At 38.0% G+C, this 72,089-nt stretch overlaps 1 protein-coding gene across 1 annotated transcript; it reads left to right on the top strand.

The window, feature by feature from the left end:
• Nucleotides 1-491: 491 nt before the first annotated feature.
• LOC140148322 (sterol O-acyltransferase 1-like) lies at nt 492-43,615 on the top strand. Its single transcript, XM_072170231.1, is given in 13 exon segments — nt 492-696; nt 6,466-6,602; nt 7,316-7,437; nt 8,239-8,289; nt 28,069-28,176; nt 30,460-30,812; nt 31,625-31,839; nt 34,255-34,305; nt 34,308-34,484; nt 37,354-37,449; nt 38,340-38,472; nt 40,332-40,474; nt 43,409-43,615. Coding segments are annotated over 13 exon segments (1,719 nt in total). The 5' UTR covers nt 492-620; the 3' UTR covers nt 43,466-43,615.
• Nucleotides 43,616-72,089: the final 28,474 nt, after the last annotated feature.

Below are 72,089 nucleotides of genomic sequence, written 5' to 3' on the forward strand. Positions count from 1 at the left end.
GGCGCACAATTGGGCTACTTGGCGATCACTTGCCGCTACTCAAAAAAGCATGCCGCTACTTGTCTAAAATTGGGCTACTTTTGCCAGTCTCAGGCCGCGGCAGTAATTTGATGTATTTTCCTTTCAATTTAGCCGATTTATAAAGGTTTTGAGTCTTTGAAGCGCCAAATTGAAATTACAATGGATTTTGTGACCATTTATTGATCGGTCAGTAACTTCCCAGTAACCCGGGCCCGGGCCCGGGCCCAGTAAGTACCGGAAGTTTTAAAGTCAAGTGTTTTTCCGCCCAATTGGGTGTTTTGCGTTCTAAATTCGGGTAAATCCGCCCAAATATCCGGTATTGGGCGCTTTTTTGGAAGCTTACAAAATTGGGCTACTTGAGACTCCTTTACCGCGGCCTGGCGAGTCAATGCGCCGCGCCTTGACGCTGAAAAGTTTTGGCAACACCAAGGATTCTCGAGTACTAATATACTATGGCAACACTGGAAACAGAAACAGAGAGTGACCACAGCTGCATGTGATATGTGTGGTGTGTGTCAAGGAAATTGCAAAACAAACTATTAAACCAGCAGCTAAAGAGTATTTCAACAGTAAATATCCTGGACAGACTTGGACTGATCATGGCCAGCCAGGATACAGACCTGAGACAACGACTTGGAAATGAAGTGTCAGCTGAAAGCAATGTCGATGAAAGATGTAAGTAAACATGGTAAAGCTTACAATGGCTTATAAAAAACTAAAAGGGCATTTTGTGATCCACAGCCTCATCCCCCCACTTTTCTCAAAAAAAGTTGAGATTTTTATACCACTGGATTAGTTCACCACGTAAACTTGTATGGCTCAAAATTCGGACCGCTCGCCATTAAGTTGACTACTTTCTGTGTTTTGAAATTCGTTGACGTTTTAATGATCCCCGATTTCCGGTCGATTATTTCAGCTGTGTCATGTCACGTGCATGACGCTAGTGGGTACCAGCCAAACTTCAGAAAAAAAAAAAATCATGATCGCCGATAACGATGTGATATGGGACTTACATAGGATTACACAGAGATATTTCTTGCCAAAATTTCACCATTTCTAGGTAGCTTGGCCCTACTTTGTCTGCGTTATATGAAAAAGGACAGTCTTAAGGGGGTACTACACCCCTGTCATGCCTGTGGTAAATTTTCGACTATTTTTGCATTTTTCTCAAAAACTAATAAAACAGTGGTAACAAAAGTTATGTATATTATTGGGGCAAGGAATCCAATTACTACACTGAAATTTCAGTGACTCAAGACAAGCGGTTCAGTATATATGATAGAAAACAAGGTACATCCTAGCGGTACCTTATTTCTTATCATAAATAACAAACCGTTTGTCTTGGGTCACTGAAATTCCAGTGTAGTAATTGGATTCCTTGCCCCTATAATATACATAACTTTTGTTACCACTGTTTTATTAGTTTTTGAGAAAAATGCAAAAATAGACACAAATTTATCGAGGGGTGTAGTACCCCCTTAAGTAAGTAAATGTGCAACGCTTTTGATGTTTTGATGTTTTGGGAGACTGGGAGGGATAAGAAAAAAAAAATGATGGAGCCTATTCTTGACTGTGTAATATTCCTTCACCACATTATCGTACGGTAACAGGCTTATACGATGGACAGATAGTATCAGTTTGTGAATGAGGACATCGTATTTATAAGTTCCTTGTACTACCACTGGATACGTGTGGCTACTGGCTACATAATGTTTATATAGGTCACCCCGGTCATCCGGGTACTTATTTTACATGACGCTACAGTCGGCTACACTTACGCTTTTCAACCCACAATAGATCGTGCAGCTGAGCGACTACTTGAAGACTTGTAGCAGAGCTCATTCGGTTGTTTACGTTCTGTTTTGACCTTGAATCAAGCAAATTTCTCGGCCGATTTTCGGTAAAATCAAGGTTAAATACTTGGCGAAATTGCATTTTATGTGAAGCTGAACACATGAACATGTAGAGGAGAGTCTTTATTTTTGTTGTTAGCTGGAGGCCCCATGTCGAGAAGTCGAGAAATGGTAGTATTTTGGCCGATTTGAAAAGGGACAAACCACAGAAAACTACAAATTTGACTTCTGAATCGGATTTGTTGTCAACGGAGGTCAACGGCTTGTGACGTCACTCCGGGGTCACCTATACCGTAACATGGGGTGGCTTTGGACAATTTTGATGTATTGTCGTAAATATTTTTATAATGATCAGTAGAATTCTAATCTAGTACAAGGAACTTATACGATGTCCTCATTCACAAACTGATAGTATCTGTCCATCGTATAAGCCTCTTACCGTACGATAATGTGGTGAAGGAATATTACACAGTCAAGAATAGGCTCCATCATCTTTTGGTTCTGATCCCTCCCAGTCTCCCAAAACATCAAAATCATTGTACATTTACTTACTTAAGACTGTCCTTTTTCATATAGGGCAGACAAAGTAGGGCCAACTTGCCTAGAAATGGTCAAATTTTGGCAAGAAATATCTCTGTAATCCTATGTAAGTCCCATATCACATCGTTATCGGCGATCATGTTTTTTTTTCTGAAGTTTGGCTGGTACCTACCAGCGCCAAGGCCATGCACATGACGTGACACAGCTAAAATAATCGACCGGGAATCAGGGATCATTAAAACGTCAACAAATTTCAAAACATAGAAATCAGTAAACTAAATGGCGAGCGGTCCGAATTTTGAGCCATACAAGTTTACGTGGTGAACTAGTAGAATTCTGAGTTTCATATTGGGTTTGGCAATCAACTCGAGTTTATTTTATTTTACGATAATTGTTTGGGGGAAAAGTTTGTCCAAAGTCACCCCTGGGTTTGGGGTGACTTTGGACACCATCAGGGCGGAGGGGTGCAAATTGTGATTTCTTCCTCAGGAGCAAGGTTTTTAGGCTCAAGATTTCCTCAATCATACCAGACATAAAATAGCTTAAATATTTATGCACTTCAAAAGATGAGAATGGTAATATGTATTTTCAGGGCAACATAATTATGTTAAGTCTTCGAGCTTCCAAAAAAGGCCTTATTATGACAATAGGTGGCACACAGGCTCCTTTTCCTTTTCTTGTTCAGTGCTTTATGGTTCTTCTTTTAAAATTTCCTCAATATTTTTCAGGTTGTCCTCTCCTCACTGGCATTAGTATTGATACACTGAATCTATTAGTTTCCTCAGATATGATTACCGCCTCTTTATAAATTTCCTCAGTTTTTCCTGTTATATTACATTGAATACTTCCTCTGGTGATGAATTATAAACTTCCTCATAATTGAATACCTGAGTGGAAGAAGGGCCCAACTCCATCAAAACTGTTTTTGAGATATTAAGGAAAAACTTAATATTTGGAAAAGTTTTATAGGCAGAATGTTTTCATCTTCAGTGGACCTTTAATACATGAATATACAATATTACATACATTCAAAATTAAATATGATGTTTCCATGGCAACGATACAGGTCTTAATACTTAACTGGAGTTGGGCCCTTCTTCCACTAATATACTGCAAGTGCCAGTTTCAGTAAGCAGATGTGTTATAAATAGAATAGAAATTTGGTAATTATCCATTAATTGCACAAGTAGAAGCATGTCAAGAAAGTTTATTGTAGTATAAAGCAGATTTCATGGATGAACAAAATACCTGTTTAACCCAATATTTGTGGAAGAAGGGCCCAACTCCATGGAGTTGGGCCTTTCTTCCATGAAAACCATGATTAAGTGTACTTGAAAGACTATTTGGAGAGTTGATTTTGGCTCATCTTTCACACACAAGGAAGAACAATCTGCTGGCAATAAAATGCTGGGTCTAACTCATTTTTGTAAAAAATTGGAGTTGGGCCCTTCTTCCACTCAGGTATTCAATTGCATTATAAACTAATTTCCGTAGTCTAACACTAACACCTTCCTCTTTTTGCTATGAATTCCTCCAAATTTTGCACAACCAGTCTTTTCTCTCTTCCATTCAGAGTAGCTCTACTGCCTCATAGCCCTCTCCTATTTATAACTTGTTACTTTTTGCTGAGATCCGTCTCCCTCTACTTAATCTTCAACCTCACTCCTCTTCTTTTTTCTTTCCTCTTTTCCTTCTTCCTTCTTCCTCTCCACTTTTCTTTTCTTCTCACTCCCTCTTTTTTCCTCTCTTTCTTTTTCTTCCCAAAGCATTATTTCCTCAATTTTGACTGTCATTTCCTAGGAGCGGTACTCCCCGCTTCCGCACAATTTGCATCCCTGGACACCATGTAATCAAGTGCATGTCCAAAGTCACCCCGACCTGAAGAGTAGAGCAATGGAGAGGGTGGAAGTAGTTGTGAGGTGGGTAGGAGCACAGAGGACACCGTTGTGGTAGGGCATGGTCATTGTGGTGTATTTTTAACAAAGTGTCAAATTTTTTTGTATTCATATGTTATGTCCAAAGTCACCTCGGAAAGGAAGCCAAACCCTGGGGTGACATTGGACACAGCCTGCTTTTAAATTCTTAAGAGTGGCTAGATATCATGACTATCCAGGTAGGTTCTTGATTCGTCTGTGTTTACTATCCAACCAACAGGCTTGAGTTTCCACTCTTATGTTCCGGTGGAGTACCGGTACCGAAAGTTTGACCACCACAAAAATCCTGTATTTTATGGACCCCGCTAAAAAGTTCTGAAAAACATATAAGATAACACATTATATTGGAAAACTTAAGTCATTTGTAATGTCCATACATTACCACATAAGAACATACACAAATATTCTTAGAAATATTAAAAGGTAAAACAGCCTACATGAAATAATAGTTTTTCCCATGTGTGTCCAAAGTCACCCCAGTGTCCAAAGTCACCCCATTTTACGGTACCAAAAATATCTTGCAGATTAATTCGTTTATGTATATCATTCAATATCATCATGTTTAAAATATCTATATAGATAGCTAGAGCTCAATATTATTGTCATGAATTTTTTATTGAATGTATTCATGTATTGTACAGTACTCCAACACGGATCATCGAATCTGCTAAGTGGTGCAACCCTTGGCTAGGGACAGGCATAACAATTTCAAATTGATTCTATTAAGGGCTGGGGTATGAACGTTTGGACAGTATTTATTGTGGGACATTAGAGCACATCTGACATATCGAATTGCATTCTGAATATGAAGAATGTCATTCTGATATCAAATAATTTTGATTTTTGAAATTCGCAATTTAATACACATTTTATGGCAAATCATTAAAAATTGATATTTTTGATATTTAACAGTACTTGAAGTAAACTTAATAAATCTGATGATTTATACTTAAAGTGTAGGTAGGTGGGATGAAAAGTCGACGATCAATTGAAAATTTTAATCTTTTCAGATTGAAGATATGGATTTTTTTCCCAAAACACCAAAAAAATTAGGTCTTTTTGGGAAAAAATCCATATCTTCAATATGAAAGGTCAAAATTTTCAATTGACCGTCGGGCTTTTCCTCCCTGCTACATACACTTTAAGAATATCTTATTAGATTTATATAATTTACTTCGAGGACTGTTATATATATCAAAATTTGAAAATATCAAATTTTTATAATTTGTCATAAAATTTGTATTATATTGTGATTTTCAAAAATGAAAATTATTTGATATCAGAAAGACATGCTTCAGATTCAGAATGCAATTCGATAGGTCTGAGGTGCTCTCATGTCCCACAAAAAATACTGTCGAAACGCATAATAAACGCCATTTTAGATCCCTAAAACTTGAATTGTTGTTTATTGGAAGAGAGAACTTCTCAAAACAATTTGACACCAAAACCAATCTTCTACTTTATTGCCAAGTGAAGTTATGATGAAATTACTGTCGGAACATTAGGCCATATTTTCTGATTAAGACTTAGGGGTGGTGCAATAATTATGTGTATCCCCGGGTGGTGAATTCTCAAAATGGTCTGCCAAAATCGCTGTCCCCCTTTTGCCGTGCCAAAAATCTTTGCCCCCCTTTCGATGTGCCAAAAACCTTTGCCCCCCCTTTGACGTGCCAAAAATCTTTGCCCCCCCTTACACATGCAAGATTTTGGGGAACCCAAATTTAAAACCTTAAATTGTATTAACATACAATGCGAGCGCAGCGAGCAGGAAATTTTGCATATTTGAACGTGTTCATTATGCTTTTCCTACGCCTTTTAGGGCGTAATATAGAAACGGTGCCCAAAATATCTGTGCCAAAAATTGCTTGCCCCCCTTTCGACCTGCCAAAAATCGCTTGACCCCCTTTGACCTGCCAAAAAAAAGCTGCTTGCCCCCCTTTGGCCTGCCAAAAATCTTTGCCCCCCCTATAATTCACCACCCGGGGTACACATAATTATTGCACCGCTCCTTACCATAGGAATGCATGGACTTGATAATTTTTGTACCCCCTGTCAATTTTTTGTTTCCAAAATTAAATAAAAAAATTGAATGATTTACTTTTGTCTCATTATTTTAGGTGCTTCGTGCAATAGAAACCTTAATCAACCCGATGGAGTCACCTTGAACAGAAATGGCAGCAATATTAGTGAATGGTCATTTGACAACGATGTGGAGAAAGATTCCACTTTCATGAGAATACGGGAGGCAGCTCAGGTAAGGCTAGACTTAAAGTAGAGTTCTACAAATTCCCTCTGCACCCAATGTTTATAAAGTGTTAGGAATAGGAGTTTTTAGGAGTAGGATTAGAAGTAAAGTAGGTAATGGCGACACTTATCCTGCACAAGAACAAATATGATTGCTCACTACGAGAGGAAACTGAACTGGGTCTAATGTTAGCAGTCGAGGTATACGAGGGGCAGTCAGTATGTAATAGGAGTTGACTTGTGACGTCATATGTGGATTGTTTTCATGGCATTTCTCAATGATTACATAAACTGTGCCTTTGTCTTATCTTACTTGTCACCAATGCGCTATAATTTTTGAGAAAAATGCAAAAGTAGGCACAAAATTGGCCAGGGGTGTACATGTAGTACCCCCTTAATCATTTCCCCAGATTAGGTTTATGAGGATACACATCCTGCACAAGAACAAATAAACACAATGGGGAATGATTGCTCGCTTCGAGATAAAACTGAATATATTTAAATAAGAAAGAATGAACAGTTTACCAACCCAATGTGTTACATTGTAAAATTGAACATGACAACAAATAAATACAAATCCCGACCGGCACACAACCCAACTTGACAAAAAGCAACGGAATGTGCAACGGCATGGGAATCAAACTAGGATTAGACTCTGGGTTAGGGTTAGGGGAAGAGTTTGTGTGTAGGATTGAACTATAGCCTTTTTGTGATTCTGTTCAGAGGGTGCGCAGTGATTTTGTGGAGCAGCTAGATGACAGATTAGGCCAGTTGTTAGATGGCTTCATGGATGAATTGGACAAAACAGCAGACAAGGAGAGCCAGTCAAATGCCAAGACAAAGAGGTTAGTGAACAAAATAGATCTTCAGAATGATATGGTTGCTGTTGGCAAAGTGAGTAAAGTAAGTACCGTATTCATTCCAATAAGCGCCCAGGGCGCTTAGCAAAGTAATTTTGGATGGGCGCATATTTTTTACTTGGTTTACCTAATTTTTTTCCTTACAGGCATTTATTAGAGATGAATTTATGTACGTTATAAAAGGGTCCTGAGACGTTTTATAAAAGGGTCCTGAGACGTGCTAGTAGCTTTCCTGATGCAGAAAATGTATTGCAAGTTTACACAGGACTTCTAATCCCCCAGCTATTTCACTGTAACGACATCTATCCGTCACTTCAACATTAATGGTACCCTTTAGCAAATTGAAAATACCCTGGGTGGGCGCTTATTGGGACATGGGTGCTTATTGGAGCGAATAGTCGAATACAGTACAGTTTGCTAAATATTGCACTTAGAAATTTGAATACTTCTTATCTTTAATCTACTTTGAACAGCTGACTTCTTACGGAGAAAATCTGCATGATAACATAAGAAATGGAAATGGAAACTGAAACTTCTTTTTTTCAAATCTTTGGTATTGGGAACAACTTCTGCCGAGATCTTAACTCTAACAAAGGGAAACCAAATGTGACCAAAACCAATTATAAAACCACAAACTTGAAAAGGGCCAGCATGTAATGGCAGTTTTAGTGTGTATTGTTTTATGAGAAAATATTTGAATCCAAGTAAATTCAACATATTTGTATACTACTAGTATACTTTTATTTTACTTGTCATGTCATCCTTTGATTTTGATCTCAATTGCAGACACCATCCCCTTGAAGCCAAAGTTTTTGTGCCCAGGGAATCTCTTCTAACGTAAGTATGTATGTGATATGTCAGTCCTTTTGCGTACATCAGTTATTGAGTCAAATTATGTACAGTCCCATTTAAATTGGCCCATAATGATATTGTTGTTGTTGCAGCAAGAATGATCCTTTTTACCCAAGGGATGCGTCACTCAAAGCATGATGGGTATTTCTGAAGGGCCTTCAAATTATGTAAGTGTGGTGCTGAACTAAAAATATTCAGCTGGACTCGTAAGTATAAGCATAGGGAAAATGTGCTATTTTTGTGTGCGCCAGTTTTTGAAAATGCGCAATTTGCGGATTTTTTACCAAAATGCATGATTTTTCTCCCCAAAAAGTTCAAGTATTAGAAAATTTTTACTGTTTTTCTTGCATCCACACAATGTTTAGACCTACTGTATGATTCAGAATCTGTTGCAGGGACTGTCTTTTTTAATTTGTAGGAGAGCTTTAAATAGCTCTTCTGGAACCTTCAAGAAGAGCTGTTTAGAGCATTTACAATAGAATGTAAGGAGAGAATGGTCAACTTAGGAGAGCTAAAAATCACTCTCCTATATCAGATTTAAGGAGAGCAATAGAGAGTGATTGCTCTTGCTTTCCACAAAAGGCAGTCCCTGTTGTTGCCACATACTTTAGCACCCATTGCACCAGAATTGAAACCACATCCTCAGATGTCACATTGTGGTGGTTTAGTTACTTCTTTGGTATCAAATTGAGTCCCGGTACTACATAGGGGTTGAGGAGGCCCTCTCATCACAGGGCATTTACATGTGTATACATGTAGGCCTATAGCTGCTTACACATCACAGTTTCAGCCATTTCACTACTTAACCAAATTGCTATGCAACTGCAGGCTTCCCGTTAGTGTGCGTCATTGCGTCCAGACGCGTATTTTACAAATTTGGACGCAAGTTCACATGGCTAATCAAGTATTTTGCGTCCATATCACATGCATGTGGACGCAGACAAAACTTTGAAATTTAATCATCAATTGATGATAAAATAAGACATTTTATTCTTTTATATTTTTAAGATAATAAAAGCCCCAAAATTTTGACCCACCTGCTTAAGAATTGTAGTAAATTCTGCAATATTTGTAAATGCAACGCCAGGAAATCATGCACTTTTTTTTTACTTTCCGTACAATCGCTGTTTGATGGGAAAGTCCCCATTGATGCTTTGTTTACAAAGCTTGCTCGACTGATGACATGCGGCTATTGTGCAGTTGCTGTTTATTTAAATATTTATCACCTCCTGACAATATTCAGTTTTTAATGTTTTAAGTTTATTTTCTCATAAATAATCTACGTTTCCTTTATTAGTATTATTGTTACGATGAATAAAAGCAATTTTAAAGACAAAATCCAAATGATAAAATTTTTTTATATTATTTGGGGCAGCGCGTGTTTTAGCTTTTATAGCATCAACAACACGCTTTAAAATTAAAGAAACCCGAAGTAAAAGTACGAAAATTTGCGCATGTTTTTGCAGCTGTTTCTGACTACGTTTCCGACCACAACTGACACAAAAATGAGAAAATTATCATAGCGACTGGAGATGGAATATCACGGCGAAAATGCACTTTTATTTTATTTTAACAATCAACATTTGATGAAGTGTAGACCCGGGGTACGGGTACGTGTGTTAGCAACAAGGGGCTGCCGTTCTGATCATGAAATTCCGTGGCGTTTCCCAGTATGATTGATCATGAATTTCAGATGGACGCACAAAAATATGTCTGGACGCAAGTTTTTTCAACCTTGTCAGCAAACTTGCGTCACGCATGACGCACATTTTTAAATCCTTAACGGGAACCCTGCAGAGAAGTATGTCATATTGTTATAAATATGAAAAACTTGTTGCAATTTTGCTATGCAAAATTTGGACACTAATTTTTGCACTGATCCACTGGAGAGATGCTGTATTATACACATGGGATGACCAAAAAACGAGTGAAGGGGGGGGGTTGATTTTCTGCCACAAGGCAAGTAACTTGTATTACACACTATATGGGATTAGCCCTCGAGGCTTTTTGGCGATGGGAAGGGAAAGAAGGTAGGAATAAAGAGAGAATAGAAAGATAGAAGTTGTTTGCTCTGGGTGGGATTCGAACCCGAGACCCCTCGCATGCCAAGCACTAGGTTGGCAACACTTTGTCACGGGTCTTGGGCTTCGCTGGCCAGCGAAACCATGCCTATGTATCACTTAGGGCGAAAAAGAAAAACACCATGTGGGATGCATCATGCACGCACGAACAGGGCATACATGTATATATCAAAGTAGTATTTTGTAGTACCTGGGCGTGTTAGGGTTAAAAACACAAGATTTTCAGAAAAAAAGGTAGATTTTCTGATCTTGCTTTTATATATATCGGGTAATTGTTTTTTGTTGTTGTATTTTGTTTGTTTGTTTGTTTGTTTGTTTTTAATTGATCTAAAAGGATACACATTTTGGTCAAAAATCACAGTTATGGGGAAAAGGTGGTGTAAAATGTAAATTTAGTGTAAAATATCCTTTTTAGCAGTTAGTTTTGCTGTTAGGGTTTTGCTGGGAAGTGACACTCATTTCAGGGATATCATGAAAATATTTTGTATATGTGCATGTACACTGCTATACTTTGTTAATCATATGTAGTACACTTACATTTTGCATGATTTCCTATTATTTTTAGATGGAAACTCATACATTTATCTGCTAATGTGCAGCAGTGTTTTCTGTGGACAATTATCATTGAATACATATCTAATATTGATATATATATATATATATATATATAGCTGATAATAGCAGGTGAAACCAGTTTGTTTTTAATGATAATAACCTTATCAATGTGTCAACATTTATCCAGCTCTGAAATATAGTACATGTATGATCAGTACAAAATAGACAGGCCTCATGATATAATGTTATTAGTGTGCCTGTTAGTCACATATTATTAATTATGTACAAAAGTCAATAATTAACAATATCAGGAAGAGAAATTTAAGCTCTAATTTCCTCTGTAGGTTTGAACTTTGAACCACAGTTCCATCTTCCTACACTATTCAGCAAATTACTTCAGCGGTGTCTGTCTGCTCTGTCTGATTATCGCGTGAAAAGAACTAGGTCAAGCGATGCTACGCAGTTGTGACTAGCGAATGATGTGCCGATGTGATGACGACGTGATTCAATTAGCCAATCAGAACCCCACTTCCGTATGCCATAAACTGCGCCAAATTGGCAGACCGCTGAAGTACTTTAGTGAAAACTATAATATATAAATCATTTTGGATTATTATTATGAACAGAAATACATTGTAAAATCAAAAAAATGCAAAATTTTTACGTTTTATGAAATATACAGAATGATACACCTCTAATAAGAAAGCAAGAAGGTAAAAGATTGCAAAAAGGGGGGAAAGTCACAATATTTTGTTAATCAAAGCTAGATGGATGAATTGAAATCTCACATGATATTGCAGTGAAATATGACACAAGGCAAATATAAATACAACTTGTCATGCCATTGTATGCGGATGAAAAATTGAAGTTATTATAAACAATGTAAATGTTTACATAGACATCAGATAGCATCCAGGGTAGTCTGGGTAGCATATCTCTCATCAAATAACTTAAGGCCAGTACATGTAGGGTGGTATTTTTTCCCAGTTTTAGCCATTTAACTAAAGAATGCAGTGTGTTACTTAATATTAATACATTGATCTTATAGGAAATGAGTCAAGGAAGCCAATGATCACATTTATGGTATGCAGACCTGCCAACTGTCCCTCATTTTGAGGGACTGTCCCTCACTTGGGGTTTACCAAAGTGAAAATGAGGGACAGTCCTGTTTTCTGAAAATTTCAGTGATGACAAATTTAAAATGTAAGAACAGCAGAAAATGATGAAAATGTCACTTTAAAATTTGCTATAACATTCTCTTTAGTCTATTGTGATAAATTCAGACCTGCAAAACCTTCTCTGAATTCTGAAAGTATTGCACACCTCAAGTCTTTGAATTTGTTGGTACCTGGTTTGTGTACATGCACAAGGTGCACGCTCAATGTCCTTCGGTAGGTTGGCAGGTCTGGGTATGTCTTGCGGTTCTTGAGTTAAGGCAATATCAAAACAAAAGGTTTGGGTGTTCACCTCCTCACTGTGGAAAAATCAAGCACATAGGTTGCAAATGGGACCCTATCTACTATTTCCATGCTTAGGCCTAAAAAAAAAGTTTGATCGGCGTAACATGAAAAAATAAATTACGGTAGGTCGGTCGGCAATTTAAAAAAAAAAAAATTTTATACACGCATTTTAAGCTGAAAATCTTGAATTTTTTTTTTTTTTTTTTAAATTTTAATCTTTTTTGATTTTTTAAATTCATTTTTTGCAAAAAAATAAGAAAACAAGTCTAGGGTCAGGCCTTATATCAAGCCTTGGGATCTCCTTTATAGAACCCATATCATTCCTCTTGTGTGTCAGCATAATTGGTTCCTAAAGACTTACAATCCATCTTCAAATTATTTTTTATAGAGTTTATGTGTGATGAATAAATCCAGGGATGCAAATTGTGTGGGAGTGGGGAGCACCGCTCCTAGGAAATGACAGTCAAAATTGAGGAAATAATGCCATGGGAAGAAAAGAGAAAGAGAGGAAAAAGGAGGGAGAGAGAAGAAAAGAAAAGAGGTGAGGAAGGGGGAAAAGAGGAAAGAAAAAGAAGAGGAGTGAGGTACAAGATACTTTTAGGGAGGGCTGTGAGGCAGTGAAGCTACTGAATGGACACTTTAAAGACACTGGCGCTACCAACCCTAGTTACGCCACTGCAAACTAGTGTAAAATACCAAATATTTGGCACGCTCGTAAAAATATTAACCTCAGGTAACTCTGTATACTCTGGACAGAGCTCTGTCCAGAGTAAAGAACAATGGGTTCCAGAGTTGGTCCAGAGACAGTCCAGAGAAAAAACTCAGGAACTTGGATCAGTATTACAAAAGAAACTCAGGCATCTCAGGAACTTGCTGGAGTATTCCAGAGAAACTCAGTGACATAACTGTCAACAGTTATACATCATCCATTGTCCTCTATACAATACATGGCCAACTTCCTCCTCCCACTTCCCCACCCACTTTATACTTTACTTGTTCCACAATTCTGTCGGTCGGACATCCGGGCTATCTCTAGTCTCGGGCCCAAACTGCATGTGGCTCACGGTTTGTTGTGAACAACAGAAACCGGCTGTGAAGGAGGCTACATAGCGATGTTGCTGGAGTGACATTCAATTTCGGGAAAAACGACACTTTCGACCATGGAATTTAATTTTAAGTTTGTCAGTATTAAAACGGTAAATCAAGTAAGTTTCTTTCACTCTGAAGACTTAGAAACGGTTGTTTGATTCCACTGACTATTTGCGATCGAAATTTACATTACACCAATGACAGAAATCATCAACAAAAATCGAATTGGGGACTTGTTTTCACTCGAACATCATCAACCGGAAGTGACGTGACACGGACCGACAGAATAGGCACTTATGAAACACTATGTATCTCCATTTAGTGCTCTATATCAGGAAAGTTGACTTTCCTGTCTGCCTGTAGCATTCAAGTTGTAACTGTTTTAAGTTGATATTTTTGACAGTTCTAAGTTGCGTCCGGCGCGTGATCGTAGTTTACTTCTCTCAGTCGCGGTTAACTATGCAGACGACGCGACGATCGTTATTAAACGGTGATGAACAACGGTGAAACATGATTGAATCCCTAATACACTCACAGTGACATACGTGGCTGATGCTCTATTGTAAACAAAAGACAACACAGTGATATACATGGCTGATGGTATAGTGTAAACAACAGACAACACACAGTGACATACATGATGTTGATTTACTGCTTCTGTTGGCATAGTACGGGTAACTTCCACATCAGGGTTAACTTCCTGCTGATTTTCCTCTTCATCAGGGGGACCTTTTACATCAGCAAGACTAACTGTGCAACTGTGTTGATTTACCATTTCTGTTGGCATAGTAAGAGTAACAGGGGTAACTTCCATCAGGGGGACCTTTTAAATCAGCAAGACTAACTGTGCAACTGTGTTGATTTACCATTTCTGTTGGCATAGTAGGAGTAACTGGGGTAACTTCCACATCAGAGTTAACTTCCTGCTGATTTTCCTCTCCATCAGGGGACCATTTACATCAGCAAGACTAACTGTACAACTGTGTTGATTTACCATTTCTGTTGGCATAGTAGGAGTAACTGGGGTAACTTCCACATCAGAGTTAACTTCCTGCTGATTTTCCTCTTCATCCGGGGGACCTTTTACATCAGCAAGACTAACTGTGCAACTGTGTTGATTTACCATTTCTGTTGGCATAGTAGGAGTAACTGGGGTAACTTCCACATCAGAGTTAACTTCCTGTTGATTTTCCTCTTCATCAGGGGGACCTTTTACATCAGCAAGACTAACTGTACAACTGTGTTGATTTACCATTTCTGTTGGCATAGTAGGAGTAACTGGGGTAACTTCCACATCAGAGTTAACTTCCTGCTGATTTTCCTCTCCATCAGGGGGACCATTTACATCAGCAAGACTAACTGTGCAACTGTGTTGATTTACCATTTCTGTTGGCATAGTAGGAGTAACTGGGGTAACTTCCACATCAAAGTTAACTTCCTGCTGATTTTCCTCTTCATCCGGGGACCTTTTACATCAGCAAGACTAACTGTGCAACTGTGTTGATTTACCAATTCTGAAGGCATAGTAGGAGTAACTGGGGTAACTACCACATCAGAGTTAACTTCCTGCTGATTTTCCTCTTCATCCGGGGGACCTTTTAAATCAGCAAGACTAACTGTGCAACTGTGTTGATTTACCATTTCTGTTGGCATAGTAGGAATAACTGGGGTAACTTCCACATCAGAGTTAACTTCCTGCTGATTTTCCTCTTCATCAGGGGGACCATTTACATCAGCAAGACTAACTGTACAACTGTGTTGATTTACCATTTCTGTTGGCATAGTAGGAGTAACTGGGGTAACTTCCACATCAGAGTTAACTTCCTGCTGATTTTCCTCTCCATCAGGGGGACCATTTACATCAGCAAGACTAACTGTGCAACTGTGTTGATTTACCATTTCTGTTGGCATAGTAGGAGTAACTGGGGTAACTTCCACATCAGAGTTAACTTCCTGCTGATTTTACTCTTCATCAGGGGGACCTTTTAAATCAGCAAGACTAACTGTGCAACTGTGTTGATTTACCATTTCTGTTGGCATAGTAGGAGTAACTGGGGTAACTTCCACATCAGAGTTAACTTCCTGCTGATTTTCCTCTCCATCAGGGGACCATTTACATCAGCAAGACTAACTGTACAACTGTGTTGATTTACCATTTCTGTTGGCATAGTAGGAGTAACTGGGGTAACTTCCACATCAAAGTTAACTTCCTGCTGATTTTCCTCTTCATCAGGTGGACCTTTTACATCAGCAAGACTAACTGTGCAACTGTGTTGATTTACCAATTATGTTGGCATAGTAGGAGTAACTGGGGTAACTTCCACATCAGAGTTAACTTCCTGCTGATTTTCCTCTTCATCAGGTGGACCTTTTACATCAGCAAGACTAACTGTGCAACTGTGTTGATTTACCATTTCTGTTGGCATAGTAGGAGTAACTGGGGTAACTTCCACATCAGAGTTAACTTCCTGCTGATTTTCCTCTTCATCCGGGGGACCATTTACATCAGCAAGACTAACTGTGCAACTGTGTTGATTTACCATTTCTGTTGGCATAGTAGGAGTAACTGGGGTAACTTCCACATCAGAGTTAACTTCCTGCTGATTTTCCTCTCCATCAGGGGACCATTTACATCAGCAAGACTAACTGTACAACTGTGTTGATTTACCATTTCTGTTGGCATAGTAGGAGTAACTGGGGTAACTTCCACATCAGAGTTAACTTCCTGCTGATTTTCCTCTTCATCAGGGGAACCTTTTACATCAGCAAGACTAACTGTGCAACTGTGTTGATTTACCATTTCTGTTGGCATAGTAGGAGTAACTGGGGTAACTTCCACATCAGAGTTAACTTCCTGCTGATTTTCCTCTTCATCAGGTGGACCTTTTACATCAGCAAGACTAACTGTGCAACTGTGTTGATTTACCATTTCTGTTGGCATAGTAGGAGTAACTGGGGTAACTTCCACATCAGAGTTAACTTCCTGCTGATTTTCCTCTTCATCCGGGGACCTTTTACATCAGCAAGACTAACTGTGCAACTGTGTTGATTTACCATTTCTGTTGGCATAGTAGGAGTAACTGGGGTAACTTCCACATCAGAGTTAACTTCCTGCTGATTTTCCTCTTCATCAGGTGGACCTTTTACATCAGCAAGACTAACTGTGCAACTGTGTTGATTTACCATTTCTGTTGGCATAGTAGGAGTAACTGGGGTAACTTCCACATCAGAGTTAACTTCCTGTTGATTTTCCTCTTCATCAGGTGGACCTTTTACATCAGCAAGACTAACTGTGCAACTGTGTTGATTTACCAATTATGTTGGCATAGTAGGAGTAACTGGGGTAACTTCCACATCAGAGTTAACTTCCTGCTGATTTTCCTCTTCATCCGGGGGACCTTTTACATCAGCAAGAATAACTGTGCAACTGTGTTGATTTACCATTTCTGTTGGCATAGTAGGAGTAACTGGGGTAACTTCCACATCAGAGTTAACTTCCTGCTGATTTTCCTCTTCATCCGGGGGACCTTTTACATCAGCAAGACTAACTGTGCAACTGTGTTGATTTACCATTTCTGTTGGCATAGTAGGAGTAACTGGGGTAACTTCCACATCAGAGTTAACTTCCTGCTGATTTTCCTCTTCATCAGGTGGACCTTTTACATCAGCAAGACTAACTGTGCAACTGTGTTGATTTACCATTTCTGTTGGCATAGTAGGAGTAACTGGGGTAACTTCCACATCAGAGTTAACTTCCTGTTGATTTTCCTCTTCATCAGGTGGACCTTTTACATCAGCAAGACTAACTGTGCAACTGTGTTGATTTACCATTTCTGTTGGCATAGTAGGAGTAACTGGGGTAACTTCCACATCAGAGTTAACTTCCTGCTGATTTTCCTCTTCATCCGGGGGACCTTTTACATCAGCAAGAATAACTGTGCAACTGTGTTGATTTACCATTTCTGTTGGCATAGTAGGAGTAACTGGGGTAACTTCCACATCAGAGTTAACTTCCTGCTGATTTTCCTCTTCATCAGGTGGACCTTTTACATCAGCAAGACTAACTGTGCAACTGTGTTGATTTACCATTTCTGTTGGCATAGTAGGAGTAACTGGGGTAACTTCCACATCAGAGTTAACTTCCTGCTGATTTTCCTCTTCATCCGGGGGACCTTTTACATCAGCAAGACTAACTGTGCAACTGTGTTGATTTACCAATTCTGTTGGCATAGTAGGAGTAACTGGGGTAACTTCCACATCAGAGTTAACTTCCTGCTGATTTTCCTCTTCATCAGGTGGACCTTTTACATCAGCAAGACTAACTGTGCAACTGTGTTGATTTACCATTTCTGTTGGCATAGTAGGAGTAACTGGGGTAACTTCCACATCAGAGTTAACTTCCTGTTGATTTTCCTCTTCATCAGGGGGACCTTTTACATCAGCAAGACTAACTGTGCAACTGTGTTGATTTACCATTTCTGTTGGCATAGTAGGAGTAACTGGGGTAACTTCCACATCAGAGTTAACTTCCTGCTGATTTTCCTCTTCATCCGGGGGACCTTTTACATCAGCAAGACTAACTGTGCAACTGTGCTGATATACCAATTCTGTTGGCATAGTAGGAGTAACTGGGGTAACTTCCACATCAGAGTTAACTTCCTGTTGATTTTCCTCTTCATCCGGGGGACCTTTTACATCAGCAAGAATAACTGTGCAACTGTGTTGATTTACCATTTCTGTTGGCATAGTAGGAGTAACTGGGGTAACTTCCACATCAGAGTTAACTTCCTGCTGATTTTCCTCTTCATCCGGGGGACCTTTTACATCAGCAAGACTAACTGTGCAACTGTGTTGATTTACCATTTCTGTTGGCATAGTAGGAGTAACTGGGGTAACTTCCACATCAGAGTTAACTTCCTGCTGATTTTCCTCTTCATCCGGGGGACCTTTTACATCAGCAAGACTAACTGTGCAACTGTGCTGATATACCAATTCTGTTGGCATAGTAGGAGTAACTGGGGTAACTTCCACATCAGAGTTAACTTCCTGCTGATTTTCCTCTTCATCCGGTGGACCTTTTACATCAGCAAGACTAACTGTGCAACTGTGTTGATTTACCATTTCTGTTGGCATAGTAGGAGTAACTGGGGTAACTTCCACATCAGAGTTAACTTCCTGCTGATTTTCCTTCATCAGGTGGACCTTTTACATCAGCAAGACTAACTGTGCAACTGTGTTGATTTACCATTTCTGTTGGCATAGTAGGAGTAACTGGGGTAACTTCCACATCAGAGTTAACTTCCTGTTGATTTTCCTCTTCATCCGGTGGACCTTTTACATCAGCAAGAATAACTGTGCAACTGTGTTGATTTACCATTTCTGTTGGCATAGTAGGAGTAACTGGGGTAACTTCCACATCAGAGTTAACTTCCTGCTGATTTTCCTCTTCATCAGGTGGACCTTTTACATCAGCAAGACTAACTGTGCAACTGTGTTGATTTACCATTTCTGTTGGCATAGTAGGAGTAACTGGGGTAACTTCCACATCAGAGTTAACTTCCTGCTGATTTTCCTCTTCATCCGGTGGACCTTTTTCATCAGCAAGACTAACTGTGCAACTGTGTTGATTTACCATTTCTGTTGGCATAGTAGGAGTAACTGGGGTAACTTCCACATCAGAGTTAACTTCTCTGCTGATTTTCCTCTTCATCCGGGGACCTTTTACATCAGCAAGACTAACTGTGCAACTGTGTTGATTTACCATTTCTGTTGGCATAGTAGGAGTAACTGGGGTAACTTCCACATCAGAGTTAACTTCCTGTTGATTTTCCTCTTCATCAGGGGGACCTTTTACATCAGCAAGACTAACTGTGCAACTGTGTTGATTTACCATTTCTGTTGGCATAGTAGGAGTAACTGGGGTAACTTCCACATCAGAGTTAACTTCCTGCTGATTTTCCTCTTCATCCGGGGACCTTTTACATCAGCAAGACTAACTGTGCAACTGTGTTGATTTACCATTTCTGTTGGCATAGTAGGAGTAACTGGGGTAACTTCCACATCAGAGTTAACTTCCTGCTGATTTTCCTCTTCATCAGGTGGACCTTTTACATCAGCAAGACTAACTGTGCAACTGTGTTGATTTACCATTTCTGTTGGCATAGTAGGAGTAACTGGGGTAACTTCCACATCAGAGTTAACTTCCTGTTGATTTTCCTCTTCATCAGGGGAACCTTTTACATCAGCAAGACTAACTGTGCAACTGTGTTGATTTACCATTTCTGTTGGCATAGTAGGAGTAACTGGGGTAACTTCCACATCAGAGTTAACTTCCTGCTGATTTTCCTCTTCATCCGGGGGACCTTTTACATCAGCAAGACTAACTGTGCAACTGTGTTGATTTACCATTTCTGTTGGCATAGTAGGAGTAACTGGGGTAACTTCCACATCAGAGTTAACTTCCTGCTGATTTTCCTCTTCATCCGGGGGACCTTTTACATCAGCAAGACTAACTGTGCAACTGTGTTGATTTACCATTTCTGTTGGCATAGTAGGAGTAACTGGGGTAACTTCCACATCAGAGTTAACTTCCTGCTGATTTTCCTCTCCATCAGGGGGACCATTTACATCAGCAAGACTAACTGTACAACTGTGTTGATTTACCATTTCTGTTGGCATAGTAGGAGTAACTGGGGTAACTTCCACATCAGAGTTAACTTCCTGCTGATTTTCCTCTTCATCAGGGGACCTTTTACATCAGCAAGACTAACTGTGCAACTGTGTTGATTTACCATTTCTGTTGGCATAGTAGGAGTAACTGGGGTAACTTCCACATCAGAGTTAACTTCCACATCAGAGTTAACTTCCTGTTGATTTTCCTCTCCATCAGGGGGACCATTTACATCAGCAAGACTAACTGTACAACTGTGTTGATTTACCATTTCTGTTGGCATAGTAGGAGTAACTGGGGTAACTTCCACATCAGAGTTAACTTCCTGCTGATTTTCCTCTTCATCAGGGGGACCTTTTACATCAGCAAGACTAACTGTGCAACTGTGTTGATTTACCATTTCTGTTGGCATAGTAGGAGTAACTGGGGTAACTTCCACATCAGAGTTAACTTCCTGCTGATTTTCCTCTTCATCCGGGGGACCTTTTACATCAGCAAGACTAACTGTGCAACTGTGTTGATTTACCAATTCTGAAGGCATAGTAGGAGTAACTGGGGTAACTACCACATCAGAGTTAACTTCCTGCTGATTTTCCTCTTTATCAGGGGAACCTTTTACATCAGCAAGACTAACTGTGCAACTGTGTTGATTTACCATTTCTGTTGGCATAGTAGGAGTAACTGGGGTAACTTCCACATCAGAGTTAACTTCCTGCTGATTTTACTCTTCATCAGGGGGACCTTTTACATCAGCAAGACTAACTGTGCAACTGTGTTGATTTACCATTTCTGTTGGCATAGTAGGAGTAACTGGGGTAACTTCCACATCAGAGTTAACTTCCTGCTGATTTTACTCTTCATCCGGGGGACCTTTTACATTAGCAAGACTAACTGTGCAACTGTGTTGATTTACCATTTCTGTTGGCATAGTAGGAGTAACTGGGGTAACTTCCACATCAGATTTAACTTCCTGCTGATTTTCCTCTTCATCAGGGGAACCTTTTACATCAGCAAGACTAACTGTGCAACTGTGTTGATTTACCATTTCTGTTAGCATAGTAGGAGTAACTGGGGTAACTTCCACATCAGAGTTAACTTCCTGCTGATTTTCCTCTTCATCCGGGGGACCTTTTACATCAGCAAGACTAACTGTACAACTGTGTTGATTTACCATTTCTGTTAGCATAGTAGGAGTAACTGGGGTAACTTCCACATCAGAGTTAACTTCCTGCTGATTTTCCTCTTCATCCGGGGGACCTTTTACATCAGCAAGACTAACTGTGCAACTGTGTTGATTTACCATTTCTGTTGGCATAGTAGGAGTAACTGGGGTAACTTCCACATCAGAGTTAACTTCCTGCTGATTTTACTCTTCATCAGGGGGACCTTTTACATCAGCAAGACTAACTGTGCAACTGTGTTGATTTACCATTTCTGTTGGCATAGTAGTACTTCCTGCTGATTTTCCTCTTCATCCGGGGGACCTTTTACATCAGCAAGACTAACTGTGCAACTGTGTTGATTTACAATTTCTGTTGGCATAGTAGGAATAACTGGGGTAACTTCCACATCAGAGTTAACTTCCTGCTGATTTTCCTCTCCATCAGGGGGACCTTTTACATCAGCAAGACTAACTGTGCAACTGTGTTGATTTACCATTTCTGTTGGCATAGTAGGAGTAACTGGGGTAACTACCACATCAGAGTTAACTTCCTGTTGATTTTCCTCTTCATCCGGGGACCATTTACATCAGCAAGACTAACTGTGCAACTGTGTTGATTTACAATTTCTGTTGGCATAGTAGGAGTAACTGGGGTAACTTCCACATCAAAGTTAACTTCCTGCTGATTTTCCTCTTCATCCGGGGGACCTTTTACATCAGCAAGACTAACTGTGCAACTGTGTTGATTTACCATTTCTGTTGGCATAGTAGGAGTAACTGGGGTAACTTCCACATCAGAGTTAACTTCCTGCTGATTTTCCTCTTCATCAGGTGGACCTTTTACATCAGCAAGACTAACTGTGCAACTGTGTTGATTTACCATTTCTGTTGGCATAGTAGGAGTAACTGGGGTAACTACCACATCAGGGTTAACTTCCTGTTGATTTTCCTCTTCATCCGGGGGACCATTTACATCAGCAAGACTAACTGTGCAACTGTGTTGATTTACAATTTCTGTTGGCATAGTAGGAGTAACTGGGGTAACTTCCACATCAAAGTTAACTTCCTGCTGATTTTCCTCTTCATCCGGGGGACCTTTTACATCAGCAAGACTAACTGTGCAACTGTGTTGATTTACCATTTCTGTTGGCATAGTAGGAGTAACTGGGGTAACTTCCACATCAGAGTTAACTTCCTGCTGATTTTCCTCTTCATCCGGGGACCTTTTACATCAGCAAGACTAACTGTGCAACTGTGTTGATTTACCATTTCTGTTGGCATAGTAGGAGTAACTGGGGTAACTTCCACATCAGAGTTAACTTCCTGCTGATTTTCCTCTTCATCAGGGGACCTTTTACATCAGCAAGACTAACTGTGCAACTGTGTTGATTTACCATTTCTGTTGGCATAGTAGGAGTAACTGGGGTAACTTCCACATCAGAGTTAACTTCCTGTTGATTTTCCTCTTCATCCGGGGGACCTTTTACATCAGCAAGAATAACTGTGCAACTGTGTTGATTTACCATTTCTGTTGGCATAGTAGGAGTAACTGGGGTAACTTCCACATCAGAGTTAACTTCCTGCTGATTTTCCTCTTCATCCGGGGGACCTTTTACATCAGCAAGAATAACTGTGCAACTGTGTTGATTTACCATTTCTGTTGGCATAGTAGGAGTAACTGGGGTAACTTCCACATCAGAGTTAACTTCCTGCTGATTTTCCTCTTCATCCGGGGACCTTTACATCAGCAAGACTAACTGTGCAACTGTGTTGATTTACCATTTCTGTTGGCATAGTAGGAGTAACTGGGGTAACTTCCACATCAGAGTTAACTTCCTGTTGATTTTCCTCTTCATCAGGTGGACCTTTTACATCAGCAAGACTAACTGTGCAACTGTGTTGATTTACCATTTCTGTTGGCATAGTAGGAGTAACTGGGGTAACTTCCACATCAGAGTTAACTTCCTGCTGATTTTCCTCTTCATCAGGGGGACCTTTTACATCAGCAAGATTAACTGCGTTGTCTCCATAAAGCCTTTTTTGGTCTTAACTTATGTCGCTCTGAAATTACACGCTATGTTAATATTCTCATATTTTGAAGTGCAGAATAAAGCTATTTTATGCATGGTACGATTGAGGAAATCTTGAGCCTAAAAAAACTTGCTCCTGAGGAAGAAATCACAATTTGCACCCCTGAATAAATCGTAAGATGGATTCTAAGGTATTTGAAATGGGTCCCTTGTCTCTATACAGTAGCTGTACCAACGTGCCGTGTCACAATGGCCTGCTTAGGGGAGACTTTTGGAGCTTGATTCCCCCTCTCCTGAGGCGATGGTTGTACTGTAATGGTTGAAAATGGCCTATTAAAATCACAGATTTCATAAGACTTAAAGATGTTTAAAAAAAGAAAAAAGAACCACTTGTTTGAACCATTGAAGAGTTGCCTTTGTAGGATTGTTCATATAATTGGTGAATTTTTGATAGACAAATCCAAATTTTTGCCCAACTGTTACTTAGCTTTTTGGGTATGATTCCACGGCAAATCCACACTGGGTAAAAACATGTTTTAAGGAAGCTAACAAACAAATGTACGAGTGCACTTGGTATGATAACGCTAAAGCTAACTATGTTTTGTATAAGAAAGAATTGAGACTGGAGAAGTATCTTTTGGAAAAAACTGATTTCCGAGGAGCAAGTTTCAAATTTAAGGCATGGTCTAACACTCTACCCCTAAATGGTAGAATTCATTCCTGGAATGTAGGCATGGACGAAAATTGTCCCATGTGCAAAAATGATAAAGAAGATATTCGCCATTTCCTCTTTACATGCACCGCCTTGAATGGTATTCGTTCGGAAGAATTCTCCGAGCTCGAGCATACTCTTTCGGAACAGAACTTAGAAATGTTCTGGCAAATCTTTATGGCGGGGGACCTAGACGTGAAACTGTGCCTTATGTTGGGAATCTCATGGGACCGTGAGAATGTACATTTAACAATGTACATACAACAATTGTTTTGATATGTTTTGTAAAAGTTACTTAAAACGTGCATGGTCCTTGAGATCCTCTGTCTTGAAAGATATTTAATGTCCATTAATTGTCATGTCATACCAGTATATAATATAATTGTATATATTTTTTTTTCTTCATTATTCTATATTATGTTTTATTTTTCCTGCTAAGGACCCATTTCAAGTCAACTTGGGTTCAGACAGGCAATTTCTTTTCCTTTAATTTTTGTACTAAGGCCATAATTTTGCATGTAGGACTATATTCAATTGTGTTATGATTTTGTTTCTTGTTTATATATAATGTATATTTGTTGTTTTTGAACGTGTGCCACTAATAGGCGTGTGCCACTGATACAAAAGTGTATGTTCCAATAAATAAATAAAATAAATAATAAGCTATGCCATCTTGATCACACATGTGTTTCAATAGCATACCCTGCTATCCAATGCGAAGAAATAATGAGTAAATATTTGGATTTGTCTATCAAAAATTCACTTAATTGTTTAGAAACATCTGTCAAAATTGGACCCTGGACTGTAAGCAATTCAAATAGGCTATAAGTGAACAAAATATGATACTGGCCTAGACATATACTGTACTGACGCGAGTATAATCCCACCCCGTTTTTGGGTGAACATTTGTCAAAATTGGGGGTGGGACTATACTCAAGTTTTTTTATTTTTTCGGTTTTGTAGTGTCCCTGGACCTAGACCTAAATGCTAGGATCATTCATGGTTGACCTAAAAAAAAATTGATAATTTGTATTCATGTCATACTCTATTAATGATTTCAAAATGCATTGAATTTGAATGGGGTTGGGACTTTACTCGAAGGTGGGACTATACTTGCGTCAGTACGGTATATTTTTAAAATATTTGGGCTCTAAAGTACATTTTTGAAGATCCTGGGAATTAATAAGATTATAAGAGCCCAGTATTGACTGAAGTTACAAGTGAACCCTGTATTTGGCTATTGCATTTAAAATTCACACTACCCCTGTGCAAGATTTTGGAAATATCTTCCGTAGGGGGAGTATGTTTTTCAAATGTAATTGGCCAGGGTTAATCATTTTGAAACCTATACTCCCCCTGTATTTATGCCTTTACCTATATCTTCCACAACTGGAGTAAAAGTGGAAGTTACCCAGCTGTCTATTCTATTTGAAACCCATACTCCCTCTGTGGAAGATATTTCCAAAATCTTCCACAGGGGTTGTGTGGATTTTAAATGGAATAGCCCATTGCTTGGTGTGTCTGCTCAATTTCACAAGCTTGTTATTATTTTTACAAATTTGTATATTTATTTAAGGAACTAATACATTTTACCCCTGTTTGAGCAGAAAAAAACAAAATAAATGACAGTCTTACAGACAAATGAAATTTAAGAACATTTTATTTGTTGATGAGTGGTATTTAAAAGTGTTTTATTTGCCCACGTTATTTGATTACTTTCCGACAAAAAAATCAAGCCTCAAAATATTTGTTTGTGGTACATCTAGGCACCGGAGGCATTCAATTTAGACCTATCCACCTTCATTACATGAGGAGACATGAGCCCATATAGCAAATCAAAATATTGCATGCTTGACACCAACTGCAAAATTCTATTTCATCAGTTCATGCCTGTGGGGTGTATCATGAAAATATTCACTTGAGTGTTACTGATTTTGTAAAATTAAAACTGTATGAAATTGAATTGATTTGAAAGTGAACAAATTATGATTCAACTTTAAAAGATATGTTGGGACAGGTCACAGGAGTGTTGGTGGATTTGCAACAAAGCTTTTGGTTTGTATATTTTCATCATAATGTTACCAATATTTTTTTTATTTAACTTAAGGGGGTAGGTACTACACCCCTGGCAAATTTTGTGCCTATTTTTGCATTTTTCTCAAAAATTATAGCGCATTGGTGACAAGTAAGATATGTATATTATAGGGGTAAGGACTACAACTACTGCACTGAAAATTCAGCAACTCAAGGCAAGTAGTTATTGATTTATTGATCAAAAATTGGTTTTCCCTCATTTTTGACTTTAACTGTTGTCCGTGTAGAAATAAAATTTCCAGTGCAGTAGTTGTAGTCCTTGCCCTATAATATACATATCTTACTTGTCACCAATGCGCTATAATTTTTGAGAAAATGCAAAATAGGCAAAAATTGGGCAGGTGTAAACCCTTAAATAGGAACATATTTTATTTATAAAAGCAAATTAACAAACTTTCAATGTGTTGTACAAAAATTAAATATCATGTTGGTAATTAATTACATGTTCAAAGGTATTGAGATATTTAAATAAGACTAAGAGCACAGGAATATAGGCTTATATCATTAAAAAAACCAAAACAAAATAGGCTAAAAAAAGCTACGTTTCAAAGCCCACACGCGCGTTTGTTTTTCTTTGCACGTGCATGTCAGCTGAAACAGCAAATTCTTTTATTTCCCTTTTTTATATAGTTTTTTGCCGTATAATCATGAAATTCTGAGACAAATTTGGAAGAAAAGTTACTTGATTCGATACTCGCATTGTTTAGGTATAAAATAATTCCGCATTCGTTTTTGAAACTGACATGGGCTTCGAGACATAACAAATTTTGCTTTTTAGCCTAAACAGCTTGAAGTAATATACATGATTTTGTTGAGCAATGAACTTCCTGCATGTACAGTACTTGTTAAAATATTATAAAGGATATTGTTGCCATGAAGAAAAAGCCTTGCATACCAATTTACTTATTCCATGGTTACATGTTAAGTTTTGCTTTCATTCACCTCAATGTTCATTGTAAAAGAACAATGAACTTCCTGCATATACAGTACTTGTTAAATGTTGTGATGAGATATTAGTTAAAATATTATAACGTATATTTTTGGTATGAAGAAAAAGCCTTGCATACCAATTACTAATTGACCATGGTTACATGTAATTGTTTTCATTCACCTCAATGTAGATGAAGACATTTATGTGCCGACAACTCTCTAGTCCGAAGGTTTCCTAGTCTGAAGGCTCCTTAGTCCAAAGGTCCACCTAATTTACCATTTGCTTGTCCGAATTCTGAAAAAGGTTCACTAGTCCGAATATCGGGTTCTCTAGTCTGAGGGTTCGCTAGTCCACATAATAAATAAAGTTCTCTATTAGGAATATAGATTAAAAGGCTCTCTAACCCTAACACTAAACCCTAAACCTAACACTAACCCTTATTCTGTATTTGGACTAGAGAACCTTTGGATTAGCGAACTTAATTTGGTTTTCAGACTAGCAACCCTTCGGACTAGAGAAACTTTGGACTAGCGACCCTTCAGACTAGAGAGAAGTCACAATTTATATGGCCTTTAGAACAATAATACCAAAGTGCTCTACATTTATTTTGCTGCCAATAGCAAATATCACATTATTTTGCTGCCAGCAATAATAGTAACAGCTGGTTTATCCAATTTTTACTGGTTTTAGTTGTATGCTTAAATGTAACGTTATTATATGGGACCAATGGATCATAGCTTTATCGTCAAGCTCTTTATGAGTTTTTTTTACTCAACTGGCTCTTTTCAACCATTTCATTGATATTTTTGTATTTCTTTGATGTTGAAATATTCTATGTATAACTCAAATATTACACACCTTGAACACAATCTGAATCAAATTACATTGACAGTATGGAAGCATGGAATTGCATTTTGCTAAAATAAAGCATTTACATATTTCATTCAAATATCTTCTTCTTTTGCTGATTTTTATTTCAGGCAGCTGCTTGTGAACAAGAATATCCAGACCATTTATAATATCTTTGTGGCTATACTTATCGTCTTCATGTTGAACAACATTGTGTCGGAAATCATCGAAACAGGCAGGTAAGTTTCTTCAAAGCAATATCAGAATTTGTCATATGGGATATTTTGATGTGCAAAATGACCCAAACAACAAAAGTGTTTTTTGTCTAAGAGAAATATTCCTTAAGAACCGTAAGATCTGTTGAAATGATAATTTAAAATTTGAATTGTTTTGTACTACACTATAAGATGCTTACTTTTTTTTATTGCTGCTGTAAATTCTGAACAAAAATCCTGCAAATTTCATTATAGCAATTTTGATAAATTTGTTTTACATTTTTGTAGGTACATGTATGTACAGAAACATCCGGAAAGACTGTGCAAATAATTTGAAAACAAAAATATCATAAGTACAGGGTGTCCCAAAAAAAAGAGGCCCCACATTGCGCCCTCTTTTTCTCCTATTTCTGAAAAGTTGATCAAATATATTTTGGTATGTAAAGAAACCTTAAATCGTTAGCTTTAATAAACCAAAACAATTCTTTCAATCGGCTCACAATTTTTGAAGATATGCCCTCTTTAAGAAATGTACCCATTTTTCACTCTGTCCACGGATGAGGTTTGGCTACATCAAAGATTTAAACGAAACACACGGTTAATGACATGGATAGATAATAGCATTAGGCTTGGGAAGGCATTCACTATAAGCGAGGATCACCAGCTAGCTTCAAACATCTTCGCAACCCCGTATTTCTGCTGCATTCGCAAGTATCCGGCGCACAAGAATGGTATGCAACGCAATTAATGCAATGAGAACTAGGGCTGAAACCTGTATTCGTCATGGAGGCAACCAGGTAGAGGGCAGAGCAGCACAGTAAACTCACTTCAAAAGAACCAATGTAAAACTAAACAGCCCTTTTCAGGGCTACCTTTTATTCCAAAAAGAGAAATGACTTATGTTATCAATAAAAAGAAAGCAAGAAACGAGAAAAACATAAGTAATTGCAAGTATAGCAAAAGAAGTCCCATCCCACATCAATTTCGCCCAAATTAATGACACGTAACAAATTCCATAACCCATAAGCCCACCTGTAAAGCCCATTCCCTTAAATAAAGTTGTTATTTTATAAAGTTATCATCGAGGAATGTTTTATATTCATGCATGGTATATGCACTTTTCAATCTTTGAAGTAGCCAAACCTCCTCCGTGGACAGAGTGAAAACGGATACATTTCTTTAAAAGGACATTTCTTCAAAAGTTATGAGCCGATTGAAATAATTGTTTTGGTTTATTAAAGCTAACGATTTAAGGTTTCTTTATATACCAAAATATATTTGATCAACTTTTCAGAAATAGGAGAAAAAGAGGGTGCAATGTGGGGCCTCTTTTTTTTGGGACACCCTGTACTACATAATATGATAATTTGTTTTGGTTCACATCATTTCCTTCAAAAGGAAATGATATGTACCACAGTCATACCCTATGCTATACAACTGTAGGTATGTGTGACTACTCCCAATTCCAGAAAAATACAGCATTAATTTTTTGGATTAAGGTTTTTCCGTCATAACTAAACCTATCGACCAAATTTTTTTAAATTGACATATTTTGTACATTAATATGTGTAGATAATAAATCAGGAAAAAAACCAGGGGGAGCCGGACCTCACTTTTAAGCTACAGCCGTTTTAAAAGAGGTGTACATTTCCAAAAATCCCTGTACACTTCAATGGCAAAATCAGCAATTTGCCCAAAATATACCACCTTTTGCGTTGTATAAAAAAATTGTCCAGACAAAATTATTTTAATTTTATATATATACAGGCACAATAGTCAAGTCGATTCGGGTGACGACGGAAAACCTTAAAAAATGTTATCCTGTTTTGCGAAATAAAACTTAGTTAAGTGCCATTGAGGCCTGTGACTTATTTAGATGCATTACCTAGGTAGTGAAACATTTGTTTGTATTTGTTGTATCAAAACAAACATTTGACACCACTTTTGTCAAGACGGGAAGAATTGATATATCCCCCCTATAGAGCCAAAAATTGTACCTTTGACCTTTTGGAAGTAACTTAAAAACGGTGCATCCTAAATATGTAAAACTATACATTTTCTGAATCCTTTTGACTAGCGGAATACATTTGTATTATGGTTAAAACAATTTGAGCAACTTTGAAAATTGACCTAGTTCAATTATTGCTATCATGCATTTTTGTGCACCCCTTGATGTCAACTACCTCTAGTGGGAGTGTAGCTTTGCCCCCACCCCCAGTGGTACTACACAACCTATGTGGCTCACCCACTATAAATACCGATCACGGTTTATTATACCATTTTTTTTTTTTACTTTTTAAATTTCAGTTTCGCATTTGACTTCAAGCTGATCAGATGGTGCTTCGGCAAATTCCCCATTGTCATGTGGACTTGGTGTATGATGATGTTATGGACCATGGCAATAGTCTTTGCAACATTCCAGTACTGGGCCAGACACAGACATCACCTCCAACATAAGGTTCCTGATGTCGTCTGGTTGGTATGCTACATTGCAAGCCAGGTGATATTCCTGGTATACCCCATCCATGTCATCGTGATCAATAATCTGCCTCCGGCGTCGTCTATAGTGATTACCGCAGAGCAGACTAGGTTGATGATGAAGATGCATGCCTTTGTGAGGGAAAATGTTCCTAGAGCTCTGGAGTGGACACCACCAAAAGGTAAGCCATTAACATGGTGAGGCAGAAATGTGTAAAAACCACATCTGCACTGGATGATAAATGGTTTTTTATGATGTTAGAATAGGAGCCGGTATTTGTCTTGGTGTTTAAATGAAGCTAATAATAGCATTTTGCAATATCTTGCAATTCCGGGAGAAAATAATGGAATCGGACAGATTGGAATACCAGCGAGCAAGTTGTGATGCGCAGTAACAGAACACATAGAGGCCAATAGACTAGTTGATGAAATACTTGACTGTACCTTTAACATTTCAAATTTATTTTGTTATCAAAAACTAATTATCATATAGAAAGTTTGTCCGTCCGTCTCTCTGCATTAGGCGCTGTACGCCATCACGCGTAAATGATGCAGAGCCACACATTTATGTGCTAAAGATCAGTGGACATGATAAACTGGGAAGGAAAAAGAAAGGGGGACAAAAAGGTACATGCACGAGTCACAGGTACGGTTTGGGGTTGTATCAGAAATGCCCATATATGGGAAAAAGAAATTGGCAGAGGAAGAAGTGGAAAAACTATATGTTATAAATCACCATAGTATTAGGTCACCTATTCAGTGATTCTTCACATTTTATTGATCACTCCTGTTTACCCAGCTAGCGGGGGGCCCGTGTGGAGCTTGGGTATCCCACTAGTTTAACATATCGTCCTCTGAAAAATTACTCAAAACTCCTCAGGTTAACCTTAAATCAGCCAGTGAATGCTCATTTCATTTTGCTGCTCCAACTGTTTGGAACTCGCTTATTCGCTTATTTATTATTATTATTATTATATTATGTTTATGTTTATAGATGAAGCCAACTCTACTAGTCCCAGAAACGGAGTGATACACAACCAAAGATCAGCAGCTGTGGATGATATTAAGAAGACGACAACAGAAGACAGACCTTGTCCTGACTTCTCACAGTTCCTGTACTTCCTCTTTGCCCCAACGCTCATTTATAGGGATAGTTATCCCATGACGCCAAAAGTCAGATGGGACGTTGTCAGAACCAACTTGGCACAGGTAAGTTATGGGAATGGCTGTCTGTGGCTTGATGTCTCACAGTTCCTGTACTTCTTCTTTGCCCCAACACTCATTTATATGGATAGTTATCCCATGACGCCAAAGGTCAGATGGGACGTTGTCAGAACCAACTTGGCACAGGTAAGTTATGGGAATGGCTGTCTGTGGCTTGATGTCTCACAGTTCCTGTACTTCCTCTTTGCCCCAACGCTTATCTATAGGGATAGTTATCCCATGACGCCAAAAGTCAGATGGGACGTTGTCAGAACCAACTTGGCACAGGTAAGTTATGGGAATGGCTGTCTGTGGCTTGATGTCTCACAGTTCCTGTACTTCCTCTTTGCCCCAACACTCATTTATAGGGATAGTTATCCCATGACGCCAAAAGTCAGATGGGACGTTGTCAGAACCAACTTGGCACAGGTAAGTTATGGGTATGGCTGTCTGTGGCTTGATGTCTTGCAGTTCCTGTACTTCCTCTTTGCCCCAACGCTCATTCATAGGGATAGTTATCCCATGATGCCAAAAGTCAGATGGGACGTTGTCAGAACCAACTTGGCACAGGTAAGTTATGGGTATGGCTGTCTGTGGCTTGATGTCTCACAGTTCCTGTACTTCCTCTTTGCCCCAACACTCATTTATATGGATAGTTATCCCATGACGCCAAAGGTCAGATGGGACGTTGTCAGAACCAACTTGGCACAGGTAAGTTATGGGAATGGCTGTCTGTGGCTTGATGTCTCACAGTTCCTGTACTTCTTCTTTGCCCCAACACTCATTTATAGGGATAGTTATCCCATGACGCCAAAGGTCAGATGGGACGTTGTCAGAACCAACTTGGCACAGGTAAGTTATGGGAATGGCTGTCTGTGGCTTGATGTCTCACAGTTCCTGTACTTCCTCTTTGCTCCAACACTCATTTATATGGATAGTTATCCCATGACGCCAAAAGTCAGATGGGACGTTGTCAGAACCAACTTGGCACAGGTAAGTTATGGGAATGGCTGTCTGTGGCTTGATGTCTCACAGTTCCTGTACTTCCTCTTTGCCCCAACACTCATTTATAGGGATAGTTATCCCATGACGCCAAAGGTCAGATGGGACGTTGTCAGAACCAACTTGGCACAGGTAAGTTATGGGAATGGCTGTCTGTGGCTTGATGTCTCACAGTTCCTGTACTTCCTCTTTGCTCCAACACTCATTTATAGGGATAGTTATCCCATGACGCCAAAAGTCAGATGGGACGTTGTCAGAACCAACTTGGCACAGGTAAGTTATGGGAATGGCTGTCTGTGGCTTGATGTCTCACAGTTCCTGTACTTCTTCTTTGCCCCAACACTCATTTATATGGATAGTTATCCCATGACGCCAAAGGTCAGATGGGACGTTGTCAGAACCAACTTGGCACAGGTAAGTTATGGGAATGGCTGTCTGTGGCTTGATGTCTCACAGTTCCTGTACTTCTTCTTTGCCCCAACACTCATTTATAGGGATAGTTATCCCATGATGCCAAAAGTCAGATGGGACGTTGTCAGAACCAACTTGGCACAGGTAAGTTATGGGAATGGCTGTCTGTGGCTTGATGTCTCACAATTGTTTTATTTCCTTTTTGCTGCAATGCTCATTTAAAGGTAGTAGGTATCATGCGATGCCAAAGGTCACCTGGGACATTGTCAGAACCAATTCAGCACAGCTCAGCTGTCAAAGGGAAAGGGAAATCTTATCGGGCCCAGGGCATGCCATAGTAATTGCCCACAGAGATTCTGAGCAGTGCTAATCTGCAGGGGGGTCAGTGAGGGAAGGGTACGATGTGTAGAAAGTTGAATATTTCTGTGCTGAAATATACATCTATAAGCATGTTCAAAGTGATGAGAATGTTCACACTCGGGCAGATATAAATAGCAAAACCAATCGTAAATTGTTCTTCACACAATTTTTTTAGTGTTGTATGTTTTTTATGGTATTACATTCAGACTATTCAAATAAACTTAGTTGCGACAAGTAATGTTACCCCAGGGCTCTTCCATTTAAAATCCACACAACCCCTGTGGAAGATTTTGGAAATATCTTCCACAGGGAGAGTAAGAATTTCAAATGGAATGAACACATTAGGCAGCTCCATTTATAACTCACCCTCCCTCTGTGGAAGATTCAAGTTGAATCTTTCTCAGAGGGTGTATGAAATTCGAATGGAGCTGCCTAATGTGTTTCTTCCGTTTGAAATTCATACTCCCCCTGTAGAAGATATTTCCAAAATTTGTTCGCAGTTGGTGTGGATTTTAAATGGAATAGCACATTAAAGGGGTACAGATTACTGTACCGCCTTAGCAAAATACCAGAGCGTCAAGGATAAATTTTACTTATCACTGGTTGTTATTTATACACGTGGTGACATCTTTGTTTTATCCTTGACAGGTTCTTGGATGCTTATTCTACACATACTACATCTTTGATAGTTACTGCGTGCACCGGTATTCCGTAATTTTGGCAAGGAGAAGTTGACATTAGAGAACATCACGTTGTGTGTGTTTGGTTGTATGCTGCCGGGAACATTAATGCTTATACTGGCGTTCTTTGCTATCCTACATTCATGGCTTAATGCCCATGCTGAGATGCTGAGGTTTGCAGACAGACAGTTTTATAAGGTATACACAGAAGCTATAATGATAATCAATGATTTGTTACAGCACCCTAAAATTCATCAAAATTTGGATTTATGGACATGCATACCGTATTGTTTGTAATAAACGATCCCCCTCTAATAAACGCCCCCCTCCATCTTTTCTGTGAAAAATTGACAAAAATGCAAACATTTCCATGCTATATCGTGTGAGTAAGCTTAAAACTGGCATCAGTCAGTCTTGTCGGGGACAATCGCTAAATTGCCTGGACAAAACCTATTATGACTCGCACTTCCATCCATTCCATTGCCTAATTATGGTAGATTTTCACCAGATACTTACGGGTGTAATTTTGATGTATTTACCACAAAAATGATATTTTCCATGGTCGTCGCCATTAGCGTTAGCCGTAAATCCCTCCTTTCTGCAGGAGCACCATCGAAAAGTTTAACCCGATTTTAAAGTTTTTTTCACTGACAATTCACCTTCAATAAACGCCCCCCTTTTGGAAAAATATTACAAACAATACAGTAAAAACACAATTTTACATTCAACAAGAAGGTTGGATACAATTATTACTATTTTATCAGGTGAAATCTCCTATTTTTCTCATAATCTCATAAAAACATGTCTCTTTTTTTTTTGGGGGGGTTCTATAGGCCACAAAGATACCCATTTGTGACCATTCCAATGAACCAAGTATTAAGTCACCAGTGCTTATTCAGAGATATGGACCAATAAGCATAACAGAAAACACAGGCATTTCAAGAGCAAAATTGATTTTTGAGCACCTATTTCCCAAGCAGTTATGACAAGTGATATGTCATTTTAAAGCTTGTTTAATGGAGATTTTAACTGTTTAATAACCTAAGATACTCAAATGTGCGACTTTACACTGGATTTGTTGTGGATGGTCACATTATATTTTTGCCTGTAGAATCCAAATTGCTCAAGCAATATAATGCAATTCAAACTCAATTCCACACTATTATCCAGGGTTCACAGGTTCTTGGCGCAGGTGGAAAAAAAACATGGTTTTAACCACGGTTTTAATCGCTTGGCAAAAACAGTTTTTGCCGGCAAAAATGGCAAAAATTAAAAAAGCGATTTAAAGTTCAGTTTTTTCATCTCAAAACGAATTATCAAGTTACAAAAATAATTTCCTGAGTGTAACAAGGCCAGATTTTGTTATTATTAGTAACATATTAAGAAATTAAAGGCATGTGTTTTCATTGCTCAAGTGCATTTAACCGAAATGTGGCATATATCGAGGGTTGACAAACAGAAGGCCTTAACTCACTTTTGGCCATGTTGAGATTTTGGTACCAAAATAATCTGTAATACCCACCGATTCTTAAAATCATAAGCCTTAACTCAATTCAACTTCCTATTGCATCTATAGCACAATAATACTTGGTCACATCTCAATGCAAAAATATAATTTTACTCATTTTTCTCAACAAGGCACTTTTTGAGTTAAGGCCTTCTGTTTGTCAACCCTCGATATATCAAATTCAAAACTTTTTCATTTTAAGGATTTGATGAGACAAAAATATGTTGAATGATTCATTAAAAGTTTTGTGTTACTCTTTATGAGCTTTCTGTGTTACTTTATAATATTTGAGTGACTATATATGTGACCCCTCGGCACAACTGAGTCCGGATGTCGCCAGTGCCACTATTGAGATATGCTCCATCGAACTTAACAATAAACAATAGGAAACAAAGGATTTATTGACTGTTTTATTGATTTTTCACTTCTTAAATGTCAAGTACTATAGACATGATATACATTATTTTAAAGCTAATTTCAAGCAGAATATTTTGGTTGAATATCTCAAAAATGATGATTGGCGACTTCAGGGCTCAGTTGTGCCGAGGGGTCACATATGTGAGATTTTGCCAGTTTTTGCCATTTTTGCCGGTTTAAACCAGGCAAAAACTGGCAAAAACAGGTTTTTGCCAGTTTTGCCACTTTTTCGGCAAAAACAGGTTTTTGCTGGCAAAACCGAACCCTGCCATTATCACTTACAGAATTATACTAGAAATTTCAAATGAATGAACATGGCTTTCAACAGCTTTATGCAATCCAACCACGCTCGTGTATCGCTTATTTCAAAACCACAACATGAACGCACGACCGCAATAATTAAAATACTAACCAATCACGAGTGAGTTGGCATTGTTGGATTTGCTTCCGTGCTACGCATGCACAGACACACACTCTGGCAAACATTGCGCATTGTACGTGAAAAATCTTCACGCTATGTCAGGCTGTGTTCATTGAATTTAAATTTCTAGTAAAGTTATTTGCAATGTGGTATGAGGTTTTGCAGTTAAGAAAAATATTTAGTGCAGAAAATCTATAGTTGGTATAACTACTCTTTCACTTCTTTGATCAATTCTGTCTTAGGTCGACCATTGATAGGTTTCTTTTAAATAATAAGCACAGAGGAGAGAGAAAACAAAGGCTGTACAACCAGTCAAAAGTCTCCGCATCACCCGATAATGAGGGCCGATTGTTCCATGAAATGCGACAGGCGAGACTGCTATGCAATTACCGCGTATTTTCACAGTCTATCGCGTAATTGCGAAAGCATGCAACGCTCTTTCGCGTATACGCAAAGGCATGCAGCGCCGGTGGGATTGTTAGACACGGCACGAACGAACAATCGGTCCTCATGAATATGCAAGAAATCGCACTATACAATACACAGGGACTTTGACTGTTGATACATGGTCTGTAGTAGTCTGTGATAATAAGTGAATGCTCATATGAGAATGTTCAATTAAGCAACGCCATATTTTTATACACATTAGCCAATGATATGCAACCGGGCATCAAAATCAGATTTTGACTGCTTATAATAATTCAAAAAATTTTTTTTCTCAGGACTGGTGGAACAGCAAATCGTTTTCCAACTACTATAGATCATGGAATGTTGTTGTGCATGATTGGTTGTATTCCTACGTCTACAGAGATTGCCAAGTAAGTCAACCCATTGGGATATTCCAGTTGAAATCCATACACCCCTCATGGAAGGCATGACCTTTATCTGTCACACGGGGAGTGTGAATTTCAAATGGGATTACCTGAATGGGTGACTCCATTTGAAATCTGCACCCTCTGTGTGGGAGATTAAGGTCATGTCTTCCATGGGCTTGTGTGGATTTCACCTGGATTAACTCATTGTTTACATTATTCTCCAGATATTAAGTGCATTATTGGGTGTGAGTGGTGAAATATCCATGTTATTTCTACCCCCACCACCTCAACAAAATGTGGGGAAGGATGAAAGATTCAATGACACATGTAATATTGCAATATTTGTCCCCTTTTCTGGGCATTTAAAAAATATTTTCCCTACGTGTATATTTGCCATCGCAATGAATATGTCATACCTAAATTAGTGTTTCACACTTGGTTTGCATACCTGTTAGCAACCCATTGACTTTTGTGTTGTGATCATTTTGAGTTTGGTTCTGAACATAGGTAGCGTGAACAAGTTGACTTGGCAACAATCAACCTTCCACCTGTATACGTCATTTCTAAATATAGTTCATTACCTCAACACAAACCAATCAGAATCATCTAGACACTTCTGGGGCAATCCTGATCATTCTAGTGGTTTACTAGCATTTTCTAGAATTTCCAGAACATTCCATGTACAAACCAATGGAGATATATATCAAAACTAATATCTGATGACAAAATACAGAACTTTTGGTGAATATTATGGAATATTTTGGGGGCACATAACAAAAAGAAACATATATAAGGTAAAGTTAAATCGAATTCTGGAAATTCAACAAAAAGAAACATAATTTTTTGGCATCTTTGGTTTTGTATAATAATTATATTACATTTCTGTTTTTCAGTTAGTAGGACTTGGCCGAGGTGCATCCATGGTTATCGTGTTCCTGATTTCAGCCATATTTCATGAATATATTATCATATTGGCCATGCAGTTCTTCTATCCAGTACTCTTTGTTATGTTTGGTTGCATCGGATGTAAGTGTTTGTACAAGAGACTCGCTCTGATTCACTCAGGCCAGTGCCAGAAATGTTAAATTTAGCAGTCAAATTAGCTCAATGGATAAGGCGTTCGACTATGGTGCGAGAGGTTGTGGGTTCGAACCCTGGTGGTGCATAGTATGCTCTTGTGGAAAAATTGAGTTAGCTTGAAATTCCCTTGGACAAACTTGTTGTAACCCGTACGAAACTCGGGGAGCTGATCCTGGTTGCGAAGGTTATAATTATTTGTGGAATGTCTTGTGTGTGCGCTCTTGAAGCAGCAAAGTCCCTGATTTGTTGTTAAATATACATTGTAGGTAAAAAAGGGAGCTCAAACTACAGAAAATAAGAATCAAAATGTTTACTTTGACAACCAACCCTTACAACTAAAGTATGATGAAGATATATATTAGGCCAAAAAAAATTGTTTTGTTGCCCTCAACCGCCTGACCCTAAATCCTGAAAAATCAGGGTCTGCATTTTTTTTTTTTTTTTGAATGATGATTTTTACAGATTTGTTCAAAATATCAATGTTTCTCACTTAAAAATTAATATTTTAGTGAAAGACTATTCTTTAATTGATGTCTAACAGGTATCCAGAAGTCAAAATTGACAAATGTCCCCTAATTGAAGAAGCATTATTTAATATTTCAGGGGATTTAAAAACAAAACTGAAGGTTTGAAAAAAAAAAAAAATCTGACCGTCCAACCCAATTTTCCCACTTGAGGGCAACACAATAATATATTTTTTTAGCCTTATGCATCATTGCAAAGCTTCCATTAGTGGGCAGTGATATAACAATGGTAATTCGATTTTCAAAATTGCACACACTGGTCTGGTGGATCAGATCAAACAGGGAACAAGGCATGACACTTGCATTTGTTTTTGTATGTATAAAACGCTGGAAATAAGTTTAGAAATGACACCAAATTCATATTTTCATATTATTGTTAAATTAAGAATTGATTTTGTAAAAGGTATCTCAGTACTTTTGCTTCATTCGCATGTCTACTTAACACTTAAATTTAGTCAGTAAATAAGTGAAAAGATCCGTAGTTCTTTGAAACATAGGAAGGAAAAGATACAAACAAAAGTGTTAAACCTATGATGGCAAGGGTAGACTCTCTCAAACCACAAAGCTGGAGCCGGGAGCTTTATGAACATTTGGAAAATTGAAGTAACATTTTGAAAACCAGCTAGAGTACCCTGTCAATCCCCCCATGGACAATCAAAGACTCGCAACATACCATTGGTAACTGTTGTACGAGCTTTGCTCATTTTTATATGTAAAATAATTGTTCATATTTTCTGGTAAATTTTCTGGTAAACTGTAAGTAAGTGACATTCACACCTGTAAACAGAATATAAGAACTTTTATTAAGGTGGTACTACACCCCCTGATAAAGTTTGTGACTAATTTAGCATTTTTCTCAAAAAAATAACTACACACGGGTAACAAAAGTTATGTATATTTAAGGGCAAGGAATCCAATTACTTCACTGAAATTTCAGTGATTCAAGACAAGTGGCTCATTATATATGTTAAGAAATGAGGTACATTCTAGTGGTACCTCTTTTCTTATCATAAATAATGTACCACTTGTCTTGAGTCATTGAAATTCCAGTGTAGTAACTGGATTCCTTGCCCCGATAATATACATAACTTTTTTTTGTACCAGTGTATTATTAGTATTTTAGAAAAGTGCAAAAATAGTCACAAATTTATTAATGGGTGTACATGTAGTACCACCTTAACTACCAACAATATTCAGAATTCTCATGTATGCATAAATTGTACTATTTCACATTTGTAATATCTAATTTTTTCCACTGCTAAATTTTCTTTTCCTCTGCAGTATGTTTTCTATTCCTAACTGAAAAAGGCGCTTCTCGATCATGGAATGTGTTCTTTTGGGTGTCACTATTCATTGGCAATGGATTACTGATGTGTTTATACAGTCAAGAATGGTTTGCCAGAAAAAACTGTGCCATTGAGGTGGTAAGTTAAGGCGTATTTCTGTCGGCAATAATGTCAATTCACTGGTTTTCCCCGTACCATCACCAACTTTGCCGTGCCATTTCCAGCATGTCTTTTGCGGCATCCATGCTGTTTACACTGATGGTACTTTACCATCAGTGGGCACATGTATAACAATATGCAACACCTTAAATTGTATACTTGGATAAGGTTTGATTTTGCATGTATGTACATGATCCACCAGTGGAGCTTCTGCGACCCCTACGCAGAACTTCCGATAGTGGATTATCTGCGCACGGTGGACGCAAGGAATCCACAGTCGGATTTTCTGCGCACGTGCGCTGAAACTCCCCTCCGTATCCGGTGGAGTAATTCTGCGCAGGTCGCAGGGAATCCACTGACGGATTTTCGGCGCACATGCGCTGAAACGCCCCTCCGTATATAGCTCCGGTGGAGTAATTCTGCGCACGGTCGCAGGGAATCCACCGACGGATTTTTGCGCACGTGCGCTGAAACTCCCCTCCGTATATAGCTCCGGTGGAGTAATTCTGCGCACGGTCGCAGGGAATCCACTGACGGATTTTCGGCGCACATGCGCTGAAAATCGCCCCTCCGTATATAGCTCCGGTGGAGTAATTCTGCGCGCGATCGCAGGGAATCCACCGACGGATTTTCTGCGCACGTGCGCTGAAACTCCCCTCTGTATATAGTTCCGGTGGAGTAATTCTGCGCACGGTCGCAGGGAATCCATGAACGGGTTTGCTGCGCACGTTTTAATCATCTCGTGAATGGCTATGATTTAATATTAATGGTAGAAGGTAAGAAATATTATTTAGGCCTATATGTTTAGAGTCAGTTCTGCGCATCAAGTTTCATGATTAAAAAAATAACTTACAAAGTAAGAAATATTATATATATTTTTAGAGTCAGAACGATGGAGTATTTCTGCGCACGGTCGCAGGGAATCCACAGTCGGACTTTCGGCGCACATGCGCGGTAACTCCCCTCCGTATATAGCTCCGGTAGAGTAATTCTGCGCACGGTCGCAAGGACTCCACGGACGGATTTTCGCGCACATGCGCCGAAATTCGACAGTGGATTCCCTGCACTGCACGCAGAAATACTCCACCATTCTGACTCCAAAAATATATATAATATTTCTTACTTTGTAAGTTATTTTTTTAACATGAAACTTGATGCGCAGAACTGACTCAAAACATTTAGGCCTAAATAATAGTTCTTACTTTCTACCATTTAATAATATTAAATCATAACAATTCATGAGATGATTAAAACGTCATACTAAAATCCGTCCAGTGCGACTGCAAGCGCAGAATTACTCCACCGAACTATATACGGAGGGATTTTCAGCGCACGTGCGAAGAAAAAATCCGACTGTGGATTCCCTGCGACCGTGCGCAGATAATCCACTATCGGAAGTTCTGCGTAGGGGTCGCAGAAGCTCCACTGGTGGATAGCTTACATAACTCGATTTTGGTGTGCTCCGTTGATCAAAAATACTGTTATTTGTAGTTGAGCTGGATAAGGCCTAAAAAAAAAATTGTTTGATTGGCGTAACATAAAAAAAGTTTTAGGGTAGGTAGGTCGGGATTTTTTTTTTGACTTTTTTTTTTTTTTTTGACTTTTTAAGCTGTAAATTTCGTTTGATAAAGGCTTTGGAACTTTTTTTCTTCTTTTTTAAAAAAATTATTTCAATTTTTATTTATTTTTTTTGTAAAAAAAAATAAAGAAAGTTAGGGTCGGGCCTAATTTTAAGGTAGGTCGGGTTACGCCAATCAAACAATATTTTTTTTAGGCCTAATGGGTTAATCCATGTCTGGAAACATGCTATATAGGTTCAGTGTTTAAGTGTTGAATAAGATAAATGTACAAGAAAAAAAGGCTTAGAATGTTGCTAATGCTAAGTAGTAGTAGCATCGAGATAAAAATATCTCGATGGTAGTAGTTGAACATAAATTCCTCTTCTTGAAGGAGCACCAAAGCAAAATTATTTTGTAAAGATGAGATGATACAGGGGTTGCTGTAGATTGGCTGCATTGGCAACTAGTCTGTTCCTATGTTGATGGAGGGAACCCGGGGGTGTTCTCAAGTTTGATTTTGGTAGGGACGTGCCACTGAGAATTTGAAAGTGGACCCATAAATATACCAAATTTTCAAGAAATTTGAACCCATTAATATACCAAAAGTCAAAATTTTCGGCCAAATTGAACCCAAATTGTCTTAGTTTTTTTCAAATTTTCCCAAAATTTACTGGAAAATTTCAACATTTTTGCTAGATGAGGCAAAATTGGGCTATTTTTCGAAAAAATTGAAAACATTTTGAAAAAAGGACCCATTCGTATATCAAAATTGGCTTAGAAATAGGGGTCATTGATATACCAAAAGGCAGAAAATGCTACCCATATTAGCGGCACGTCCCCGTATGATCATTTGTACTAAGTACCCCCCTGGGGGAGGGAATAACACATGCTTCTGCTGCATTGCTTGATGGTTTCATCTGTTGGGGGGGGGGGGGGGGGAGGTGTTGTTCAATTTCGAATTCATGTGTGGTTGAAAAGTTTAATGATTTTGTGCTAATAAGAATCTAAGATAGTATGCCATCTTTTTATTCCGATTGTAAATTTATGTTTGCACCTTCTTGATCTTTGACCTAATACCAAATTAGAAACAAATTAGTTTGATCTTTCGATCGACCATATTATTTATTTAATCAATTAAATGACTTTTGTTAATTGTGATAACATTTGAATCTTTGCCTGTATTAACAACAATCAATATAAAGTTAACATTATACTTCTGCCTAATTAGTTGTTAGGTCATTAATAACAAGCATTGAAGCAGTATCGACGGTCGATCCGAAGATCAAACAAATTTGTTTCTGGTGCCTGACTGACTTGATCTCATTCGTCTTGTTTTCTTCATATCCTTTTTCAGACCACTTGGTGGGATTACATCACGCCACTCTCCTGGTATTGCAACGTCACAGAGTAGCTTGCATACATGCATCGTGGATATCAAGGGGTGGTATCGATTGAACCAACAATTTTGTAGGTGTTTATCACAGACTAAGGCCTAAAAAATTGTTTGATTGGCGTAACATAAAAATTTTTTTAGAGTAGGTAGGTCGGGATTTCGCTTTGATAAAGGCTTTGGAACTTTTTTTTTACTTTTTTTTTTTAAATTTATTTATTTTTTAAAATTTTATTATTTTTTTTGCAAAAAAAAAAATAAAAAAAAAAAGATTAGGGTCGGGCCTAATTTTAGGGTAGATCGGTTACGCCAATCAAACAATTTTTTTAGGCCTAAGGCAGCTGTATCATGTAATTTTCTCAGCACCTCTAAATGTATATGCTAGGAAATCAAATTCTCACATATTAAATGATTGTACATAGATACAAAACCAAAGGAGATAAGAGTGCTTCAGTTTCCAAAAGATTAAGAAGACTTTCAGCACTACAAATTCAACTAACCTTGAATTTTCAATGTGTGACACACATCTTCATCAGACGAAGAGTGCTGCCAGGAAAGTAGTAGATTCTTCAAAACCAATTTGGTCAAAGCAATTTATTTGTTAAACTGTAAAACAGAAGACAATGTGTTGTTACCAAGAGTAATTTGTTTACAACTTTTGATGTGGTGCAACTCTGTGCAGAATCCATCCTTGGAGTCCATTTCACAAAGCTCAGCTGTATCAGAGGACAAGTAATGAGGCGTTCGAGTTAGATAATTTTTTCCAGCAGTTTCCTTGAGTAAGTTGTGTACTTTACAAATCGAACAAAATTCCTGCCATTGTTATTGTGCAATTGTGGGTTAACATTCTTGCTATATATAATGTCCATACCTACCTACGTACTGGTCAGCTCCATGCAATTGCTTCTCTTGCTGCCTGATGTGTGAGAGAAGTCCAAATCTTGCAGTTTTGTGCACTGTCCGTGCCAAGTGTTTATTGGCAAGTTTGTGCACTCTCATTTGAATTTCTGGATTTGGACTATCAAACAAGTTTGAAAACATGATATTGTACCAAAGTATGGCGCTTTACTAACTGAGCTAATGGGGTTGAGACACACATTTGCAGGTTTACTTGTTCGCATATAACTAGTGTGTATCAATGATTTGCTCAAAACCCTTTACGCTTTTGTGGATGGGGCTATTCATGTTTGCATGTTTTAAAAGTGCTTGATAGTATAAGCACATTATGCTAACTATCAAGTTTTTACAGTATATGAGCCAAAGAAGATGTGGTCAGTCTGTATTAATCTGCAATCTTTTGTAGACCCATTCCATGTTAACTCCAGGGATGTGCACCGCAGCACCTCTTCAATTTTTTTCTTTTTCTGTGTGGTGGTAGATATTGATGAGAAAGAAACATCCCGAAAATTTGAGCTTCATACTCCATTTCGCTTTTCCCGTGGCATCAATTTGAAATTTAGGGGGTCAGCGTAAAAATGTGTCGCAACGCCGAAAGACAACGTTGGAGGTCCATAAATGTATAAAGGAACCCTTTACAACTTTGAAAAGTATGTATCCTGGGGTGCTTATTTGTGTAGAATTCAAATCTGGCATCAGAAAACTTGTAACTCCTTTACTTTAAAAGATATAGGGCCCTCAAAATGCAACCGTCCATCCAGGACCAACTTTGGGGGGTCAAAACTCCAAAAGTAAAAATAATTTTATTGTCCATTTTTTTGCCAGTCAGAGCCCTTTGGTAGGATATTACTCTTATCCAATATTGAGCCTATTAGAATACTTTTAGCTGAGATATGAAGCTCAAATTTTCAGGATTTTACTTTCTCATCAATATCTACCACCACACAGAAATAGAAAAAAATTGAAGAGGTGCTGCGGTGCACATCCCTGGAGTTGACATGGAATGGGTCTGTATCTTTTTGCAAAAATCAAGCATGAAAATGACTTTCCCACCCATTATTTGTATGTATATGTATCTGTCAAAAGACGAGCAGACGTCTCTTCCATCTCTTTCACACACAAAGTATTAACAATTGTATAAAGTACACTAAGCTGTCATGAAAAACAAGATGATTCCAAATAAGTGTGCTGTAAACTTTGGACAAATTTTTACACTCTATCTGGTGTATTTCCACTCAGTCAAATGTATTGCTGTTCTGATTATGGCACTTTGGTTAAATGGGATGAGGCAGTCTTCATTCACTTCATTTCTTTTTGACCGCGGAGCAGGCAACTACAAAGTTTCACCAAACACCATGATCCATATCTTGTAATGGCTCAGCTGATAGGTACCCATGGACGGTTCGAATTCGGCTGTATCGCATAGCAGTTTGCTCCACATTTTGAAGTAACTGCTACCCAATTTTGCATTTGTATAGCACTTTTTGGTTATGATGAATTAGCCAAAAACTGCTACACAAAATTTTTTAACAAATTCGAACCCTGCCCATGGATATCTTCAGATTATTTTTCACGGAAATGAAAAGAAATTGTAATATGCACTTATGGAAATCAGAACATTATTTGTATATATTGTGTAGCTATACTATAGGTGTGGTAACCGCACGGTTTATAAATAAAAACAGACTATAGGAACAGGTCTATAATTATCATGTGTCTGGTAACACAACCAATTCACTGTTCGATGACCTCATTGTTCTATCTCCTTTGGCCCAAGTTCAATAGTGCACAGGTCTGCAAATTTGTCTGGCAGTTGATCGGCTGTGTGAAGTCACATTTCACCTTATCTATAGAAATTTAGTAATGGCTCAGCTGATAGGTACCCATGGATATCTTCAGATTATTTTTCAAGTAATATGAACTTATGGAAATCAGAACATTATTTGTATATATTGTATAGCTATAATAGGTGTGGTATCCGCACGGTTTATAAATAAAAACAGACTATAGAAACTGGTCTATTATCATGTGTCTGGTAACACAACCAATTCACTGTTCGATGGCCTCATTGTTCTATCTCCTTTGGCCCAAGTTCAATTGAGCACAGGTCTGCAAATTTGTCTGGCAGTTGATCGGCTGTGTGAAGTCACATTTCACCTTATCTATAGAAATTTAGTTTTTACATAGATATCAAGCAATAGAGATTAGGCCAAAAAAATGTTGTGTTGCCCTCGGTGACCGACCCTATATCCTGAAAAATCAGGATTGCAATTTTTTTATGACGATTTTTACAGATATGTTCACAAAAATCAATCTTTATATGAATTAATATTTTATTGAAAGACTAGTCTTAAATTGATTAACTAACAACTTGTATCCAGTAGTCAAAATTGGCAACTGTCACTGGAGGTTTAAAACAAATTCCACCAACCAACACAACTTTCCCATTTTTCCCACTTGAGGGCAAAACAACAATATTTTGGCCTTATCAGGTACAGTTAAAGTAAGTTATGTTGATACTCTGAAAATTGTATAGTTATTGTACAGTCAAAACAAAAACAAAACAAACCTGAAAAGAGAGATTTACAAACTTGAATTAGAGAATATTACATAAACTAAATAGCTGAAGTATCACATATTGTGATAGCAGTAAAGTTTGTAGTGGAAATTGAATACTTAAGTGGACGAAGGGCCCAACTCCATCTCCATAATATTCCCAATATTTGTGGAAGAAAGACCCAAGTTGGGCCTTTCTTCCATGGAAACCATGATTAAGTGTACTTGGAACACAATTTAGAGAGTGGATTTGAGCCCTTATTTCACATACAAGGAAGAACTGTCTGCTAGCGATAAAATGCAGGGCTTAACTAATTTTTGTAAAATGGTGGAGTTGGTCCCTTCTTCCACTTAAGTATTCAATTACTTCAAAGTATTTAGATGCATTGTTGGTCACCTTTATGTCAATTATGTCATTGGTCAATATTGTAATTGTAAAATTACAGAATTGCATTTCTGGCTATAAGAAATTGTACCTTTATATTTCAAGTGCTTGTAATTGTCAACAGTTATCTGAGATAGTGCTCTAGTGCTTGATTTTGACAAACAATAGTGGGTTGTCCAAATTTTTATAGCATGTTTTCTCTCTTATATTGTGGATGATCACCAAAACAAGTTTCAAGATAAATTTGTTTAAAACAAAAAGATTACCGCAATAGAGGAGGGGTGGTATACCATTACTGCCATCTGGTTCTCAGCTAAATATGAGCTTTTTTCGATGTCAAAATCCCTATTTTTATTGGAAAAAGTGTGTGTGGGGGGAGGAAGGGTGTGTTAATCATGCCAACTGCCTTTAAAAGTACAATTTCAATATTTGGCTCACTGTTCGATTAACAAATTTTTTCATCCTCCAAATAGACAAGCATGGATGCTTGTGTTAAAGTGATGTTGAGACAAGCAACCATTGAATAATGTACAGTATATGTGACACGATCTGGTCCACAGGGGCCAAAGACGGCAAATTTGAAACTGAGATAAAGCCAAAAATATGGAGTAAAAAACAACAAAATACATAAGAAAATAGACATCAAAACATGTTATAACTTTAAAACCAAGTATGCTAGGCCTTTGGTGTTTTCAGTATATGATAGCCTTTTGTAAGTATAATGTAATAATGGTAGTAACTCAATTTTCAAAAATGCCTCCTTTGGCCCCCATGGACCAGATCTTGTCACATATGTAGCATGTAATGCTATCATGGCTTTCCTCTCTCAGTATTTGGGTTGCAGTTTGGCCATTCTCATTTGATTCTGTGATGTACAATCATCATGTGCACAGTGCAATTTGTAGAGACTTTCAAAAAGGTGTTTGGCAATATTGCATTGCGAGAGATAATTGTATCACAGTGGGTAGTGAATTGCAAAGTTGAATTAAGTCAAAATTCTGGTGTAAAGTAAAGAGTTCTAGTGCAAAACAAGATGTACACTGTGTGCTGTTATGTGCAAATTTGCATTCATAACCTGGTGCATAAACATGCGTACAATCCAATCATATTTTAGGATTTGAAAACACAGATGCAAATGCAGGTTATTGAAATTGTATGACTGCATCTCGTTGTACATTATAATGATCGCATTGCAGACTTGTACCCGAGTCCAGCTTGTCCGAGTCCGAGCCGAGTCCATTTGTATCCGAGTCCGAGCCAAGTCCGAGTCCTTTTGTGTCCGAGTCCGGACTCGGGTGCCGAGTCCAAGCCAAGTCCGAGTCCAACAAAAAGTTGGACTCGAGTCCGAGTCCGGACTCGAACGATACATCACTGCCACATTGTGTGACATGTTATGTGCTCTGACTGTCGTATTTGGACATCGCATGATTGCTGCTGGAATTAGTCGCTAGTGGTGTGTCCATCATCAGCTGTTCAATTTATTTCTGGGAAACTGAAAAATAAAGTTATATTTTATTTTATTTCAAGAAGATAATAACGATAGGTCAACAGATGAATAACAAAAATGAAAGGGATGTCTCTGAATGCGGTTATGACTTTGTGAATTGTATCGGTTATTTTTAGGGTATTGTGAAAAATCTAAACATTTTGCTTTGACCTCAGAATATTTCCTTCAAAATGTGTAGATTCTTCACAATACCTTCAAAACCACCGATCAGCCCTCGAATTAACCCACGGCACCCATGGCATTTTGTCGTGGGTGCCCATCCTCACTGCCGTAATGCCCTCAAAATATGTCCTTTACCCAAGGCAGTCACTTGCCGTGCCCTCGAATGAAGTTCCCGTCGGTGTCCCAGCCCTGCCCCTTCATTATAAAATCATCTATCTATGTTTGTGTGTGTTTTCTTCACTTTTGAGAAATTGCCTTGATGCCCTTCTCAAATTTTCAACAGTTGCCATGATGCCCTCTTGAAATATTACAAACTGCTGTGCTGCCTTGCCTTTTCAGTGAAAATCCAAGGCAATTTTCAACTTGCCCTAAAAAAGTTGCTGTGCCCCTTCAGATCCTTAAATCGAGGGCTGCCACCGATGCACAGTCATTCACCTCTAATCAATGTTGTTATTGATAATATTGTTTTATACTTTTGGGTACATAGCACAATTTGATTTGATTTGATTTGTTCGGGTTTTGACAACCCTGGATAACCCAAGAAAGCCTCTATTGAAGCTTATTTCCATTGGGGTCCAATGTTTATGTATTTCACAATACCCGAGAAGTAACTGATGCAGAGTAATTATTTAACTGTTACTTTTCACTTCTGTAATCAATTTACGACATGCAATGTCAAAATACAGTGGCTAGCGCAAGCGTAAATTGTTCTAATGCATAACATGTCACGCAACACGGTCATTGTAAAGCATACTTTTAGCTATGTCATGAGATGTGGTCATTATACTTTTTCAATAGCCTGCATTTGCTTCCGCATATTATCTGTGATTGGATTAAACATATCACATATATTCATGAGGTTATGAATACTTAATTCATCCTAATTGATAAAATTCCATAAGCCTCTGTGTATATATATAGCACATTGCATTTCAATACTTTAAATTTTGTTATAGTATGTATTCGAGAAAGACATAAAAGATGTTGGCAGCTTTATTATATAAATATGAAGATGGCAGCTCTGTTATATAAATATGAAGACTTTATTTTTTCAACCGTGATATTTATGAAAATGCAGTATTAACATAAAATGTGACGTTAATATAATATACAAACAATATTAATTGTGTATTAAGTGTATCAAATTCTTGATTGTAAATGTTGTTGATATTTCAGCGGTCATTTATGTGGGGCGAGGCAGTACAGGTGATGTGTCTTGCATTGAACAACAGGATAGTACCCGCCAGGGTTTGAACCCACAACCTCGATGATCATGATTTGAAGCCTGTGCCACTGCTCCACCATGCCCTCAATTAGCCTTTTCGAGATGGTGGACACAATAGGATGGCACTGCACAAAGTGGGTAAAGTCTTTATAATTTGCTGGGTTTTACTCAGATTGAAGACTGCCCTCCTTTTGTGTACGCCATACTTCGAAAAGGCTAATATTTATGTTTACCATAGGTGATGTCAATGTGCTCCAGCGAGATGCTGAAATGGCATCCCTAAACTTTCTTTCTTACACTCCGCATATTATGTGTACACTAGTAGATTTGTATTGAAGACTTTTAAAAAGCAGTGTCTTTGATGTTTGTATATAAAAATGTCTACTATGATGCATGATTTGGTTTTTCTTGCTCAACTTAAAAGTTGTTAATGTAACTGGTGCTAGAAAAGTAATTGAAAAAATTGAAAAAAGTTGGTCTTAAGCTGAATTTATACTCAATCACTGAGGGATTGCATGTGATGCATCACATATGAAAAGCAATGCATGTCTTGCCCCTTTGTATTTATACAAATCATGTTAAGGCCAAAAAAAAGGTTTGTCTCAAAGCTCATGAGTGGTTTGAAAACAAATGCGAAATGCAATTTTTTTTTTTTAAATTCCCGACTTGGTATATTTATGGTATTTTGAGAAAAAATAAATCAGATTTTTCTTCTTCTTCAAATTGCGCGATTTTACAAATGCGCGCGCAAGCTTTGAGATAAAACCTTTTTTTGCCTAATCACATCAATTGCAGACGACGAATTGCATTAAAATATTGTGTACTTTCGAAAAGTTGATGACCAAGAAAATATTTTTTTATCAACATAATAGATCCAATTGATAGCAGTGATGGGTTAATGCAGTTCATGTGACTGGTGACGTTGCTCGGGAATTGATATTTGTAAAACTTGCCAGAACAGCATCATTTTGCAAAAGCGATGCCTATTTATCAATCTCGGCTTGATGAAAATGGAAGAAAATAGAGTGCGCATGTGATTCGCTTTCCTGCAAAAGGGATCGAGTGTAAATTCAGCTTTACTTTTGTATGCCATTCACTTGACCATTAAATGCTTGCTACTAATATAATTGCCTTGTTGGTTTTGAATAAGTGAGTAAAGTAATATATATTTTTCATGCCAAAGTTGGTGTATTTATCAAGCAAAGTATATTTAAGGCTAAATATCACCCTTTCTTGGTGACCTCAATGCGTAACATTCCATGGCTTCTGTACACAAAAACCAAAAAAAAGAAAGTGAACATATTATTACTGCCATAGATTGTGTCTATATATTACTGAGAAACTGTTTCTGTATAAATAATTTTAGAGGGAAATGTCAGACCTAAACTGTATTATCAAACTGAAAAATTCAAAGAACTTCAGCATTATATCATATCTGAAACTAAAAAAAATCGAAAAAACTTCAGCATTATTTTATAGCTGAGACTAAATTTTTGTGACTGAAATGTATCATTGTTATTTTCCCAACTATAATGAGCTATTCCTGTTGAAATCCATACACCCCAATGGAAGACATGACCTTAATCTTCCACACAGGGAGCGTGGATTTCAAATTGAGTTACTTGAATGGGTGACTCACTTGGCAAAATACAGTATGTGGGAAATTAAGGTCATGTCTTCCATAGGGAGTGTTTGGATTTCAACTTGTATAGCCCCAGTGTTGGTCAACCATATAACTCAGATAAAGTATGACTATTGGTATTTTATACATAAGGAAATACCTTGAACTAATGTCCGTCCAAAATGATGATATATTTATAGACTGATTATATCACATTGAAAACAATTCTCAAAATTGTTAAGGTGGTACTACACCCCTGGCCAATTTTGTGCCTATTTTTGCATTTTTCTCACAAATTATAGCGCATTGGTGACAAGTAAGATATGTATATTATAGGGGCAAGGACTACAACTACTGCACTGAAAATTTTATTTCAGCACAGACAAAAGTTGTGGAGTTACAGTCAAAAATGAGGGAAAACCAATATTTGATCAATAAATCAATAGCTACATGTCTTGAGTCACTGAAATTCCAGTGTAGTAACTGGATTCCTTGCCCCTATAATATACATAACTTTTGTTACCAGTGTTTTATTAGTTTTTGAGAAAAATGCAAAAATAGTCACAAATTTATCAAGGGGTGTAGTACCACCTTAATTATACAATATTGCGCTGTATATTAATTAGCTACAATCAGAAAGAATACTGGTGATGCAGTGGGATTTCATATTTTAATATGTGACATGGTACAGCAAAAGATATTCTCTATAGATATGGAGAAGTTCAATTTTCTGTTTTGGCCAGCCTAAACTGTCTTATAATCCGCTCTCCCTGTGGCTCATCTGGTAAAGGCGGGGCAGATGACCCATGATAAAAGACCTCATTACAGTCGGGTCCGATCAGGGTAATAAACCAGATTGTTGACTGTCCTGCAAAACATTCCCCGATCAGCGATCTACGGCGACCCCTCTGTTCACCAGGTCACTTGTGCCTGGCCGAAGTTTTGTCAGCGTTATCTCCTAGATTTCAGCTGTTAATACCTAGATATGCTCGACATTAAAAAACAATCCCATCATAAATCCTTTATAATTAAGAATCTTTATTTCTACTATCTAGCATGTTATATAACTTTTTCAAAATTATTATATGTCCCAACAAAAAAGTCATATATTGTATTATATACCTCATATATAGATTCCTCTCATCTGATTGGTTAAAAGTGGAGTCAAAAAATAGCTGGGCCCCTTTTTCTATCAAGATGACGTCATAAGCAACAACTGTGCCCCGGGCATAGATTCAACTGTGCCTGCTAAATAATTGGATATTCGCAACCACAAATGCACAGATTGCTCATATACATTACACACCCACTATACGGCCGGCGTTGATTACAGTGTTGTAAAAGAGACTATCGCGGTCACAGTTTGCGATGAATTTGACCTCTCCTTGCAGACAACGACCTTTCACTGCCGTAGTGAGTGCAGTGATTTGTTTACAATCTGTTATATGTCAAGGATTTATACCTGCCCAATGTCACTTTTTAGACAATTACTACAACCTGAAGACTTGGCATTGTGTGACGTTAGCACAGAAACGGTAGGGTTTTAGATATGTTATCAGTAGATATCGGTCCAAATTCTGCACCCATCAGGGCCTTGCTTTTGCATGCACTGTGCATTTAAGGCTATGCAGTTAAAAGCTTGTAGGCCTTGTCAGCTCAGGAAATCTTTTAACCAATCAAATGAGAAGAATCTATATTATTCGGTATATAAAACAAATATTGACTGCTTAATATTCGGGGCACAGTTTAAAATTATAGGACCGAGGTGATGTCAAAACCATGACTATGCCCGAAGCGAGTGCCCCTCATAGCAGTCAATATTTGTATACTATGACTGACAATTGTAGATATATTGGATATGTATTATGAGCTACATAGCATTGCGACATTTAGGTATCTTGTGCGGTAACATGTGACATATATATACAAAGTGTAGGGGAAAAGGTGATGCGAGCAGGGCTTAATCATTTGTTTTGTTGCGGTGGTATATTTCAGCCTGATTTACTGATTTTATTATAGCAAAAATGCATTCAAATGAAAACGGGTGCCAACAGCTGTACACGACCAGACAGCGACCGTATATTTGAAAATACAACGCAACCACATGACTTTGTTTACGTAGTGAAATTACCAACCAATCACGAGTTGGCTTCACATCTGCAATAAGCACATGCGGCGCACAGTGTCATGGCCCCGATATCTTCATGGCAGAAATCGCCATGGTAGGTTGAATCCACCGCCACGCATGGACATTTTGTATCGACCTGTTTAATAGTTTTGAGTCGCATAATGGGCCGAAGGACATCTGACTAAGGTTACTGACAATAGCCCCGATTAGGCCGGTGACTGACCTCGCCGAGTCGAGCATGGTACATGTACGCCATAGGTCATATGCTTTTAGACTACCTTCACGATTGGCCTATACACTGCGCTATATAATTCGGCACGTATAAATCAGAATTATTGTCAGTTTTTGACTCAAGACGCAAGCTTCTATCTCAAGACGCAAGCTAACAACTATCATATCTGTTCAAAATATATATTCAAGTGCAAGGAACCATATCTTGTTTCTTTATATGAAATCATTTACGGGAGATATTCATCATTTTCTACCCCGGTATCCAAAGATTTTCGTCTCATATCAAACTCGTGCATAGGACATTCACGTGTATCGATCCCGGGTATTGATTTTAGTATCTCTGCAGAGAAAGTAATTATTAGCCAGTCGATGTCGGTGTGCGGCGTTAATCACACAGGATACGTGGACACTGGACAATCATCACACTGTTGGCAGCTGTGTTCATTCAATAAAATTTTTACTATAGTTGATTACACACATTTTTAAATTGACAAAATAGGTTTTTATAAAAACATTATTTTTGTAAACAAGAGAATTAATCAATACCTAGCTATATTTTGTCATTGACAAGAAAAAATACATTCCAGACTTGTAAACCAACCAAACAAGGATTTCAAAGGGATCCAAAAGTCACATCGTGTCGTGTAATATATATTAAGGTTGTTACTTAAATATTGGAATTTACATTGTAAGTTATAAATTATTGGGTCATGGTGCAAAATTATTTTCTCTAAAAAGAAAGTTAAGGTTTAATATATATATAACAATCATTGTTGCCTTGGTTTAGTTTATTAGTTGCATGGGATGTTCATGTATGTAGATTTATGTATGTGCACGCTTCTGTTATTTATTATTTTGAGCACTGTTCGACTGCTCAGTGCCAGAAGTGGGTAAGTGCAATAGCTGCCTTGTCAACATTTGGCAATTTACACACATGATACTGTACTCATCTTCACATGGCAGCTACACATGGCAGCTATTGCACTTGCCCACTTCTGGCACTGAGTAGTCATGTTGGCTTTTTCTGAAATAATTTGGACAAATACTATGAATTTAACAAAAACATTTGATTTTCTGAAATTTCTAGATAGCAATTAAAGCCTTAATGTACAATCTTTTTTCAGAATATATCTTAATTTTTTTTCAAAACTGATTTTTTTGGCATATTTGTAATACTTACACATGTTTCAACTTAAATCTATGAGCAAACTGTCAAATTTACCTTATTTGTAGTAAAACGGGATGATTTTCTGTTGGTCCGACATATAATTTTATTCGATATTTCCGATTATGATAATATGTTGGATCGATCGCAAATCGTAATCTCCTACAGAGCCAGTTTGGTTAAGCTCCCTCCACATGTGGAGGGGAGCGTAACCAAACTGGCTGCGTAGGATACTAACTCTGAGGCCGCACTCGCTGTCGTAATCCAAAATGTGCGAGATATTTCGAGTGATAGCGGTGAAGTTTATGATGTTTTTTCTTTGCAAATTTCCAATGTTTTTCGCATCCCAAATCTATTGGGAACTTTCATAATGATTGCATATTATCATTTTGGAAGAAAAAACGAAAAATCTAAAATTGAAAAAGATTCTACATTAAGGCTTTAAGTTACTATTTATGGAGCATACAATTATGTGAATATAAATAATTTACGATGGATGTTGGACTTTGTAAATAAAGAGATTTAAGATTTGTCACGATATAATTACCGTATATATATATAATTATATATTATATATATTGCCTTTGTATCTGTTGGGTACTTTTGGGTACCTAATGAGGGTCTCTTGGGCACACCCATTGCACCAATACCACGAGGTGTATATCTTTGTATGAACTTGTAATAGTGAGTTCGGGTTGAAGTGTGACTTAACTCACATGTATTTACAACTGGTTTGATCACATAGTTTGTGGCATTTTCACCTTGGTTTGACTTTTAGCAAAGGTCTGTGTGTGTGTTTGCTCTGCAGTGGTGCTCATTCAGTGTCATAACTTTATGCTTTATATTAGACAAATGTTACGCAAAATATTTTTCTTCATTCCTTTCACCAGACAGGTGTAGTTTAAGTGCATTGTGGGTAATCATGTTGTAGTCACAATTGCTTAAGAAATCTTGTCATTTCACCCTGGTGTGACAGTGACATTGAATTGATGCATTAAGGTAGTTGTTTCACACGCTCATCTACGCGGCGTCTTTAAACGTGTGCGTGTGAATGTATCCCAGCGCTTTGAGTGGATGCTAGCGATTTGAACCTGTGCTCAATGTAAATATGCACTGACATCACTTCCACATCAGGGTGAAAATTGTGTTAAAAGAGGTGTTAAAGATGAACCAGTTAATAGGCATTGGCGTCATTTGCGTGGGTACGACACAGGAAGGGTGGATTCTACATGATTGGGTGTGACCTAGCTATGGGGTACTTTATAATGAAATGTCGGAGGTTAAAACAGGAGAGATCAGGTAACTCTATATGACTGTCATGCATATGGATCAAAGTCTTTTACCTCTTGAATACCGTATTTCCTCGAATAAACGCCCCCCGGGGGCGTTGCATTTTCCAAGCTTAAAAGTCATGCTAAAATGACGAACTATGAACTAGAAACACTGACTTTTGGTTCACTTCCAGGTTTCCGATGCAGATTTTCGCCAATTATTGCTGCTATTATCGACCATGTGAGCAACTTGGTAAGCTTACTTCACAAGATAGCATGGAAATATCGGCATTTTTGAAACATCTTGGTTGAAAAAAGTGATGGGGGTGTTTATTTGAGGGGGGGCAACTATTCGAGGAAATACGGTAGTTCCATAAAGGCCCAATATTGAATGATAATATAATTGGTGTCTCAAGTATGAGCATTACAAGAGTACACGCAATGCTTAACACAAGTGACACACATCCCTATGGAAGACATGACTTTATAATCTCCCACACAGGGAGTGTGAATTTCAAGTTGGGTAACCTGAATGGGCAATGCCACTTGAAATCTACACCACCTGTGTAGGAGATTAAGGTTATGTCTTTCACAGGGGGTGTATCATGGATTTCAACTGCAATTGCCGCTTCTTTACATGCAGATAGTGAACTAGTGCACCTGTAATCAAATAAGTGTGATGGGTGCAAACATGGCAGAATCGGAGTTCTCTTAGCTTAACGCTCTCCACGCGGGTGTCGAATGCATGCAGACGACAAGTTTCAAAAAAGAAAAAAATCAAAAATTTCAGAATTGTAAATTTTCATGACCATATTTGGAATCAGCATGAAAAATGCATTAAAATGAGTACAAACAAGCCTAGTGTTGGTTCAGTGGTTCTTAAGATAGCACTTGATATTTTCAGAAAATATCTCAAATCTTGGACTTTTTATGTTGAAGCCCATGATGGCTAGCACGCAAAGCATTAAGCTCTTTGAACTTAATAGTCGTATAATATATTTGATAAGTATGTGATGATGTATCACTATGGACCACAAGAGTCTCATCCCAATGGCATAGTCCAATAACCTCAATTACATAATCATAGTGCAAAATTTGACCTCAAGTTGCAGAGTATGAGTTTTTGTACCCAAATCTTCAAAGGTCATTCAATGAATGTACAAATGTATTGGGGTTTAAGAACTGTTCCCCTGATAGATGAGCATGTTGTGGATCATAGTGTATATGCGAGATAATGTGATTGTTCATGATGAACATACTCCAGAAGCTAAGAGCTCTAAGAAGTAGGCCTAATAAATGCAATTGAAAACAGTATATGTAATAGTGTTATGTTTCTTTTTTTTGTATATGTGACTGCAAGTGGTTTCATCAGCAGGAAGAAATATTTCCGAAGTCATAAACTATTCATTCTGAACATTTCAAGAGTATCCAGTGTTGTATTTGGAAGAGGCAGACCTTTCAATAAACATCAAAATTGATGCGTAGCAATCATTTTGATACAGCTTGTATATAGTATTATTATCAGCAAGCAGTAGACCTTCATAATTCATCAATACGTTATTAGAAGTAAATTGGTACTTCATCAATGCTATATCAGCAGTAGATAGCTACTTCATACCCTTATCAATCAACTGCAGTAGATAGCTGCTTCATCAATATTGATATCATAATCAACAGTAGATAACTACTTCATCAATACCCTTATCAGCAGTAGATGGCTACTTTATTTATTCATGTGGGAGTGGTAAGAGGCCCTAGTTTGCACCCCATTGGGATTGACATGTTAGTGCGGGCCTCAACGTTAAGTCGTGCGCTAACGCTTTGCATGTTAAAAGCAAAATTTAATTTGATTCCGAGTCTGAAGTGAAAAACAAATGTAATTTTTACAAACGGGCAAAGGGTATCAAATCCAAGATGGCCGTCAGTTAAACATAACAAATAAACATGGTCCAATCAATGTAATACTTCAAACTCTTCCTCTCGTCATAAGGAACAAAAAAAGTCAAATGGTCGCGTACATATCTCTGGGATAATTGGTTACTGAGGCAAAAGCTCAATGACCTAGTAAAGGGGTCAAATCTCTTAATTCTCCGATCAAGTGAAAATGGTCTCAAATTATTTAGCTTGACCCCTAGGAACAAGAAAATGTAGTTTGCATTGCTCATGTGCTATAGACTCAAAATAATAATGCTAGATGGTACTGGGTCTAGCATAGGGTATTAGTAGAGAGGCCATTTTGTGGCTATTTAGGGTCCTGTGCATCAGTTTTGGACAAAATAACGCGGCTGGCATTTCTGAAAAGTGATGTGAACTGAGATATTTTGGTCGAAAAATGTGTTTTTGTGACTGTTTTTCCCAGTTTTACCCAAAAATGTCAAATAACTTCAAAAGAAAATTGACTGCAACCTCAATTCTGGTCTGAATAATAGAGGGCATATGAATATTTGAAATCTGTGAACAAAAATATTCCATCATACCATATTGAGGCAAAAAATTTGGGTTAAAACATGCTTTGTGCAAAACTGTATGATTTTGATCAATTTTTACTAAAAATTCACATTTTTACGTGGTATATGTACTCTTCACAGCAAATATGAAGTTCATCCTTTATTTACTTTTCAATTAAAATTTACATTTTTGGTATAAAAAGACAAAAACTGCATTTTTCAACCCAAATATCTCACCTTACATCACTTTTCAGAAAATATGCCAGCCGAGTTAAACAAGAAAGAGACTTATCAATTTTAATTTTAACCCGGCTGGCACCTTTTTCTAATGCACGAAAATCTTAACTAGAGCAGATAAATCGATGTGGCCTCTCTACTATTACATGGTCATAATTATGTTAGACTAGATTTCGCGGTTCTCGGGTCGGGCGGTTCTCGTGATAGGCCTATTTCTAATTACCCCCCCGTTATAATGCGTCTCTTAATGACCCAACTGGACACAACTTAATCAACTCTGTTTGTTTTGTATCTGTGATGCTTTCTTCAGTCGGTAGTTCGGTAGGCCTACCCATATTCTGGAAACCCATCATTCGCCTCTTCCAAGCCCTGTCCTGCTACCACTTTGGAGGACATTTGTATCTTGACGTGGATATAGGCCGTTACTAAAGTAATGAAATCAATCGGGAGAAACGTGCAAGCAAACGCGGTTATAGGCCTTATCATTTAAGCTATCATAACCACATCATAACTGATTATTTTTATGTTAACCATTCTGGAGGACACCGGAAATAGTGCGCTCACTGTACTCCGCGCACACTCCCGTTGATACTCCGCGATAGCGCACCGCGGGCACGCGATAGTGCACCGCGAGAACGCGAACCGCGCGGACGCGAACGCAATAGTGCGCGGACGGACGGACGGACGGACGGACACGCCGTAATTAGTATTAAGATATATAGATAGGCCTATATTTAACTGGCGTTCATTTTAAATTTGACACCCTCAGCCCGTTTGGAAAATATGATAACCCCCTTTTTCCTGTTAGGCCCTACTGAAGACAAATAAAAACCCAAATAAAAATAAATAAATAAATAAATAAACTGACTTTTAATAACTTTTATTAAAAGAAAGAAAGAAAGCCAAGAAAAAAAACGAATAAAAATAAATAAATAAACAAACAGACTTTTAATAACTTTTATTAAAAGAAAGAAAGCCAAAGAAAAAAACAAAACAAATAAAAGTAAATAAATAAACAAACAGACTTTTAATAACTTTTATTAAAAAGAAAGAAAGAGAGGCAAGAAAAAAACCCAAATTAAAAAATAAATAAATAAATAAACAAACTGACTTTTAATAACTTTTATTAAAAGAAAGAAAGAAAGCCAAGAAAAAAATAAAATAAATAAACAAACGGACTTTTAATAACTTTTATTAAAAGAAAGAAAGAAAGCCAAGAAATAAAAAAATAAAAATAAATAAATAAATAAACAAACGGACTTTTAATAAATTTATTAAAATAACTCGAGACTCAATCAGTTATAATTTGATAAAATGAGCATAAAATAATTATAAATACACGCATGTGTGAAGCAACAGCAGCAGGACGGCAGTGTCACTGTAGTATAAAGTGTATGTTACTCTATAATTCGATAGGGTGATTGAGTCATAATAATAATCCCTCTTATAGTCGGCGAGAACAGTGGGAGAATGTGCTTCGTCTACCGCCTTGTAAAATAATGGCTCCAAATGCGTAACAGCAGAGGCCATACAGCCAAAAGAGGACATTCTTTTGTGGTGAGTGACATGGTCTTTCAATTCACACCGAGTGTTTGACCAAAGAGCTTGTAATAGAGGCCTTGCATGTGACGTATCATCCCGTAAATATGGCGGACTACTCAAATGCATTCAACAAAAGCATGTTCGTCTCACACACATAACCCTGCACTACGATCAAATAGGTTGATGACAACATTTGATTGAATGGACTGCACTCCGCCATAACTACGGTGAAGGACACCGGCTCAAATCCTTTGTTTGGAGCCAATCGATAATTTCATGCAGGACCTCTTGCGACAGGCTATTCATAAAAGTAGCACCATTGTTTCGAACAAAGGGGTTCCACCATTAAATTTTTCTCTGATCCGCGATCACATTAACGCTCTACACAACAGGCGAGTATCAATACTATAGCACAGTCAATTCTATTCAAGTGACCACAATAGCCCCCGTGTCACTTCGGAAACGCGGCACACCGACATCGCCTGGCTAATAATTATTTGGTGCAGCAGAGACATTAAAATGAATACACGGGATCGATACACGTGAATTGCTATGCACGATTTTGATATCAGACGAAAATCTTCGGATACTGGGTTAGAAAATGATGAATATCTCCCGTAAATGAATTTTTCTCAAGAAACCAGATGTGGTCTCATACACTTGAAAATACGTGTTGAACAGATATTATAGTCGTTAGCGTGCGCTTTGAAAATTGGCCGTGCGCTTTGAACTCAAAATTTGACCAAAACTCTCAATTCTATATTGCGTTGGTCCTGTAGGCCTATGGACTACAGCGCGCAGCAGGCTATAGCGGCACTCACTCAAGTGGAGACAGTATATTAACCATTGACCGCAATGTCGTATACAAGCTTGCTCACACAGCGAGAAATCAATTACCCCGTCTATTGTCATAGCCTTAGTCAGGTCACTTCGCTAATAATATGCATCTCATAAGGTCCGAATAAAATAGCCATGTGTGGCTGTGGATTCAACCTACCATGGCGATTTCTACTATGAAGCTATCGGGGCGATGTCACTGTGCGCGGTAAATCGCAACATTATTTGCAGTATCTATCCTCTTTTTCCACCATTTTCAAGATTTTAAGCTCATCTGCCAGATTTTGTAGTAATCTTTGGCGATTTGAGCTTTTTTGAGCGATTTCGCTCATTTTACCGCGTTTTCGAAGTCCTCGAAGTAAATTATATAAATCTAATGATATATTCTTAAAGTGTATGTAGCAGGGAGGAAAAGCCGACGGTCAATTGAAAATTTTGACCTTTCATATTGAAGATATGGAGTTTTTTCCCAAAAAGACCTAATTTTTTTTGGTGTTTTGGGAAAAAAATCCATATCTTCAATACGAAAAGTCAAAATTTTCAATTGATCGTCGGCTTTTCATCCCACCTACATACACTTTAAGTATAAATCATCAGATTTATAAAGTTTACTTCAAGTACTGTTTAATGATTTGCCATAAAATGTGTATTAAATTGCGAATTTCAAAAAATCAAAATTATTTGATATCAGAATGACATTCTTCATATTCACAATGCAATTCGATATGTCTGATGTGCTCTAATGTCCCAAAATAAATACTGTCCAAACGTTCATACCCCAGCCCTTAACTAGTGTAGTATGAAGAAATGTTAACATCTGTAATTCTATACTATAGCGTAGTTTCATCCTTAATCTTCATCTCTTTATTTGAGCCCGTCACATCATTGATCCTTATTTCTTCATACTGCACTAGTTAATCTTAACATTTTAATTCTATACTATAGCACAGTCATATCCTTGATCTTCATTTCTTTATTTGTTAACATTGACTAATGAAGTGTGAAGAAATAAGGGAGTGTTCATTAATACTTTGGTAGGGGGGGCTGGTCTAACTCAAATTTTTCGCTCGAAAACTTTTTTGACCCCCCCCTCGATGGACCGCTAAACTTTTTTGACCCCCCTCTTTTGACAGACAAAACTTTTTGACCCCCCCACCCCCTATTATCGCATAACAAACAGTATACTTAATAATGTTGTTTCCAGTGGCATGGTATCTGGTTCACATGTCATTGAGGGAGGCAAATGTTTGAAACATTAAAATTGGAACTAATTTATGCAAAAAGTTAAAATGGTCAAATATGAGATTAATTTAGTCACGCAAATGTATGTCACAGGTATTAATTAGTTTTGGCCCCAAAAAAACCGTGGCACCTGGGCCTGTGCTCACTCTGCCCTATGGTAAATCTACCCATGGGCTTTGTATGTGTACAAAATATTGTCGCAATGAGAAATAGTAAACTATTTATTTGCAATATTTTCTTGATTTCGTTGTATTTTGATCAGATTGGTACATAATCATGTTTGTAGCCTACTTTGAAGAGATATAAAATTCTATGATAAAACGTGCCAGTATTTCTTAGACCAACCCAGATGTTGTATGTTGCTGAACATCTTTAATGTTATATTAATTAATAGATATGTGTACACTGACTAAGTGCCATCATTTTTTCAAACAAAAGCACTGAAAACCAAAACTTGCCCATGGATGATAAAGTGATATAGTGGGTCTCAATGTGCGCGAAGCGCGCACAAATTTTGGGTTTTAAAGTGGAAAACTTTTTGGCCCCCCTTTCCTACCACCTAAAACTTTTAGTCCCCCTCTTTTAAGGTCCAAAACTTTTTGGCCCCCTCCTTTTTACCAGCCCCCCCCCACCAAAGTATTTCTGAACACTCCCTAAGGACCAAGGATGTGACAGGGCTCAAATAAAGAGATGAAGATCAAGGATGGAACTGCGCTATAGTATGGAATTACAGATGTTAACATTGACTATTGAAGTGTGAAGAAATAAGGATCAAGGATGTGACAGGGCTCAAATAAAGAGATGAAGATCAAGGATGGAACTGCGCTATAGTATGGAATTACAGATGTTAACATTGACTATTGAAGTGTGAAGAAATAAGGATCAAGGATGTGACAGGGCTCAAATAAAGAGATGAAGATCAAGGATGGAACTGCGCTATAGTATGGAATTACAGATGTTAACATTGACTATTGAAGTGTGAAGAAATAAGGATCAAGGATGTGACAGGGCTCAAATAAAGAGACGAAGATCAAGGATTGGACTGCGCTATAGTATAGAATTGCAGATGTTAACATTGGCTAGTGTAGTATGAAGAAATAAGGATCAAGGATGTGACGGGGCTCAAATAAAGAGATGAAGATCAAGGCTGGAACTGCGCTATAGTATAGAATTACAGATGTTAACATTGTTGACTAATGAAGTGTGAAGAAATAAGGATCAAGGATGTGACAGGGCTCAAATAAAGAGATGAAGATCAAGGATGTGACTGCGCTATAGTATAGAATTGCAAATGTTAAAATTAACTAGCGTAGTATGAAGAAATAAGGATCAAGGATGTGACGGGGCTCAAATAAAGAGATGAAGATCAAGTATGGAACTGCGATATAGTATAGAATTGCAGATGCTAACATTGGCTAGTGTAGTATGAAGAAATATTCATAACCTCATTAATATACGCAGCAATTGCGATCAAATCACAGATAATAACTTTTAAATACGTGGACGCAAATGCAGGTCATTGAAAAAGTATAATGACCGCGTCTCGTGACGTAGCTAAAAGTACGGTCTACAATGACCGCGTTACGTGACGTGTTACGCGTTTGAACAAATTACGCGGACGCTGGCCGCCGTATTTGGACATCGCATGATTGCGTGCTAGTGTGATTGGTCGCTAGCGGTAAAATGACAAATAAAGTTAAAATTGTGTTCTGTTTTCAAATTAAAAGAAGAAAATGTAACGTAAATTGAATTAAAAAAGTGAAAAGTGACGGTTATGAATGAGGTTAATGACTTTGCATCAGTTATTTTTCGGGTATTGTGAAATATCTAAACATTGTGCTTTGGACCTCGGAATATCCCTCGGGTCTGCGCCCCTCGGGATATTCCTCGGTTCCAAAGCACAATGTTTAGATATTTCACAATACCCTCAAAACAACTGATACGCAGTCATTAACCTCTAAAGAATCAATGATGTGACGGGCGCAAATAAAGAAATGAAGATCATGGAATTGACTGTGCTATAGTATAGAATTACAGATGTTAACATTGGCTAGTGTAGTATGAAGAAATAAGGACCAAGGACTGACAGAGCTATAATAAAGAGATGAAGATCAAGGATGGAACTGCCCTATAGTATAGAATTACAGATATCAACATTGACTAGTGAAGTATGAAGAACTAAGGATCAAGGATGTAACAGGGCACAAATAAAGAGATGAAGATCAAGGAGTGAACTGCGCTATAGTATATAATTACAGATGTTAACATTGGCTAGTGTAGTATGAAGAAATAAGGACCAAGGATGTGACAGGGCTCAAATAAAGAGATGAAGATCAAGGATGGAACTGCGCTATCTTACTATAAATATGGGAATGTTGTATATATCTATGTATGTATGTGCCAGAGGTCTATACTTTGAATTTGTATGTATCTATCTATCTATGTATCTATGTATGCACATAAAGGCTCCGTCAGTTTCGATCCAAATATCACCAAATTCATACGGGACATTGAACCATATACCGAGACGGTTATGCGAAAATTTGGTTGGAAACGGTCACGAATTGGCTGCAAAAACAGTGAAAATGTGGGTAAAAACGGGGTTTTCGTTATGAAAATCGGTTACCAGCCTACGCGTCACTGCAGCTGGCCGGCAGCGTGTCGGCGCCGCGTGCGTAATGCGCATTACGCCAATGCGCGCGTAAACGGCGCAGAGCCACACGACTTGCGAGCCAGAGACCAGTGGACATGATATTACGGAAAGAAAAAAAAAGGACAAAAAGGTACATGGACGGGTCACGGGATACCGGGTGAACACGTCCGCAGACACGCTATGAAAGGACGTAATAAATACGGGAAAAAGATGTGTGTTGTATAAACAACATGAAGCGGTACTATAAAGAAAAATTAAATTAAAATGAGGACAAAAAGGTACGAGTAATTAGGCCAACGGGTATTAACTAAATGAAACGGGAAAGAAACAAAGAAGGAAAGAAACTAATCAGGAAATGTAAGAAAGACGGGTGACCGCTAGTAGTATAGAATTACAGATGTTAACATTGACTAATGAAGTGTGAAGAAATAAGGATCAAAGATGTGACAGGGCTCAAATAAAGAGATGAAGATCAAGGATGGAACTACGCTATAGTATGGAATTACAAATGCTAACATTGACTAGTGAAGTGTGAAGAAATAAGGATCAAGGATGTGACAGGGTTCAAATAAAGAGATGAAGATCAAGGATGTGACTGCGCTATAGTATAGAATTGCAAATGTTAAGATTAACTAGCGTAGTATGAAGAAATAAGGATCACGGATGTGACGGGGCTCAAATAAAGAGATGAAGCTCAAGGATGGAACTGCGCTATAGTATAGAATTGCAGATGCTAACATTGGTTAGTGTAGTATGAAGAAATAAGGACCAAGGATGTGACAGGGCTCAAATAAAGAGATGAAGATCAAGTATGGAACTGCGCTATAGTATAGAATTACAGATGTTAACATTGGCTAGTGTAGTATGAAGAAATAAGGACCAAGGATGTGACAGGGCTCAAATAAAGATATGAAGATTAAGGATGGAACTGCGCTATAGTATAGAATTGCAGGTGTCAACATTGACTTGTGAAGTGTGAAGAACTAAGGATCAAGGATGTGACAGGGCTCAAATAAAGAGATGAAGATCAAGGATGTGATTGCGCTATAGTATAGAATTGCAAATGTTATCAGTGACTAGTGAAGTTTGAAGAACTAAGGATCAAGGATGTGACAGGGCTCAAATAAAAAGATGAACATGATGAAGATCAAGGATGGAACTGCGCTATACAGCCTGTCTCAAAAAAAATTGTGCAAGTGAAAAGCGCCCTCTTTGGCGATTAGAAAATACCGTTGTGACATGATGCTTACATCAACGTCAAGGGCACAGTCGTAGCTCTCAAATACCGTTTGTTCTGTTCAATTTGCTCTTTTTAATCTCGAGATAATTATGTTTAGTTAAGAACGAAAGGGTGAAATCACAATTGTGCCACACTTTTATTAGGGAATAGGGCTGTACATGTAAATCAATGATAGCTGATGTTGATGCGTCTAATGCACTGCCCCCTTCGGGGCTCGTGCATTAGACGCATCAACACCAGCGCGCGTGCATTATCTTAATACTAATTATGGCGTGTCCGTCCGTCCCTCTGTCCGCGCGCTATCGCGTGCGCGTGGCTCGCTAACGCGTGCTCGCGGTGCGTATAACATAAGGCGTGCTCGCGGTGCGTAGTATGAAGTAAAGGATGGAACTGCGCTATAGTATAGAATTACAGATGTTAACATTGGCTAGTGTAGTATGAAGAAATAAGGACCAAGGATGTGACAGGGCTCAAATAAAGAGATGAAGATCAAGGATGGAACTGCGCTATAGTATAGAATTACAGATGTTAACATTGACTAGTGAAGTGTGAAGAAATAAGGATCAAGGATGTGACAGGGCTCAAATAAAGAGATGAAGATTAAGGATGGAACTGCGCTATAGTATAGAATTACAGATGTTAACATTGGCTAGTGTAGTATGAAGAAATAAGGACCAAGGATGTGACAGGGCTCAAATAAAGAGATGAAGATCAAGGATGGAACTGCGCTATAGTATAATAGAATTACAGATGTTAACATTAGCTAGTTTAGTATGAAGAAATAAGGACCAAGGATGTGACAGGGCTCAAATAAAGAGATGAAGATCAAGGATGGAACTACGCTATAGTATAGAATTACAGGTGTCAACATTGACTAGTGAAGTGTGAAGAAATAAGGATCAAGGATGTGACAGGGCTCAAATAAAGAGATGAAGATCAAAGATGGAACTGCGCTATAGTATAGAATTACAGATGTTAACATTGGCTAGTGTAGTATGAAGAAATAAGGACCAATGATGTGACAGGGCTCAAATAAAGAGATGAAGATCAAGGATGGAACTGCGCTATAGTATAGAATTGCAGATGATAACATTGACTAGTGAAGTGTGAAGAAATAAGGATCAAGGATGTGCAGGGGCTCAAATAAAGAGATGAAGATCAAGGATGGAACTGCGTTATAGTATAGAATTACAGATGTTAACATTGGCTAGTGTAGTATGAAGAAATAAAGATCAATGATGTGACAGGGCTCAATTAAAGAGATGAAGATCAAGGATTGGACTGCGCTATAGTATAGAATTGCAGATGTTATCAGTGACTAGTGAAGTGTGAAGAACTAAGGATCAAGGATGTGACATGGCTCAAATAAAAAGATGAAGATCAAGGATGGAACTACGCTATAGTATAGAATTACAGATGTTAACATTAGCTAGTTTAGTATGAAGAAATAAGGACCAAGGATGTGACAGGGCTCAAATAAAGAGATGAAGATCTAGGATGGAACTATGCTATAGTATAGAATTACAGGTGTCAACATTGACTAGTGAAGTGTGAAGAAATAAGGATCAAGGATGTGACAGGGCTCAAATAAAGAGATGAAGATCAAGGATGGAACTGCGCTATAGTATAGAATTACAGATGTTAACATTAGCTAGTTTAGTATGAAGAAATAAGGACCAAGGATGTGACAGGGCTCAAATAAAGAGACAAAGATCAAGGATGGAACTGCGCTATAGTATAGAATTACAGGTTTCAACATTGACTAGGGAAGTGTGAAGAAATAAGGATCAAGGATGTGACTGGGCTCAAATAAAGAGATGAAGATCAAGGATGGAACTGCGCTATAGTATAGAATTACAGATGTTAACATTGACTAGTGAAGTGTGAAGAAATAAGGATCAAGGATGTGACAGAGCTCAAATAAAGAGATGAAGATCAAGGATTGAACCGCGCTATAGTAAAGAATTGCAGATGTTAACATTGGCTAGTGTAGTATGAAGAAATAAGGATAAAGGATGTGACGGGGTGCAAATAAAGAAATGAAGCTCAAGAATGTGACTGCGCTATACGCTGGCGAAGTTACGTAATTAATCGGATTAATTACCATAGCAATAGGTGAAAACAATTTTGAACATATCGCGCTGCACTACAAGCAGGTTACACACATCACCTGTGTATGTCTGCAGCCATAGATTGAATACAATACTGGTCTTTTCAAAGATACTTATCTTACAGCTGCAAGTGATTAGCATGATATGGTTCAATGCAGAGGTACCGCGTGAACGTATTAGTGCAGCGCGGTATATTCAAAAATTGTTTTCACCTATTGCTATGGTAGTTAATCCGATTATTACGCAACTTGCCAGCGTATAGTATAGAATTGCAAATGTTAAGATTAACTAGTGTAGTATGAAGAAATAAGGATCAGGAATAAAAATCTATTAAGAGTAACATACGTGGCTTGTCATGTTACTCAGTACACAAGATTAGGTCATAAACTAACCTTATGTTTTCTTCAATGTCCCGTCCCTCCATAAAACTTCATAAAACCTTTTTAGTCATCATTAATTAAATTCGGTAGGATATATTTCAATCTTTCAGTAATTTGTAAGTTATATTTAAAAGACTAATCGGGCGCCATTAAAATTTTTTTTTTTTGGTTTATTTCCTTATGGAAGGAGAGTAACAATCCCCAATCTCTGAGTCAATGACAGCTCTCCTGATTCACAAGAATAATTTGAGAGATCGTTATAAAAATTCACCTAGATCTTGAAGAAAAAAAAACTTCCAAAATTCAGCGGTGAATCCATTGGAACCAGGACTTTTGTTGTTTGGCATTTTCTTCAAAATAGCTCCTGTTATGTCAAACGTCCCTCAAGCTGTTGGAACTGATCGTCAGTTAAGAGTGGAAAATCTGATCTAGATAAATGTTGTTCAACTTCTTCCAAATTTAATTTGTTATCTTTATATGCATACGATGTTGAATAAAACTTGAGAATTTCCTCCATAATTTGTTAATATTATCACCATTTGCATTTTGTCTAAATTCAGAAAATACTTTGATGGCTTTTATCCGTGTTCTATAATGAAAGACAGAGATAAAAAGAATTTATCGCGTCTGATGTCACTGTCAATTACGATCCGTGATTGGTTTACACAGGTTAAAGCCATATTATAACATTTGCTGAGGAGAACGCCCTCAAATGTTTTTTAAATTCTGTTTTTTTACAAGATTGTAATGTACTTTAGTCAATAAAGATAATCTGCAAAAATCAAGACTTTAGGTGCTGTAGTTTTGTCAAAATCCGAGATTGTGAATAAAACGATGGAACCGGCGTTTTATTATTACGATGGAAATATTAGTCGAACACGTATGCACAGTACGTACACGGCGTGCGGGATACACATACATACACATACACCGTATTACAACCGCGGGAGTAACATGCATGGGTGCGAGTAGTAAATTCCAATATTCTATGCTTTACCTCACTTGTTCGGCTCAAAATTAAAAGGGGACATATCTGACAGTAAAAGCCAACATTTTATGGAAAATAAATACTAATCTATTTTTTACAGAAATGTTATAATATGGCTTTAATATAATGCGTAAAAGGAAGTGCCGATCTGAGAAAACTGAGGAATAGCAGTAAATGGCGAAAAATTACGTACTTTACAAGGCAAAAAGTAACTTTTCTAGGCATTGTTGACATGGTGCCTTCACAAAAGAAAGTTTCCTACTATAAAGACCTAACTTTTGAGATGGTTTGTATGTTTGAAGGTGCACAATTAACAATAAGGCGCCCAGTTATACCGCCGCGTTCAGCAAGTCATCATCACGATACTTTGTAAACAAACCGTGCTCGAGTTTAAATCAAAATTTAAGTTACCGCCATAAAAACTCCCCTTTTTCTAAAATGAACGAAACCTGTTTACAACTTCACATCTTTTGTTGCGCGTACTGCTAGCGCGTTCGCGTATTCCGCACTACTCTACGTATACAACACCATAGACTCGTTTGTCTGGGTACAACACGATACATACGCGCACCTCTGCCAACGTGTTACGCGTTATCAACATTCATGATGACGTGGGGTCGTCTACGGCCTGATAGACGACCCCCAAAATCATGCGATTGTCCAATCAGATTATGTGTCTATTTAGTAGACCACTCCCGCTTACTAAGAATAGGAGATTCATCTAATTAGCACACTCTCTAAGCTAATTAACTTGAATTATGACCGTCTTGAAAAGAGCTATGCAATCACTGGTACTGCCAAAGCATGGTTTGAGTCTTATCTTAAATGTTGGGCGGCAAAGGTGTGTATATCTGGCACGTAATCAGAACCTGTCACTCTCAGTTATGGTGTGCCACAAGGGTCAGTGCTTGGCCCTCTTTTGTTTACTTCTTATTCCAACCCCGTTGGGAAAATTGTGCGCTCGTACCAATTAAGATATCACATCTATGCTGATGACTGCCAGATTTACGCATCTTTTGATCCTCGCATTCCTAAAGATATGGAAAACACTCTCATTAATATGACAAACTGTATCGCTGAAATCAGGAGATGGCTTTCAGCAAATTACCTTAAACTCAATGACTCAAAATCCGAGTTTTTCATTACTGGATCTAACTACAACTTAAAACTCGTTGATACTAAAAACACTGAACTTATCATTGGTAGCTCAAGTATCAAGCTCTCCCCTGTCATCCGGAATCTTGGCTGTTTTCTTGACGTAAATGTATCCCTCGCGGCAAGACAATCCTGTTCCACATCAAAAATCTCTGGCATATACGTAGATTCATTGACAAAGAAACATGTCACCATGCAGTTCGTGCTCTAGTTATTTCCAGGCTGGACTATTGTAATGCTGTCTTCACTTTACTATCTGCCAAGGATCGTTTACAGCGACTGCAAAATAATGGTGCACGTCTTGTTGGACGTCGATTCGAAGCTAAACCACTTATTCATAAACTGCACTGGCTGCCTGTTGAGCAGAGAATTCTGTTCAAAGTCCTTTTGATGTTTACAAGAGCTTACAAGGCATTTAACAACTTAGCTCCTAAGTACATCGCAGAACAATTCACTGTTTATATTCCATCCCGGCCCCTTCGATCAGCCGTGGACACAAATCGGCTTGTGATACCGATGTCTGAATTGGTCACTGTTGGTGATCGAAGTTTCAAAGTTGTCGCGGCAAATGCCCGGAACTCTTTGCCGAGACAATTGCGGACTGCTGGATCCACAGAAATTTTCAAGGGAAATCTTAAGACTTTTCTATTTTAAGAACTTTGTAT

The sequence above is a fragment of the Amphiura filiformis genome, chromosome 3 (genome assembly GCF_039555335.1).
Source record: "Amphiura filiformis chromosome 3, Afil_fr2py, whole genome shotgun sequence".
NCBI lineage: Eukaryota > Metazoa > Echinodermata > Ophiuroidea > Amphilepidida > Amphiuridae > Amphiura > Amphiura filiformis.